Raw genomic sequence first — 72,089 nt, 5'->3', positions numbered from 1 at the left:
CGTTGAACACATGCTTGTTAAAATCGATAAATTTGTTTTTGCCGTGGATTTTGTTATTTTAGACATGGACGAAGATTCAAAAGTGCCATTAATACTTGGACGCCCGTTCCTCAATAATGCGAGGACGATCGTTGATGTGGCAGCTGGCCAAATCACGCTCCGAGTAAATGACGAGCACGTGACTTTTGACATTAAAAGATCAATGCAGCATCCGCAAAGTCACGATGACATGCTTTACTATGTCGACATTGTCGATACTTGTGTAAGCTCTCATTTCCAAGGCACTATTGAAGAAATTGATACGGACACACATCTGTTGTGTGAGAACCAAGATGGCATTTCGCAGGAGGGCCACGAAACTGAGCAGCCGGTTTTCCAAATCGGTGATGATGGTTCTCAAAGTCCAGATCAATTTGTGGAGATTGACCGTGAAGTTGAAGAAAAATCCAAACCATCGGTTGAAGACCCACCGTCGTTGGAGTTAAAAGAACTCCCACCGCATCTCGAGTACGCATTTCTTGATGAGGAGTGTCGCTTACCAGTCATCATTTTAGCATCTTTAGCAAAAGAAGAAAAGAGACAACTTCTCGAAGTTCTAACGCTTCACAAGAAAGCTATGGCGTGGAAGATTATGGATATCAAAGGCATTAATCCTTCTTTTTGTACTCATAAAATTCTCATGGAAGACGATTATAAGCCTAGTGCACAGCATCAAAGGCGTTTGAATCCTAATATGCAAGACGTGGTGAAGAAAGAAGTAATTAAGTTGTTAGATGCAGGGCTGATTTATCCTATATCTGATTCTGTTTGGGTAAGTCCAGTGCAAGTAGTACCCAAGAAAGGTGGTATTAATGTAGTTCCAAACGATAAGAATGAACTTATTCCTACCCGTACTGTCACCGGATGGCGAGTTTGTATCGATTATCGCAAACTCAACGATGCCACCCGTAAGGACCACTTCCCGCTTCCATTCATCGACCGGATGTTGGAACGTCTGTCGGGGAAGTCATTTTTCTGTTTTCTGGATGGGTTCTCTGGGTATTTTCAAATTCCTATCGCTCCTGAGGACCAGGAAAAGACTACTTTCACATGTCCTTTCGGCACATTCGCCTACCGGCGTATGCCTTTTGGGTTGTGTAATGCACCAGCCACATTTTAGCGCTGCATGGTAGCCATTTTTCATGACATGATTGAAGACTCCATGGAAGTATTCATGGATGATTTCTCTGTTTTTGGGAGTTCTTTCGATCAGTGTCTCGGAAATCTGAAGAGAATGTTAATGAGATGTGAGGAAACTAATCTTGTGCTTAACTGGGAGAAATGCCACTTCATGGTGAAAGAAGGGGTAGTTCTTGGACACAAAATCTCTGAGGCAGGGTTGGAAGTTGATCCAGCAAAAGTGGATATCATTTCTAAACTTCCTCCCCCAACCTCGGTCAGAGCGATTAGAAGTTTCCTGGGTCATGCAGGGTTCTATAGGTGATTCATAAAAGACTTTTCAAAAATCGCAAGACCTATGACCCGTTTGTTAGGAAAAGATGCTCCATTTGTGTTTTCAGACGAATGCATGAAAACATTCAAGCAGCTTAAACAAAGGCTTATCGAAGCCCCTATTTTAGTTGCACCCAACTGGGCGTTGCCATTTGAGATAATGTGCGATGCAAGTGATTACGCAATAGGAGCAGTCTTAGGACAACGAAGGGAGAAGCATTTTCATCCTATTTACTATGCAAGTAAAACTCTACACGATGCTCAGGAAAATTATACGACTACAGAGAAAGAGCTTTTGGCAGTAGTATATGCTTTTGACAAATTCAGGTCGTACCTTGTGTTGTCCAAAACAATTGTGTATACGGATCATGCAGCAATTAAATACCTTTTTAGCAAACAGGACGCAAAACCGCGTCTTATCAGATGGATCTTATTGTTACAAGAATTTGACATTGAGATCCAAGACAAAAAGGGAGCTTTGAATGTTGCAGCCGACCATCTCTCGAGACTTGAGCATGGCAATTCAGAAAATTCAGTGGGGGAACCAATAAACGACAATTTCCCCCACGAATTTCTTCTAAGTATCGAGATGAATGACGAGTCACCTTGGTTCGCCGACTTTGCAAACTACCTCGCATGTGGAATCCTTATCAAAGGATTGTCATATCAGCAAAAGAGGAAGTTCTTTGCAGATTTGAAGTATTACATTTGGGACGAACCATACTTGTTTAGAATCGGAGCCGATCAGGTGATCCGAAGATGTGTATTTGGAGAAGAGGCAGCTAGCATTCTGCGCCACTGTCACGAGGGGCGAACTGGAGGTCATCATGGAGCAAACTACACTACAAAGAAAGTGTTAGACTCTGGGTTTTACTGGCCCACAATATTTCGTAATGCGCATGAATGGGTTAGAGCGTGTGATGCTTGCCAGAGGGCAATGAATATCTCCGCATGCAATGAAATGCCTCAGCATCCAATGCAAGTCTGTGAAGTCTTTTATATATGGGGTATCGACTTCATGGGACCATTTCCAGCCTCACGAGGTAAAAAATACATTCTAGTTGCTGTAGACTATGTCTAAAAATGGGCTGAAGCTCAAGCTTTGCCTACAAACGATGCTAGGGTAGTTGTGAGGTTCTTAAAAAGTTTATTCGCCCGATTTGGTGCTCCAAAAGCACTAATCAGTGACCGTGGAACACATTTTTGTAATACACAGTTAGAACGAGCCTTGTCCCGTTATGGTGTTCATCACAGATTGGCTACGCCATATCACCCTCAAACCAGCGGGCAAGTTGAGGTCACAAATCGGGGTTTGAAAAGAATCCTTGAGTGGTCCATTTATAATAACCGCAAGGATTGGTCAGACAAGCTAGACGACGCTTTATGGGCTTTTAGAACGACATTCAAAACACCTATCGGGACCACACCCTTTAGGTTGGTTTATGGAAAAGCTTGTCATCTACCTGTCGAGCTAGAACATAGGGCATATTGGGCCTTGAAAACGGCAAACATGGATTTGAAGAGTGGAGCTGAAGCCCGTTTTCTGCAAATTCACGAGCTCGAGGAGCTAAGAAACCATACCTATGAAAGTTCTAGCAGGTACAAAGAGCGAGTCAAGAGGTTTCATGACAAAAGAATAAGAGAACATAAAGATTTCCGCGTTGGAGATCTTGTTTTGTTGTACTCCTCACGACTGCGTTTATTCCTCGGGAAATTAAGATCTCAATGGACGGGTCCTTATACGATCAAAGAAGTATTCCCATACGGAGCCGTGACCATCGAAAATTTAAGCGGGGAAACATTTAAAGTCAATGGTCATCGTTTGAAACGTTACATTAACGGACCGGTTGACCCGGTGGAGGAAATTCTCGAACTCCACGCCCCGCACGCTTAAAACAAGTGTGGGGAAAATGAGTCTAGCTATCGACTCGCTGTCAAATTTAGCGAGCGTGTTTTCACACGCTAAGGGTAATTTTGTATATATTAGTTTGTAATATTTAAGTTTTAATTCGTTCATTTTTCAGTTTTAAACTAGGTGCATACGACCTTGATGTATAATTTTTGGATTTTTGAAGTTGAAAAATTGCTATAATATATGAAATAGTGCAAAAATGGAAATGTTTGGTGAAAATTCGGAGTTAAAAGCCTACTGTGAAAAGTTACACAAAAAGGCCCAGGTAATGCACGATCGTGCCAAATCGGCATGGTCATGCCCTCCTTGATCAAAACTGATCAGTAGCTCGTACACAGGGTAGTCATCGGATCGCACTACCGTGCGAACGCTGCACTACCATGCTACCCGAAAACACAGGCCAAACCAGGACAGCGATCTGGATTGGCACGACCGTGCCAAATCTGCACGACCGTGCGGCTTGAAAAACGAACAGTCAAAAGCGGTGTATTTAAACAGATCTGCAGTAAAAACATAACACTTTTACGAAACCCTAGCAGCCGCACGGGAGTTCCAGGTCGCCTCCACTCAAAAACCTCCTAATTTTTGCCTAGATTTCGCTTCAATCATCTTCCAAGGTATGTTCCTACCTATTTTGTAGATTAAACTTAGTTTTTTGATGTAGACCTGATGTTTAAACCAAGAAATTTTGGGGTTTTCTTCATAAATGTCAAATAAACCCTTGTTCTTGGGTGATTAATGTTAAATCGATGATTCTGATGCTTGATTCAAGATCTATTCACTGATTAAAAGAGAAATTTTGGAAAACACAAGTTAAAATCAGTGATTAACACTATTTTCTGATGATACTTACTGTCGCACGGTCACGCCACTTAAACGGCATGACAGTGCCGATCGGAAATCAAGCACAAATCACCGATTCTGAGCTGCGATGCCGAGTCGCACGGCAGTGCCGATTTGGCATGGTGGTGCGACATGAAGTTCCGGAAACAAACTGTTTAGCGATCAGGAAATGGCACGGCAGTGCCAAAGCCGCACGACCGTGCGACTGCTAAAACAGAAACAGAAGCTCGTAAACAGCCTGTTCCGGTGGCAGCAGCGAAATTTTTATATTATGCTCTCATTTTGTTATATTCCTGTGTGCAGATGAATCACAGATTCCTCCAATTCAGCGAGAACAAACCAAAAGAACAACCCCGCATTGCAAGATTAGAAGCTTTATGGAATAGACGGGGACAAATCGGTGAACCAATAAGGATCAACTGGGAGACCATAACAACTCTGAACCAAGAGGAGAGGCTATCCAACATGATGTCGCATCCGATGTCAAGGTTGTTCAATATTGCACGACCCGTTTATCTTGAACTAACATTTGAATTCTTTGCTTCATACACTTATGAAAAACCAAGAAGCGAGAATCCAAACTTTAAAAACAGAGAAACAATACAGTTCAGATTGGGGAAAAAGTGGCATAAGTGGACAGTTGCTAGACTTGGAAGAAGATTGGGCATATACTCATCTGAGGATATAAACTCAGAACTTTTCACCAATATCTACAAGTTTGATAGTGATCAGCAACGAGCTAACTTTTGGGCACAAGTAGTAGTCGGACCACCTTATGAAGCTAGAAAAGCTAAAGCTTCACGACTACGAGACCCGCTTCTGAGGGTCCTTCATCAGGTCATGAGTCACACCATCTGTGGACGCATGGACAGTGCGGGGAACTGTCCCACTCCAGATCTTCTTTTCATATATTCCTTAGTGACTGGAGTGCATGTAAACCTCGCAGCAAGAATGGCTGAATTCTTCGTATACAGCGCGGGGAGAACTACAAGCAGTGAAATCCATGGCGGGGAATATGTAACTTAATTAGCATATAATTTGGGTATTATGACAGATGAGGTAGTCAACGGTCTCACGATGGTTCACGCAGGAGGAGATGTGGATATGAGGTCTCTGAGAGCAATGGGTTTGGTAGTAGATACAGATAATGGCCCGAGACTGAGGGGTCTAAATGGGGAAATATGGGATCCGATACCACTACTACCACAGAACGAAGACGTCAACATGGAAGAAATTGAGCCACCACCACATGACCAACCACAACATGAGGAGCACGAGCACCAGCATCAGTATCAGCACCAACAAAACTGGTCTCCAGGTATACTTTCCTACCCTGAGTTGTACCAACAATTCCAGCATATGCAGGTTACTCAAGACGATATAAGAGCAGGCCAGTTAGCTATGCGGGCATCTCAACAGAGCATGCGGGAGGAAATGTATGCAGGATTTTCCTACATCTTTGGAGGGCTACAAGATGTATATCCAGGCCATTTCGGCAACCCTCCACAGTTTCCATTTGGAGACACAGGTACCTATGGGGCGGGTTCATCTGGAACACGCCACCATGACGGTGATGATGATGAGGAGTAGAGGAGGTAGGGTGAAACAGTTCAGAAACTAATATTTATGTTATTTCCATTCAGTACTTTGTTTGGGATATTTTTACTTTATGTCTGTTTTAAGTACTTTAGTATGTTTGGTTTGTTTGAATAACGGATGTGGTTGAATTATCTAACATTTGGATCAGTGGTAATGTTGGCTATTTTAGCGAGTGACACAATTGGCAGATTTGTAAAGAAATGCACACAGAGTTGAGACGACTTCAAACAAAAAGTCTACTCAAACAAGTCAACTCCAACTCTGAGGGAGTACCTCTTTCCCTTTTCACATTATTAGTTTAGCTCTTCATAATTGCTTAACTAATATGTATTTCACATTGGGGACAATGTGAAGTTCGAGTGTGGGGAGGGGTTTAAAAGGTTTTAAACTTTGTTTGTCCTTAATTATTTTCATTTCTGTATATATTTTCGAAAAATAAAACATAAATGGTCAATTTGTGTTCTTTAGGAAGCATCAAATTTGATAAAAATCGACAAGTCAAATTCATGTTTGAAAAAGATAACTAAAAAGCAGTGATAAAACAAAATGAAAGACTTGCATGTTTATCTTTATATTTAGACCCATTCCTTCCGTTTACGTGAGCATATTTTTGAGCCTTTACAGCTTTCTTGTCAAATGTTTCTTTGTTTTTGCGGAAAAATGAGTGAGCCGGATATCTTATGTAATTTAGAACTTGTCATTTGAATGCTTTTCAAAATCACGAATATGTGAAATTACATAGAAATGATAGAGGCATTTAGGATACCCCCTTTGTCAGCCTTTTTCTTTGTTTATATCCCGCACCCAACACTATCCATTAGTTCGCCATGTTGAGCCTATTTTTCATATTTTTCTTAACTTTACCCAAATTTAAAGCCTACTTACCCAAAATATAACCTTTTCTCATTCACCCTTATTTTCGTTAAAAACTTGGCCATAAGCTTTCTAGTTTGATAGAAGTTTCACTTTAATACTTCTTGAAAAAAAAAACACACAACCGTTTGTCAAAACTCTTTAAGGAAATTAAGACAATCAAGAAATAAAAATAGAGAGTTGTTGTATAAAAAGAATAAACTCTGAAGACCTACGCAAGTAGCTTAGCAACGTGTTCAGAATCCTAGATAATAAAGCACCAAGTTTTTGGCCAAAGTTTTAACCTTTCTTGCTACTTTCAAATACCCATTCCATACCCTTAACCTTAGCCTATCATTACAACCCATCAAAGGCTCTTGATTTATGTTTTTCACATATTAATTGGTGGAGATTAGATCTTTTGACAAGCTTATGACATTGCATGATTCATTGACTCGGCATCGAGTGTTTTACATACACATTATATGTATGATTCAGAAATTTAACCGAGTGTGTGTGAACATCGTGAGAAATGTAAAGATTTGCATGCTAAGTCAATCGAACGTAGAATCATTGCTTTATAATTATCCTTTCATACATCTAACAAAGCTTGTTTGTTTTAAAATCTTTGATGATGACTTTTTGAAAACCGATTTGACCACCAAACAAATTAAGTAATTTTGTAAATATTCAGATTTGTTTCCTTGCTTTATTTTAAGTTTGCTTGAGGACAAGCAAAGTTCAAGTGTGGGGATGCTTGATATACGTTAAATTATACATGTTTTTATACCCCAAAACACTTCGTTTTAAGCGTTTTTGACCGAAATCGCGACGTTTAGGTACCAAATTCGGTACTTTTATATTTTCAGGTCTTAAACGGAGCACAAAATAAAAATCTGATGAAAACGGACAAATTCTGATGCATTTCTGATGAAACGGGAAAAAATCTGATGACTGCCAGGTTTGGAACTACCGTTCCACCAATGGCATGACCGTGCGATCTCGGAAGCACTACCAGTGGAATAGCCAGTGCCGATCTGTTCTCGGGCCGCATGACCGTGCCACCCGCCGCATGACCGTGCAATGGCCAGACCAGGGTTTCTGATCAACATTCTGATGACATCGCACTACCGTGCGACCAACGGCATGACCGTGCCGATCTGATGACTCAGGCAACTTGTCCACTAGTCCACATGGCTGACTCGGGATCGCTGAAACTGACGTCACCCGACAAGACCTGACCGCACGGCCGTGCGACCGGATGCCACGGCCGTGCCAAACTGAAAATTGCCTATAAATAGCAGCATTCGCTACTGATCAAAATGTTGGGTTTTTCTCCATGTTTCTGGGCGATTTCTGGGTTCCGAAGCAGTCCTGATCAGACCCATTTGAAGCTTAAAGATCGAGTGGAAGCATAACTGATCCAACCCGTCAATTCCTTGCTTGTTTATGGTTCGATTCCTTGTTCTTGAACATGTATTCTGATCATTTTGCAAGTTTTGAGCTGATGTTAGTTTATGTTTAATGTAGTTTATGTAATAATAGTTATAAACTTGTTTCTTGAATAATCTTTATGTTGTAATCTTGTTTATATGGAACTTTAGTACTTTTTCATGTTTGAATCTTCATGATTATATAACGAATGTTTCATTGATGTTGAGTTCATGATTATGTTTGATTATCTTGCATAATGAATCTGTGGTTAGTGGGATGGTAACTATTTCTTGATTAATCACTTGTTTGTAAAGTTGTTTACACCATGAAACTCGAGAGGGGTATTGGTTTTATCCAAGATATATCTTATTTTGATTAGGAATACTTTCTTGCACGTAAGGGTTCTAACGAATTATATGGTGTTGATTACATGTTCTTGCATGCGGTTTATGATCCTTGTTTAGTAGTTTTGGTCTGAAATTGCTGAGATGGTAGATTTGTGTTCAAGACTTGTAAAGGTGAAATATGTTGTTATATGATCTACTTAAATGCTTATCCTCGTGGCTGTATTGTGACCATCGGTATTGCTTTCTTTGATAAGTGAGGTTAGAAAACTCCTAGCGGATGACTAATCTATATTTAAAGGTTCACATGAATGAATATCAATAGCTCGCAAAAGAATGATTTTAGGTGGTTAACGTGTGTTTATCGCGTTAACTTTCCGAAGAATCATTATGTTAGAAAACTCCTAGCGGATGACTAACTGTCTCGAAATTGGAAAATTGATTAAGTGCTTTTGTGACATATCTGATAGATAACATGTTTAGGTTGTTTGTGAAGCAAGATAGTAGTATATTTATGTTTTAGATGTAATTTAGATAACTTAGTTAAACAACCATTCACCTATCTTTCTATCTGATAATCTAATGACAAAGATCTAGTACATTTAACCCCGTGTTCCATGGATCGATATCTGGCTCTTACCAATACTTTGCTGCATATATGACGGGATACACTTGTCCTTTGTTGTGTGTGTTTTAATGTTAAGGTATAAACCACACGTGAGTGTGAAGTTCACTGTAAATAAATATGTGCGCCTCGCAAGTCACCAAATAGTTAGGGTTCTAGAGATGTGAAGCTTATAATCGAGTTGTATCATGTAAATGTATGAAATCGATGAGATGGTTATATTGTTTGATATGTTTGAAAGTTGAAATTATTGATAATTGTTGTTTGCGTGAATTAAGGGTGTGGTTACTAATTTGTGTGACTGATTGGTTGCATGTGATAGAATAAATCACACAAATTCTAAAGGTTGCATTGTTCTTTGGGTCTTGGGTTTAGTGGGCCAGTGGTAATGAGTTGCACACGGGTTGGGCCAAGGGATTGGAATTGAGTCGTACAAAACTGTTGATCACACACCTAAATCGGTCTACTAGTTTTGGGCCACACACACTGGATTAAACGTGGATTAATGAATGAACTTGTGTGCATGCTGAATGTTCAATATGTGTTATTGGCTGATGTACACTGTATGCAAAATGTTGATTATGTGATATAAGGACATGCGAAACTGATTGTAATGATAATCGTACTAGGACTTGGTTGATCAACATGAAACAAAGTAATGTAACATACTGAGCAAACCAAGGTGAGTTCATTCCTCTTGAGCATGCGTCCCGGTGGTTGGGACAGTCATTGGGTATCCCTGAGAGGGATAGGTTTTTGGGTAAATCATGGGTATTCCTGGGTGGAATATGTCTTGTGGATAAAATCTAGAATGTTGGATAATATACTCTTCCTATCACCATTAAAGTCCCTCCTTGTTGTTTGTTACCTGAGAGGTAACAGGGTATTAGTTGGTAGCGCTACTTAGGTTTGGCACCCTCACCCCGTACCGGAGAGGACGGGTGTGAACTAATGACCTAGTCATGACCAATGCTTTGATAGGAGCATTGGGGAAAGGGCAAAATAAATCAGGAGCCGTCTTGTATCCGAGGTATTATCAACATTGTAATCAATGAACGGAATTAAACACTTGGTAATTAATGTTTTTGTAAAACTATGAACTCACCAGCGTTGTCTGATACACGTGTGTGCATGCTCGCAAGTTATTGATACGTGTGGATGTGGAACTTGCTGTCTGGGATGCTGGAGTGGTCATGGGTCGAGATACATGGAATCACGAGACGAGTCTAATGGTTATCATACATATGAAACACTTAACTAATGTTTTATGCTTCCGCTGAATACGATGAATTGTAATTACTGTTTTGTGACACTTAATGTTAATGAATGTAAGTTTTAATTAAAATCTTGTTTGAGTTCAATGTGATTGGTGGCTAGATCCTGGTACGTCACACGCCCCGCGGGGGTTTCCGCTTTGGGTATTTTGGGGGTGTGACAGTTTGGTATCAGAGCCACTGGTTATAGTGAACTGGGTTATAAAATGTTTTTATAAAACCAGAGTATAAGCGAACAAGTTCTGAATGCGACCATGACACTCAGCTCCAGACTGCAAGGTTCGTCTCTCGTTTACTCATTGCACTGCATAACTAGTGAACACTTACATATGAAATTGTATGGGATTGCACGATTAGCACAATAGTATGAATTCATGTATTACTTGCATGTGTTATGTGATTGATAGTGTGGTATTTCCCTAGACATTCATGATCCATGTTTTGCGATGTTCTTTGTTTGCTACTTGAGCTTGAGGAACCATTTGACATGGGTTAGGAGGAGCTGAGATGAGGATGCAAATCACAATATTATTTTGGGTGCACACATAATAATAATGTGGGGTGCATGCGAGTCCCAGTGAGCCTTAACAAGTGGAGAAGGGGTTCTGTTCTGTTATTTAATCAATGAGAAACATAACAAACCTAAAGGGGCATAACAGTGATTGTCTCCTACTCGAACGTGATCTTTTCTCCTCTCTGAATCCTTACGAATCTCGATGCTATCGAGTATTACCTGAGCACTCATCTGAACGTTTAGAGAACTGTGTAGAATGTTAGATACTAGTACGAACGTCCTTGAGTTGGATGTCACGACGTCGAATGATTGGTCTATACCTTTCTCACTTTCCTTCGTTTGCTGGAACTTAACGTATTGACGCCTTAGACCCCGAAGTGCGACCACTTCCGCAACACTCTCGCAACATACCGTGTATTAATTGATCAACATGCAAGATGGATGGACAAGAGGTTGAGCGTAGTACTTTACCGACCTCAGTATTTGGACAACCCTGATTACCGGAAACGAGCACCAGCAAATTTACTTTAATCCAATCCTTAACCCCAGCCAACGACTTATGGGAGTCAACTCCTACGAATCAATCGGGACATGAACGATGACCATTGACTACAGATTGGAGTGTGTGACTGCCAGCCCAATGAGTAGCGCCTTAGGACGTGGATGGAGCGTGAAAGGATGGACCTTGTCGGTGAAAGATCGTAGGGCTCCGTTTCGAGCAACGACATTAGAGGCAACAACCATGGCAACATCAGGGTACTCGTAATCGTAACCTACAGTATGGAAATGAAGGTGGCTTTGGCAAGGATTGGCCAATGCTAAATCAAGACGACAACAACTGAGGGAACGACGGCAGTACTGGAAAATTCTCGTAACGAAAACAACAACACCGGGAATGAAACTCAGGGAAAGACATTTAGGATTGGCGTGGGAAACGCCAGGATCATAGCAGCATTCTGGCCTGAACGTTCTTGGTAACTAATCATCTCGTCCCTGTTCTGTTCAACCCTGATACTCCTTGAAGCTGAAATTGTTGAGAAATCGGCTGATGGCAAGTCAAATACAGCCTCATATGTTCGTTAGGATGCAAACTTGACCTTGTGGGACAAGTGTTCGACATCGACCTTCCTTCTACTATCCTTAGTGGTCTTGATGCGGTTGTTAGTGTGGATTGGTTATCCAGATATCGCGTAGACTTACCCGGTGAGGAGAAAATTTTGCGTATTCCTCTCTCTGGTGGAGGATCGTCGTTTGTTCTAAAGCATCAGAGTGGTGTAAAGATTTGTATTGTTTCAGCAATGAAAGCCCAGGAGTGGCTACGGAGGGACTACCCCGCCATGTTGGCAATCGTTACTGATGTTAAAGCTAAGGAAGGGAGGGTCGAGGACCCACCAATTGTTCGTGACTTCTCTGATGTGCTACTCGAAGAACTTCCAGGTTTATTTCCACAACCGTTGGGTAGAATCTCAGTTTGATCTCACGCCAGAGGCATCTCTGATTACTCATACTTCTTACCACCTTGCACCGGGAGGATTGCAAGAACTGCCTAATCAACTTCAGGAACCGCTAGGCAGGGGTCTTAACTAATTTAGCTCCTTGCCTTGGGGAGCTCGAGCTCTACCTGTGAAAATGAGGACGAGTCCTTTCATTCGTGAATCGGCTACCGTAAACTCAACAGGGTGCCAGACGGAAACCATCACCCATTACCTCACATTGACGACCTGCTTGGCTAACAGCAAGGGTCAATCATCTATTCGGAAACCGACTTGGGATCTGGCAATCATCAGATGGAAGTCCACGAGGAAAATGTTCCTAAGACGGTATTGCAAACGCAGTACGACTAATATGATTTTCTGTGTATGCCATTCAAGTTATTCCACGCACCAGCAGTTTTATGGATCACATGAATCGTATGCGTAAACCTTATCTCGTCAATCTGTCAACCATGTTTATTTATGACACTTGAAACCACTTCCAGGAGAAAGGAACACTATTAACGACACTTGTACCTTATCTTAGAGCTCTTAGGGGAGGAGCAACACCATGTAAAGCCTACCAAAGTGTGACTTCAGGGTCCGAGGAGTACCTTCTTGGTCATATAATTAACGAAGTGGGAATACACGTAGATCTTGCTAAAGATCCATTTTATTAGAAATTGATCGGCACCAAAGAGTCCTTCGGGGATACGACAATTTCTTGGTCTCACTAGAGACTATCGTAGATTCATCGCAGGATTTTCGAAGATTGCACAACTTTAACCTCTTTAGCACAGCGGGGTGATGTAAGTTTATGGGACACAAAATGGGAGAACGCCTTTTCCGCTTTTGGAAACCCAACTCTACAATGCACTGAGCATCGTCTTTACCCACGGGTACGGGTGACCTAGTGGAATATCATGATGGTTTGAGTCAGAGTCCCAGTTACGCGCCGATGCAACACGAGAAGGTGATGATGTACATAGTGGGCTTACGCAGAGGAATTTCGCGAGACACAACCTGCGGTGGAAACCGTGGTCTTTCGATTTAAGTTAGAGGCACTGCTTGGACGGTACCAAATGCATTACTTAGACCGATCACAAGGGCCTCCCATGTACCTTTGTTTCAGAAGAGCTAAACTTGTAATAGCATCACTGAATGAAACTTTTGAATGATTTCGATTGTGAAACCTGAACGTGCACGAGCCTTGCAGCTCACTACCGACTCTAACTTACCTGATTGGACTCGCTCTGTTCAAACAGGAGAACGGAAGGAAGAGAATTTTCAAGTTGAACCAATGCAGGGCATGGAGAAGCAACCTTTGGCGGGTCAGATGATATAGGCTACCTCATGGAACGAATGTGGATCTCATCATACGACAACTTTAGGGAACTTGTGTTGAGCAAAGCACACTGGCCTCGATTCTAGTCGTCTGGGTTTCGATAAGAAATATTTGGATCTATAAATCTTGTACTGGTGTTCGGGCATGAAGGCCCACTTGGCAATGTATGTGAATGATGTTTGACTTGTGGGAAAGACAAGGTGGAGTATCAGCAATCAGAAGCATGGAAACAGAAACAATAACACCTGTGTGATCGTTGATTGTCTTATGTAACCAGCGCACTTTATTGCAATCAAGGACATTGACGAGTCGTCACAGTTTATGAATATTCCTCTGGGAGAGGCGGCTTTTAGGCACGAGGTGCCAACTCCTGTTACCTCTGATTTTGAACTATACCTGATTTATGGCGGACAAAACACAACACCCATGATTCACGTCTAGACATGAGCATTGTTTATCACCGTAGGACGAACGGTCTGAGTAAACGAACCATCCTGACGCTCGAAGACATGCTGCGAGCATGTGTGTGATTGACTTAGTGAAAATTGGGAGGACGCATACCTTTGGCTGAGTCCTACCATAACAGTTTCCATTCTGGTATTCAGACAGCTCTGTTTGAGGCATTACATGAGCAGTAACGTTAGGCTGAGGAAACACTAGGAGTTCGCTGCAGGCGAACGTGTCGTATTGGAAGTCTCACCCTGGGAGGGTGCGGTACACCTTGGGAAGCGTGGCAAACTTAACTTACGTTATGCTGGGCCATTCAAAATTCTGGAAACGTGTTAGCAAGTGGCGTACAAGCTTGAATTACCTGTCGAGTTGAGTGCATGATATCATTTATGTCTCGAATCTAAGGCAGTGTTTGTCCGATGAAACGCTTGTGATACCCTCATTAGAGTCTGAGGTGAATGAAAAGTTGCAGTTGTTGAGGAACTTATTGAATTTATGGACCAGGAAGTTAAGCTTTGTTAACCTAGTCGAATCCCGATCATGAGAGTTCGTTGGGACTAAAGATGTGGACTGGAGTCCACATGGGAACGCATGAATCTGAGCAGGCTCAAGTATCCGTAATAATTCATAACTGCAGAATCGAATTCTGTTGTGACTGGTGAATTTCGGGAAGAAATTCTCTTTCAAGTTGGGGATGATGTTGCACCCGCGGAAAATCCACAGTCATCCTGAGTTAAGATCTTGCTGTTTTGGATTACTTGCCAAATTTCGAGACGAAATTTCTTTCAAGTTGGGGATGATGTGACAACTAGTAATTTCAAGCCTTTCTCTATGTATTGACTCCTTTTTCATATTACATGTTATGTTGTAACTTATGAATGCGTTACATGTTAGTTAAATGTTTGTATGTGTGCGCGGGTAAATTCTATGAGAACCGTTAACTGTTTTATGTGTTAGTTAGCTAGTTTAGAAACTCGTGCAAACTTAGCTGGGCCGCGAACCTACTCGACACACACACACATTTCTTGGTGTGATGGGTCGCTCCCATCTTGGCCGACACATTAAATCGGGCCCGAATCAAAACCCCTCCCCCAACCCATGAGATATACGCATACATATGAGGAGAGTATTTTTTTACGTATCGTATTGGAAACAAGTTACAAACCCTAATACACTCTCCTCCCTCCTCTGCGATCGATGGCATCACATCTGGCGCAGCTTTTTCCTACGAACCCTTCATCCTCCCTCGTTCTAATAATAGGTATGTATACTTGTCAGTTTTGGTTGGACTAGATTATGTGATTTTGTGTTAGACTTGCATGATTGTAGAGTCTACTTGCATGATGATTCGTGTAGAGTTGCATGATTTGTTGCACTGTGTTCGTAGAAATTATTGTAAAAGTCGCGATTGTGTTTAGATGGAACGGACGGATGCTAATGATCGATGGTTCTGATGTCGTGTGTTTTGGTTAATGATTTGTGAATGATTAGGAATGTACATTGTCCTGATTCGAATGATTAGAATGTGTAGCTTGCTATTCATGATTTAATAAATGGTTAGGGTTTGCAGAAGACCGATGGCGGTTAGGGTTGCTGCTCATGACTCGCCCGACGAAACATAGTACTGAGTGACCCCCGACGAAAAACCCGAGTTGACGAAATATGGCCTTTCGTCGACTGGTTTCCTTGACGAATATTATGGTCTTTCGCCACCTTTACCCCTTGACGAAAAATGGGTGTTTCGCCAAGAGGATTTTTGACCAAGAATGTGGATGTTTTGTCCACCAATTTTCATAAATATTCAATCACCGATTTCTAGTATATCAGTAGTCTTTAAGGTCCAATAGAATTGAAGGTAAATGACCTAATAAAGTTGATAACTTTGTCTAAAAAAATGGTGGCCCATGTGTTTGAATGATGTCGTCACTCAATGTAATCAATGGCGGCCCATATCTAATCAAACAATATAGATATTTTAATAATGTTGTTACTTGTCAGTAAGAATATTATATGCATTGAATGATGAGATGATGATTAATTTAATTAATGATGATGGCCAATTTGATCTGAATAATGGCTGAATAACATTGTGTTGCTTGAATCGGGTAAATAAAGGACACGTAGAAATCGATCAATAATGGTTAGGGTTCTAGAGATGTGAAGCTTATAATCGAGTTGTATCATGTAAATGTATGAAATCGGTGAGATGGTTATATTGTTTGATCTGTTTGAAAGTTGAAATTATTGATAATATTTGTTTGCGTGAATTAAGGGTGTGCTTACTAATTTGTGCAACTGATTGGTTGCATGTGTTAGAATAAATCACACAAATTCTAAAGGTTGCACTGTTCTTTGGGTCTTGGGTTTAGTGGGCCGGTGGTAATGAGTTGCACATGGGTTGGGCCAAGGGATTGGAATTGGGCCGTACATAACTGTTGATCACACACCTAAATCGGTCTACTAGTTTTGGGCCACACACACTGGATTGAACGTGGATTAGTGAATGAACTTGTGTGCATGCTGAATGTTCAATATGTGTTATTGGCTGATGTACACTGTATGCAAAATGTTGATTATGTGATTTAAGGACATGCGAAACTGATTGTAATGATAATCGTACTAGGACTTGGTTGATCAACGTGAAACAAAGTAATGTAACATACCGAGCAAACCAAGGTGAGTTCATTCCTCTTGAGCATGCGTCCCGGTGGTTGGGACAGTCATTGGGTATCCCTGAGAGGGATAGGTTTTTGGGTAAATCATGGGTATTCCTGGGTGGAATATGTCTTGTGGATAAAATCTGGAATGTTGGATAATATACTCGTCCTATCACCATTAAAGTCCCTCCTTGTTGTTAGTTACCTAAGAGGTAACATGGTATTAGTTGGTAGTGCTACTTAGGTTTGGCACCCTCACCCCGTACCGGAGAGGACGGTTGTGAACTAATGACCTAGTCATGACCAATGCTTTGATAGGAGCATTGGGGAACGGGCAAAATAAATCAGGAGCCGTCTTGTATCCGAGGTATTATCAACATTGTAATCAATGAACGGAATTAAAAGACTTGGTAATTAACGTTTTCGTAAAACTATGAACTCACCAGCGTTGTCTGATACACGTGTATGCATGCTCGCAGGTTATTGATACGTGTGGATGTGGAACTTGCTGTTTGGGATGTTGGAGTGGTCATGGGTCGAGATACATGGAATCACGAGACGAGTCTAATGGTTATCATACATATGAAACACTTAACTAATGTTTTATGCTTCCGCTAAATACGATGAATTGTAATGACTGTTTTGTGACACTTAATGTTAATGAATGTAAGTTTTAATTAAAATCTTATATGAGTTCAATGTGATTGGTGGCTAGATCCTGGTACGTCACACGCCCCGCGGGGGTTTCCGCTTGGGGTATTTTGGGGGTGTGACAGTTAGAGTCGATAGTGAGCTGCTTGCTCATACGTGTTTAGGTCTCATAGTCGTAACCGCTCGAGAGTTCCACCCAGTGATGTCATCACATGTTTAGCACTTTCAAAACAAGGGTACACGGGAGGCCCTTGTGATCGGTCTAAGTTGTGCATTTGGTACCGTCCAAGTAATGCCTCCAACTTAATCCAAGGACCACGGTTTCCACCGAAGGTTGTGACTCATGCAATTCTCCTTCGTAAATCCACTTCGTGCGTCATCGTCTTCTCATGTTACATCGACGTGTAACTGGGTCTTCGGTTCAAACCATCATGATATACCGCTAGACCACCCGTACCCTCAGGTAAAGACGCTGCTCAGTGAATTGTAGAGTCGGATTTCAAAAGCTGAAAAGACGTTCTCCTATTGTGTCCCCCACGAACACACAGCACCTTGCTGTGCTAAAGAGATTAAAGCTGCGCAATCCTCGAAAATTCCATGATAGTCTCCAACGAAACTAAGAAATTGCTTCATCCCCGAAGGACTCTTTGGTGTCGATCAGTTTCTAATGAAATGGATCTTAGCGAGATCCATGTGTACTTCTCTACTTCGTTGCTTACATGACCAAAAATGTACTTCTCGAATCCAGAAGTCACATTTTACAAGACTTTGCGCGGAATGACTCCTTCCTCAGGAGCTCTAAAATAAGCTACAAATGTCGTCCATGATGTTCCTTTCTCCTGGAAATGATTCAAACATCGTCCATAAACAGGGCTGATTCATGTGATCCATAAAGCTGCTGGTGTGTTGATTAACCTAAAGGTCATGGAATACAAAATCGCAATAGCCACATTGCGTTTGATATGCCGTTTTAGGAACATTCTCCCCTTGAACTTCCATCTGATGATAGTTCGTCCGTTAGTCAATCCTCTAATGGGGGCTTGACCCTCGCAACTGGTCAAGAGGTTGTCAATACATGATCGAGGCAAACGGTTCTTGAGTGTCACCTTGTTGAGTTCTCGATACTCAGTACACATACGAAAAGGCTTATCTTTATGGATATAACTGGGGCTCCCCAAAGCGAAAAGCTTGGCCCGACAAAACTCCTGTTCAACGGTTCCTGTAGCTGATTAAACAGTTCTTGCAACCCTCCTGGTGCAAGACGGTATGAAGTACGAGTAATCAAGGCTGCCTCTGGCGCGAGATCAACTGAAATTCTTCTCTACGATTGTGGAAGTAGACCGGTAAATTCTACGGGTAGAACATCGAGAGAAATCACAGGCAGTTGGTGGATCCTCGATCCTCTTTTCCTTAACCGTAACATCAGTAACAGTTGCTAACATAGCAGGGTAATCCTTCCGTTGATACTTCTGGGCCTTCCTTGCTGAAACGATGCTAACCTTCACACCATGCTGACACTTTAGAACAGACGACGGTTCCCCACTAAGAAGAAGGATACGCAAAATTTTCTTCTCACAGGGTATATCTGCTCGATGTCTGGATAACCAATCCATACTAACTACTGCGTTGAAACTACCAAGGATAGCAGGAGGAAGGTCGATGTCCAACACTTGTCCCACAAGGTCGAGTTTGCATCCCAATGAACATATGAGGTTCCAATTGACTTGCCATCCGCCAATTCCACAACAGATTCGGTTTCAAGAAGCATCAGGATTAAGCAGAACAGGGACGAAGCGATCAGCTACCCATACAAGCTACCATGTTGCTACTATGCCTGGCGTTGCCTACGCCAATCCTAAATGCCCTTCCACGAGTACCACGTCCAGTGTTGTTGTCACAGTTACTAGGATTCCCAATACTGTCATCGCTCCCCTGGTTGTTGTCGTCTCTGATTCACCAACGGCCGATCAATGTCATAGGCTACGATTATGAGTTCCTTGATGTTGCCGTGAGTGTTGCCTCTACTGCCGTTGCTTAAATCGGAGCCCTAAAATCTTTCACCAACAGGGTCCATCTTGTCACATTTCCGTGTCACGTACTAGGCGTTACTCATTGTGCTGGCAGCTTCACGTTCTGCGCCATGGTCAATTGTCATCGTTTATGTCCCAATTAATCCGTAGGAGCTGACTCCCATAAATCGCTGACTACGGTTAAGGATTCGGTTGAAGTCAGCCTGCTGGTGTCCATTGCCGGTAATCAGGGTCGTTCTAATACTAAGGTTGGTAAGGCACTACGCTCATCCTCTTGTCCGTCGTTCTTGCAAGTTGACTGAGTAATACACGGTATGTTTCCAGAGCGTTGCAGAAGTGATCGCACTTCAAGGTCTAAGACGTCAGTACATTGAGTTCCCACAAACAAAGAGGAATGAAAGAGGTACAGACTAATCATTGACGCTGCAACATCCAACTCAGGGACGTTCGTACAAGCACCTAACATTCTATTAAGTTCGCTAGGCGTTCGGATGGGTGTTCAGGTAATACTCAATAGCATCAAGATTCGTAAGGATTCAAAGAGATATAAAAATATCACGTTCGAGTAGGAGGAAATCACTGCTATGACTCCTATAGATTGTTACGTTTCTCATTGATCAAATAACGGAACAGAACCCCTTTTTCACTTGTTAAGCCTCACTGGGACTCACATGCACCCCACATTATTATTATGTGTGCACCCACAATAATATTATGATTTGCATGTTCATCTCAGTTCCTCCTAACTCATGTCAAATGGTTCTTCAAACTCAGGTATCAAACGGAGGTTATCAAAATGATAAGATCATAGAAATCCAAGGACTATGACATACTATCAACGCATCATAATGTAAGCAAACAATTCATGCCGTCATGCTATAGTGACGAGTGTGTGTTCGTATGTTACGTCATAAGCAAATGTGTACTAGTCATGTGATGTATGCAACAAGTGAGAAAGACGAACCTTGCAATCTGGAGCTGAGTGTCATGGTCGTATTCGCGTATTCAGAACTGTTCGGTTATAGTCTGGTTTTACAAAAACGTTTTAAAACCAAGTTCACTATAACCAGTGGCTCTGATACCAAACTGTCACACCCCCAAAATACCACATGCGGAAACCCCCGTGAGGCGTGTGTCGTATCAGGATCTAGCCACCAATCACTTTGAACTTATAAAGATATTTAAAATAAAATTTCATTTATTAAAATAAGTGTTGCCATACAAGATCTATTATCCAGCGGAAGCATATTATATTTTGTTTGAGTTTCATAAAACAAGTGTATAAAAACCATCAGTCTTCTCTTGTAATTCCTTGCAACTTGACCCATGACCACTCCAGCATCCCAGACAGCAAGTTCCAACAGCATGTACCTAAAGGCCTGCAAGCATGCAGAAAAACGTGTATCAGACAACGCTGGTGAGTTCACTGATTTGTTAAACCGTTCGTTACCGATTACTGATTCGTGTTGTGTTATGTTGATAATAACTCGATACCGCAGACGGCCCTTTTTGCCCTTCCCCAATGCTCTATCAAACATTGGTCATGATTTCAAAGTTATTAGTTCACGCCCGTCCTATCCAGGTACGTTGTGAGGGTGCCAAACCTAATAGCGCTGTCAACTAATAACCCCGTTGCCCTACAAGCAACAACCCGGTAGTATGATGGGACTTAAGTGATAGAGAGTGAGTGTATTATCCAACCATAACGTTTACTGAAAACCGTTGCATATCCCCTGCAAGGATATGCGTGTGTGAAATCCGCCTCACATCCCCTACAAGGATGTGGGTATTTGAAAACCGCCTCATATCCCCTACAAGGATATGGGTTTACGAAAATCTGTTTACAAGTTTTGTCAGTTTGATTGTTTCCACCGGATGCATGCTTGTTTTGAGAGAAGTGAACTCACCTTTGATTGCTCGGTATGTAATATTACTTGTTCTATATTAATCAACCAAATCCTAATGTGGTTACCAATGACAAATCAGTTTCGTATACACATGAATTACATATTCCACATTCACATTACACATGTAACACCACATAATATCATGCAAGTTGTAACATTTGTTCATGCAACTCAACAAGCCATAATGTTAGTGCAGTAATGTCTATAGCCTTCGTCAATCAGAACCGTAGCAGAAAATGAAGAATTCTAGAGTTTATATTGTTTTTAGTAAGAAAAGGCAAGGTGGCAATATTGTAATTATGAGGGAATCACTCATGTGCCTTGGCCTATAAATAGGAGCTTTAGGGTTAACATTTGAAACTTTTGGCTCATTTGGAGATTTAAGGGAGAGAATCTTAGAGAGAGAAAGTCTCTCTACGTGATTCACGGCTTTGTACACGACATCATATCAATAGAATCACGTCATTAGTACGTTCTCGTGTGTTCGGTCACGCACGTTCACGGATTCCGCACGTCGAACGTGTCGTCACGCAATCGATTCAGAGTGAAAACCGGACCAACAAGTGGTATCAGAGCAGGTGCTCGGTTGCGAAGATCAAACGCACAGATTCGTACAAGATTCGATCAGAATCAGAGCCAAAATATCCAGATTTGTCAAATTCTTCTCATTTTTCTTGTTCTTCACGTTTTTAACTGAATTTTGACAAATTGAACACGTTTCTACGGTTGAAAATTGCTGATTTTCGGATATGTTGTGCGAAACTATCAGATCTACAAGCCTACAGATTTTCAGATCTAAATTCCAAGCCGTTTGAGAGAAATCTAAAATTTTGTGTTCGAAAAAGTTGTTCAACATGTTCACTGTTGATGTTGAAGATGGATGTCAGCCGATCGGCTAGCCCAGCCGATCGGCTAGCCCAACCGATCGGCCGACATCTCTAACTGTTTCAAGGCAACATTGTTAATAGCATTTAAAAAACGTTGACTTGTTGACCCTAGCCGATCGGCTAGCACCCTAGCCGAACGGCCAGCCTCACTGTCCAATCAACCGACTTGTGCAACCAATCAGTTAGCAATTCACATCACTTAAAGTCAACACATTCTGCATTATCTGTCAACTTTATCTGTGTTGCATGTGATTGTTATTTTGCTGTTATCAGATAGCATGTGCTAATTGTGCTGTCATCATATATCGATTGCATTGTTTAAACATCACGAGAACACATTAATTGAATTGACAGACTCTATGTTGCTTCGATTGAATACAAAATAGGGGTCCTATCAAATTGAAGATATAATTGATGTTGTCGGCAAGTTGATAATTGTTTTGATATAAAAAGTTTGATCCAATCGAGTAAAAGTCAGTAAATTTGAGGTTCAATGAAATGTTAAAATGACATCATATCGACTCATCATTTCACATTTCACGTGGTTATCTGATAAACCCATGTGAGCATTTCAAGTTTGTCAAAATCATTATTATTTTGCATGTAATTGAGTTTGGGGTCCAATAGGAATTAAGTAATGAAGTTTGATTGCATGTGATTAATTGTCAGCAACAACACTTTTGTCGTTTGTTTCACTCAATCGGCTAGCAAGTTTTGATCGAACAGCAGTCTTAGGTGAAACTTGGATCGGCTGGCGTAGCCGATCGAACAGCAGTCTTAGGTATCACTTGGATCGGCTGGTGTAGCCGATCGAACAGCAGCATCACTCACTGACACTCATTTAAGACATTGACTTGTTGACCCTAGCCGATCGGCTAGCAACTCCTGTTCGATCCACCGTCATAGCATCCAATCGAACAGCATCACCGTTAGGTTAACAAATCAGCTTATTACACATCACAGTCAACACATCACTACATACCATTGACCTATTGACCCATTCATTACAATGTTGTCTGAATTCATTAATTGCTTACAGAATTGAATAATCAATTGTCTGTCATCTCATTCATATTCACGTGATACAACCCATGTGCTTGTTTGAAAATCATTGGTATCGGCCAAATCAAGTTGAGACATGATAATCAGTTCTTTAATTCAATTGTCTCGAGAAATCTGAAATGAATGCAATCATTTAATGATAGTCGGCCACTTTAATGTTTGGTAAAAGTAAAATCAATTCTTGATAGAACCGACCCAGCTCATGCATCGTTGTTAGTTACATTTCAAGGTCCAATCATGATTTTGTAAATCAAATTCTTTGTTGGCCACATTCATTTTGCATGTGATTACTTGAATCGATATATTCCAATTGAATGAAAGGTCCAATCATTGTTTTATTGTTTTTTTTGAACGGCCAACAAAAGATATATTATATATATATAAATAGTTACAAAGTTAACAAAAGTTAACCATATTAACGACACCAATTACACCTTCATGCTAACTAAATCGAAATTACACCAGTCCTTCCAAGTGAGTGTCAGCGTCTTTGCCCGATGTTTGAACCAAAGAAAACTCAAAACCTTAATTTCCTCCACAACATTCTTCACCGCCATCCTTTTATTCTTGAAAATTACCTCATTTCGCGTTCGCCAAATACACCATATCCCCGTTTGAATTACCGAATATATTATCCTTTTCCATCTCCCCGAACCCCGGCAGAAAGTGTTGTACACGAGCACATCCTTCGCACCAAAGAAAAAAGGAGTAACGATCCTGCACCATCTAAAAACCTCTTCCCAAATTTCTTGTGTAAACGAGCAAGCCGCAAACAAGTGGTCACACGATTCCTCGGCTTCTTCACATAAGACGCACTCCAAGCTAGTAATCTGGAAGTTCCTACTCCTCAACGCCACTTTAGTCGGTAATCGGTTAAGGAACAGTCTCCAAGTCAAGAAATTAACCTTTATTGGGCACCACCTATTCCAGCAATGGACCATGCCCGGGACCTCCTGCATGCTGGGCCGAAGAAGTTTCCGAAGCCCACAAACCGAGAAGAAGCCGGAGTCATCCAAAGCCCACCTCCAAGTATCATTTTCGCCGGTAACGTTAATATTTTCTAATAATCCCGAAATCACAGTTAACTCCTTAATTTCCGGCAATCATTGTTTTATTGTGAAACAAGAGAGTCACGTGAAGGACAATTAATATACACGGCCCAATCACATTTTATTGTTGATTTTTTAAATAGTGAATATATTTTGAAGGACAATTAACGAGTGGTGAGTTGATCGGGTCACAATTCGATTCAGGGATTTTGTTTTGTTCAAAGTTTTAAAGTGAAACTCAACAAATCGAGTGGCAATTCAAACGGATTATCACCCAATCCTAATCATTTCATTTGTTGTTGTGATTCAGGTCAAATCATCAGATAATCACCCAAACAGATCCCCACCCGATCCATTGTCACATATTCATTCTATTGACTTACTTGATCGAACAACGTTCCTGACCGATTGAACAGCATCCCTGACCGATCGAACATCACTCTGTCTGATCGACCAGCATACTGTCCGATTGATCAACCTCTCGTCCAATTCAGTTGTTTGATATTTTTAAACTGATCATTTGTTTGTGTGTTTGCAGGTAACTCAAGGTGATTTACAAGGTGCAAATACCAGTGCAAATATCAAGAAGTTGAAATTGTGTGAGCTTTGAGCGAAAAACAATTTTTGAATCAAGTCACTTAACGAAGAATTTGTGATAAAAATGTTTGACGAACAAGAAAATATTAAACTTGAAAGATCAAACATTTGGTATAGTGGTTGTTATTTTGAGTCAAAGGAGGTCGTGGTTGAAAGATTTAAATATTTTATGCGTAGGAAACATAAGAAGTTTAATGATCTGGAAAAGCGATATGATGATTTACTTAAAGGTTTGAGAATGCATTACGTAACGATATCAAACGCTGAACAGAAATCTAAGTTTGCAGATGCATTACCTTTAGAGTGGGATGAATTTGTGTGTAAGGTGAAAAAGGATTCTAGGTTCTCAAAATTTAGTCCAGGTGATTTCATCAGAGAGTTTAGAACACAAAATTGTGAAATTGAGAAGAAAAAGAAAGAGTTGATAGTGGAATTAGAAAAAAACTCAGAAAATATAAGTTTGGATGTGATCTTTGAAATAATGAAAAGAATTAGAAATGGTCTTGATGTAAGAAGTAGGATGAAATATGATTATAAGAGAGGTTGTTTTTTAAATGAAGATTTGAATCCTACTGATATGGTTAAAATTTTTCTTGCAGGAACGTCAAAGATTGAAGAATCTAAGAAAGATGAAACTTCAAAATGTGAAGTTGTATGCTCAAAATGCGAAAAATCTGCAGCAGACAATGTTAAATTCTTGAAGGATGTGAAGAGTTTAACATTGGAAATCAAAAGCTTGAAGGATGAGAAAGAATCTGATAATAAACAGATTCTTGAAATGCGAGAAATGTGTGAGAAATTCAAGTCTGAAAATGTCAAACTGTTGAGTGGTTTGAACAGTTTGACATCAGAAAACAAAATTTTGAAAGAAAAAATTGATAGTTTTGAAAATGAAAAATTAAAAATTGAAAAAGAATTTCAAAGTCAAATAAAGATTCTTGAAGACGGGAGATCTGTTTTTAGCAAGAACAATATTGAAAAGCAAAAGGTAATAAATTCCCATCGTCAGACGATTATTCGACTTGAAAAGGAAGCTGAATGTGCTCGAAATAAAATTGACGAGCTTGAAAAGAAATTGAAAGGTTTTGTGATTTCTTCAGAATTATTGAATTATCCTTGTCCAAAACCGATCAATTCAGTTCCAATAAGTGACAATGTCACAAATTTTGACAAAGTCAAAATTGAAGATTGTGATAACAAATCTGATGATGAAAAAGAAAAAGAAGAAAAACGAAAAACATTTTTGAAATTAAATGAAATGTTTAAAAATACTGTTTTACATTCTACTGAGAAAGGTGAATGCTCAACGCAAAAACCCGTAAAGAAGAATGTGGAACAGAAACAAAAAGATAAAAAATCGAAAAATTTTCAAAAAGAAAATAAAAGCTCATCAGATCAATCATCCAATCACAATAAAAATTCACAAAAATTTAAAAATCAAAACTCAAAAATAGTTGGTAACCAGTGGTGCAGGTTTGACCACAGTGCTCACATGCCAAATCAAGGATACAAGAAGAGAAATGACTACCACAAGGCAAATCAATGCTTCGATCTAAGTGTGTGGTATGAAGATGGTGAATGGTATGATAACAGAGTGTGTTACACTTGTGGCTATCAAGGACACATTGCTGTTAACTGCCAAAGTCAAAGATTTGAAACCAGAAGATGCTTTGAATGTCAAATCAAAGGTCATATTGCCACAGATTGCCCAAGGAGATCGATGGCAAGATTGAGGGTTGAATCTCAAAGAATGGCAAAGAAACCAGTCAATGTCAAGCCCAAAGAACAGAAGGTTCAAGAACCTAAAATTCAAGAAAAGAAAGTAAAGCTTTCACAAGGGCAGAAAGACAAACTGAGAAAGAAAAGGAAGGCGAGAGAGTATCTGGAAAGGATTTTGTCCTCGGATACAACAAGAAAATCAGAAAAGAGTTCTGATAATCCAGTTTGCTCATCAAAGACTGACAAATCAAGCAAACTGAGTTCATCAGATACAAATCTGAGGACAGACAAGTTAAAAAGGAAAGAAAAAGTTCCTGGCGATGAATTTGTTTCTTCGGAAGCAAAGGAGCCACGTGTTGGCGATGAATCTGGCTTATCAAAGTCAGACAAGCCACATTCAGGCAATGATTCTGGTTCGTCAAAACCAGAAGAGCCAAGTTTTGAGGTAAAATTGTCAAAATCACCCAAGGCTGGTCAGGCTTGGGTGAATCTGTTTAAATGAAAAACCTGACTTGCTGGAGTTCCCAGGTTGGTAAGTGTGGAACAGGTATCGGCATCTTTCTTAAGAAATTCACAGGTTGGTAACTGTGATATTTCGAATTACTAAAGACTAATCAAGGACATTAAGTTGTACTTGATTTATCTTTCCGATAAGTGATTAAACGAGAACAATGTGATGAAAGAACCCCAAGTTTGTGAAAAGACAAACAAAACTTATTTTCCGGAAAAACCAGTTTTGATTAAAACAAACTTAAGTGTTTTGAAATCTAAATGGGAAAATAGTTTGTTGTCAGGGGGAGTTCTGATTGTTCAAGCCGAGTGAATGGCGAATTGAAACGATTCGATATCAGTTTGTCATGTTATTTGTACAGTCTGTTGTTTTCAAATTTTCCTGGAAAATCAAAATTGAAACATATTATGATTTTAGGGGGAGTAAGAAAATTTTTAGAAATTTTGAAAATTTGAAAAATACAAAAACATGATAAAACCAGAAAATGCCAAAAACATTGAAAAAGCAAAATTGAGTTTTGTTGTGAAAAGAGGAAATGATAGTACATCAGTGGACTATCACTTCACGCTAAAGAAATGAAAAAAAGTGATAAACGGTCTCACTGATGATGTGTCGATAGGTTTTTACACAGTTAGTAAGTTTGTTCGGGATATAAATATAAAATATTCAAACTTACTTATTTCATGGGGAACATTACTTGGATATATAGGTAACCCCTGAAATCTCGTTTGAAAGATTCTATAAGATATCAAACTTTCTTAAATTGTGGGTAACATTTCACGGATATATGGGTAACCCCCGAAATCTCGTTTGAAAGGTTTCTCCTTCTGAAATATTAGGTTTGTTTATACTCAGTGTTATCTGGGGTATTATCCCGGGACTTCTGCTGAATGGAAGTTCTGACCTAGTCCTCGGATAATACTTACTGCAAATGCTTGAAACACAGCGTAAGCCCTCAGCAAAATGAGACAATAAAATTGATCATTCTTGTTGTTGTAAAAAGATCCTCTAAAGGGGACACAAATCATGATCTCTCTGCTGAACGGTAGTTCTGACCTGAGCTCTCATGATTTCAAATCTAACCCTTTACAGATATCATCTTAGTATACCTACCTGTAATTCTGAATATTGAGATCTGGATACGGGAGTATATTCTGAAATGGGACACTCAATTAAGTTTGTAAGATTGAACATTTGAATCTGGATACGGGAGTATATTCAAGAAGTGGGACACATGAATGAGTTTAAGTTTTTAATTCACCTAATCAGTATCCTGATCAGATTGAAAATTGTGTGAAAAACTTAAGAGGACAACTATATCGTCAATCTATGTGAATCGTTTAGAACTTAAAATGATTAAAGCTTAACGGTGCTAGTGATTTGTCTCATAAACTGATATGATCCTCTTACACAAACTCACAAAAATATTATCTGTATATATTTCTTTACTGCGTTTCATTCAAAAAAACAAAAATCCAAAAAGATTTTCGGAGTGTTTTAGCATAAAATTTTGAAAAATACAAAAAGATTTTCGACAACTGATGTTGAAGAGCTGATATTCAAAATTCGAGTGCTAAACATGATGAACAGGATTGGGAGAATATGTTGAAAACTTTGAATGTCATATACAAATGTTTTGTAAGATTGTATGCTTAGTTAATCAAGGTCATTCATTTGAACTTGATGTAACTATACAGTTTGATGAATTGGATTGGGAAAGTTTGTTGAAAACTTTGAATGTTATATATAAATGTTTTTGAAAGTTTGTGTGGTTAGTTAATCAAGGTCATTCATTTGAACTTGATATAACTATACAGATTGTTGAATGAATGATTTCTACCAGTGAGTTTCTTAAATCTAAGTGTTATAAATTTGTGAAACTTATGTTGAGGTAGAGGATGTGCAGGTTAACCAGGTTTCAAATCCTGAGCAGATGCAGAACAAAGCTAGGAATTGATCCTGAACTTGTGAATCAGTGAAAGCCAGACTACGATCCCGACAGCTGAGTCTAAGGGGGAGTCTGAAGACGAGCTCAACGCAAACGGAAGCGTGGATTCAAAGAGCCAGATAACTATCTTGGAGGAGCTTGTATCCGAAAAGCCAGGTGTCGATCCCAAAAACACAGAAGCTTGAGGAAAGGGGGAGCCTGAAGAAAAGGAGTCTAAGCGAGAGGGGGAGCAACTGAAGTCGAAGACAGATCCACCGGGATTCTGTTAGAGAAAGATGGAGTCTGTGGTTGCTGATACCGTCAAACCTTCAAGAAGACTCAGAGAGAAAAAGAAAGACTAGTCGCTACGAGTTTGACTACAGATTGACTGCGGCAATATCCAAGGGGGGGTCTGTTAGTGCAGTAATGTCTATAGCCTTCGTCAATCAGAACCGTAGCAGAAAATGAAGAATTCTAGAGTTTCTATTGTTTTTAGTAAGAAAAGGCAAGGTGGCAATATTGTAATTATGAGGGAATCACTCATGTGCCTTGGCCTATAAATAGGAGCTTTAGGGTTAACATTTGAAACTTTTGGCTCATTTGGAGATTTAAGGGAGAGAATCTTAGAGAGAGAAAGTCTAGAGAGAGAAAGTCTCTCTACGTGATTCACGGCTTTGTACACGACATCATATCAATAGAATCACGTCATTAGTACGTTCTCGTGTGTTCGGTCACGCACGTTCACGGATTCCGCACGTCGAACGTGTCGTCACGCAATCGATTCGGAGTGAAAACCGGACCAACACATAACACGCATCACAGTGTCATAAAATAGATGTTTGAATCCCATACTGTTTGTTTACACAGCCAAGCCCAAATACAGGTTGACAACTCTTTAACATTCATCATACATTCTTGGGCCTCATATAATCTATCAGCTAATTATGCAACATAGTAACACATAATCAATTTAACACATAAGTCATATAGTTGTGCGATCGGTGTCCAATTGTGCGACCCAATACAATTTGTGCGATTACATGAGCTTGTGCAACTGATTTCTAGTTTATGGGCCAGTGTGCGGCCCAATGTAAATCCAAGGAGCTGTGCAAACCAATTCGTATGTGAGGCCTAGGTAATGTGCGACCCAAAGGCATGCTTGGCCCAACTGAATCCATAAGGCCCAAGGGCCTGTGCGACATGGAAGTGTGTGGCGAAACTTCATGTTTCGTCGTGATCAGACGTGGCGAAACACCCTAGGTTTCGTCGAGTTTAAGTGTGACGAAAGACTTCATTCTTCGACGAAACATCACTATTGTTTCGTCGAGTTCACCTATGGCGAAACACCACTAAGTTTCGTGATAGCATCAGTTACACAAGTTTCATTCACTAGTCCCTGAACTCTCGCAAACAAGATTATTGACAGTTTCGTTTTCAATTTAGATCAAACATTGCAATTTGTTCAGAAATCATTCACTTTCAAACAAACCCTAGATCCTCAATCATATCTTGATCATCAACAATTAACACATATCCATGAAACATCATAATTATCATTTAACATTAAGCATACGAATAGATTTCACAACTCATCAATTATTATGCACATCAGCCATACTTTGGATGTAAACAAGAATAACCAAGCAATATAAGATTCACTACAATGTAATTATACTAACTGAATACTGGATGAACTAATGCTTCGAAGGAGGGGGGTCTGCTACTGCCATTCGTAAGCTTGAGGGAAGGGTAGGGTTTTGTTTTGTTAACTACTCAAGTTGTACGTAACCCTATCTCACAATCTATAAATAAGCAGACTCATAACATGGTATGGATCATGTATTGCGGGCCGGGTATGAGGGTGGGCCGAAGCCAAATATAAGTCGGACAAAGGATGTGTGCGTGTGTATACAAATCCCAAACTAACCGGCCCACTTTATGTCTTGATTGGGCTTGTGTAGTTAGGGCCTAAGATAACATGTGTGTGTGGGCCGAAGGAAGTTATAACTAGGGAGAGTGTGTGACCCAAACATATGCGCGGCCCAATCACACATCAATCCAACTCGTTTACGTTTAGATTTAACAAGTAACAAGCACCCACCGCAACGTATGATAAAACGTAGTGTGAATGGAATAATACAAGCTTAAAAGTAATGAGGCTAGATGACACTAACCTTGAAAGTTCGGGTTGTCACAAGGCTTGTAGGTGGGGAAGTGCAACCAAATGCAAGAGAATGGTGGGCCCATGTGAGAGAGGTGATGTGGAAGAGAGAGGATTCATGTGAGAAGGATGGGTTGGAGTTAAAAAGAGTAGAGAGGGTGCATATGAGAAGAATGGGTGAAAAGCTGATATGGCAGTGGGTGATTAGGATGCATGTAGTAAATGCAGGCCGCTGCATTGGAGACGGTCTAAGTGAGCGCTTATAGAGTTTATGCTACCTACTTTCTACTAATAAAATTGTTAACTGTCATCTCTTCATATCTTGCTATGTAGCCACGGTAGTATGGCAAAAAGCAGGGCCGGCTCTGGGCCCGGCAAACTCGTGCCGACGCCCGAGGCCCAAAATTTCAAAGGGCCCGAAAAGTCTTTATAAGCTTGTATATATTTTTTAAATTATATATTTAGTATATTTATCCGTTTATTATGCAAAGAAGTATTGGTGGTGTAGTGGCAAAAACTATCTCAAAATAATGTAAAGGTCTCAAGTTCAAGTCTTTGCTCCATCACTAAGTTTTTAATTTTGTAATTCATTTACCCTTAACCATAATTTTGGGCTCAATTCTTTTCGTCGCCCGAGACTTTTTTTCAAGAGTTTTCGAGGACGGCTCTGGCAAAAAGTTAGCACATGGTGTAAAATTCCGCCCGTATATGCTTTTGAAGTGAGAGATCTACTCAAAATCTACAATAATTTGCATCTATCCGAAGAAAAAAAAACGGATTGTACAATTAATTGTGGTAACCACATGTTGGGTGATTTGGAAAGCTCGAAACGAAGTCATTTTCGCCAGGAAGAGAACATCAGAGGATGGAATTTTTAGGGAACTACAATCTTTGGCCTTCATATGGAGTAAACACAGATTAAAAAACACACGTATGGACTAGGAGAATTGGGTGAATTTCAATTTCGATCTATAAATGTAATGTTTTCTTCTTGTATTGGGTGAATATAAAAGGTGTTGGATATGTTGCTAAAGCCTTAATGGTATTTGGTGTGGAATAAAAGTGGAAATTTGCTGATAAAAAAAAAATCAACAACCGAATGAAATGCAACGATGGTTTGTCCTCTACACTAAGAATATCATTGGTCTAGTTTTGCTACATGTTTTCAGAACATAACTTGCATATTCATTATTCATTATTGTTATTCTCTGTAAGTTATCTGGTTGAATTTGCAATAATACCATCGAAATATTTCTATTTAAAAGCAATATTTATGTTATCTAGAGAAACACCCAGAATTATACAAATATCTATAAAACCAACAGGACCTGAATCAGGTAAAAGATATACAAATTTTCAAAAGATCTAAAAGTTTGATACCAGATCAAATATGACGACTCTGGTTTGGTCTGTTTCTAGTTTTAAAAAATGTAAATGTCTAATAAAAAAATCACAATCATGAAATTGCTTTAATTACAAAAATGTAAGTGTGAGTTGATCTTAAATTGTTGTCACTAGAGGCGTACAAAAAAACCGGACCCGAATCCGCACCCGAGTATTAGAAAAACTGGGTTTTCTAAACCTGAACCTGACCCTACCAGAATGGTAGGGACCGGGAATGCATATTCTGTTCAATACCCGAACCCGAACCCGGGTTTTTTCGCACCCGGGTTTTCACTATATCCGGGTTTCCATAAAACCCGTACTCAGGTTTTCGTACTACCCATAACCGGGTTTTCATAATACCCGGACCCGGGTTTTCGTAATACCCGAACCCTTTGTGTACAACAACTTTTTTTGAACGTTTAGAGCTTGTGTAAAACATTTTTAGGTAGATTTCAAGACATACAATATGTATATATAAAGGTTTCTGTTATATTTCTATGTTTTATGCCCAAAAAATGAATAAAAAACTAATCTATACCCGAACCCGAACCATACCCAACCAATACCCGAACCCTACCCGACCAATACCCAAAACCTATCTGGACCCGGGCACACAGGGTATAGATTTTCTGGCCAATACCCAGACCCAAACCCGACCCAGGTATGACCAATACCCAAAAAGTCAAAACCTAGTCATACCCGTACCCGGATATATAACCAAACCCAAATATTAAAAAAAACCCGGTTTGTGCACCTCTTAATGTCAGGACTTCTGTGGTGCCAAGCCAAGTTTTCTGCATTGGTGGGTTTATAAGCCCGGAAGCCCAGACTCATTTTTTTTAAACGAAATTTTATTTGAAGATACAAAGTACACTATATATAATATTAAATAACAAGGTTAGTGTCACATACTATCATTTAATTGTTTTTTTATATTTTCACGACACAATTTATATATATATATATATATATATATATATATATATATATATATATATATATATATATATATATATATATATATATATATATATATATATATATATAGGGCTGGGCTCTATAAGAAACCCCATCTTTTTTAAAAAACCTTGGAAACCCAACCTCATCCATTGATTCTCTTTCATCCAACTTGATCAATGGCTCTCATCATTTTAGTAACAATTATAATTAAAAGAAATAGTATAATGCACATTTGAAAGTCTGGGAGGGCATTTTCGGTAGAACAAAACCCACCTTTTGGCATTGAAAATGACAAAACCCACTTGTGTCATAATCTCTCTCCTCTTTCTTCTAGTCAAATCTTTCAATTAACTATTATCTCTCTCCTCTTTCTTCATCATTGAAAAGAAGAAAGCTTCATGGTCTTCAATGGTGATCCTTCAATGGTGATCTTCATTTGAAGATAATTTCAGCGTCATGTGGTCTGAAAAAATCACAAAGACACACGCACGAGTGTGTGTGTGAGAAGAGCGATGACAAGATGAATGTTTTTAGAGAGAGAAAGTTGATGTTTTAGATAGAGAAACAACAATCTTTATCACAAAGACACACGCACGAGTGTGTGTGTGAGAAGAAGGTTTGAAGATCTTCTTCGTGTTCATCGGACGGGTATAGATCTGGTAAGTGTTCTTGAAATATCATTTCACACTTGATTTTTTGTTGAAATGGTTGTTAATATGTTTTTGTGTGCTGAAAGTGTTTTAGTATTGGTTAATGGGGTATCCATGGTTAATGTTAATGTATTTTAAATAAATCAAAAACTTTAGGATGAGATTTTGAACGGGTTTTTTTGTTGGTTTAGTTGCTTGTTAAGGGCTTTTGATCTTAACAGTAGCTGTTTTTTTGTTGGTTTGAGTTGCTTGTTTGGGTTTTTGATCTGAACAGTAAGTGTTTTTTTTGTTTGGTTACTTGATTCACAGACTCAGGCCCATAACACGTGTTAAGCCCCCCTGTTATAATGTTATATAACGTGTGTTGATTTACAGAAACAAACTCATAAAGATATTCAATTGAGAAGCTGGATGGATGTAGGAGAAGTTAATGTGTGTTCTAGTAATGGTTAATGTTAATGTATTTTAAATAAATCCAAAACTTTAGGATGAGATTTTGAACGGGTTTTTTTTGTTGGTTTGGTTGCTTGTTTGGGGCTTTTGATCTTAACAATATTTTTTTTGTTGGGTTGCTTGATTTACAGAGACAGACCTGTAACATGTGTTAAGCACCTGTTAGAATGATATATAACGTGTGTTGATTTACAGAAACATATCCATAAAAGATATTCAATTGACAAGCTGGATGTATGTAGGCGACGTTAATGCGGGGACATTGAATAAGTCACATCCTTTGGGAAAGAAGTCTTCGTTCATTTATAACATGTGTTAGTGGTTCATGCTGTAACAGAACACCATGATGTAAACCTGACATGTGTTCATGTATAACATGTGTTAAGCCCCTGTTAAAATGATATATAACATGTATTAACCTTTTGTTAATTAAAAAAACAAGTAATATCTATTTTATTTTTGTTGATGTTTAAAATATCCGATAATGTGGATACTGAGCGTAAAACTTGTACAAGTAATAAATGTACAAGTTAGTATGTAACGTGTAATATGAAACGAGCCATTTATGGTAACACATGTACCGGTATAATATGAAACGGGTCATTTGTTTTGCACATTTTGGAATGTATAACATGTGTTAAGCCACTGTTATAATCTTTTTGTAACCTGACATGTATTCATGTATAAGCAAGTGGTTTACAATGTGTTAAGCCTCTGTTATAATCTTGGTTTAACCTAACATGGTGTCATGTATACCTGGGATAAAATGTGTTAAGCCTCTGTTATAATCTTGGTTTAACCTAACATGGTGTCATGTATAAGCTAGTGGTTTCCAAAACACCATGATGTGTATATACATACTGTAACATGTATTAAGCGACTGAAATATATAACATGTGTTAAGCATCTATTATAACATGCGTTAAGACTTCCATAATAGATGCATAAACTCCAATAGTAACTTAATAACAACAGAGTAAACCTGATATAACGTGTGTTAAGCCTCTATTATAACATGTTTTAAGACTTCCAGAATGGATGCATAAACTCCAATAGTGTGTTAAGACTTCCAGAATGTGTTAAGTCCAATAGTAAACTCCAATAGTAATATGTGTTAAAACTTCTAGAATGGATGCATAAACTCCAATAGTAACTTAATAACAACATAGTATACCTGATATAACGTATGTTAAGTCTCTTTTATAACGTGTGTTAAGGCTTCCATAATGTGTTAAGTCCATACCGTTTTAACATCATGTACTAGACAAAACAATAAGAGTCTCAAAATATATATTACTAGTAAACGAAAATACATAGCACTAAGAAAAATGGTGGAGCTTCCTTTGACAGTCTGCCTTAGCTTTTCAGCGGCTACCTTTGCTGCCTTAGCTTTTCAGCGGCTACCCTTGCTTTATTGTTTGGGTCGGTCTTGAAACAGTTTGTAAACATGTGGGTGTGCGTATGCCATGGAAGTTATAAAAATGTGTTTTCATGTCTCACGTAACACGTGTTATGTTGTACATGGGTTTCATGTCACATGTAACACATGCATGTCCGAGAAGTTCAAACTATAACACGTGTTAGTTGTGTTGTGCTGTAACATAAACATGGTCATGATCCTTGAGCATCTGATCCACGTTTGACGAAACCAACGTTTGCTATAACACGTGTTATTTGTATTGTGCTGTAACACAAAAATAAAAACCTGTAAATTACATAAACATTTACCCCTTTTAAGAACCATTTTAACAAAAAAAATCATGCTTCATCTCTAAAACAGCCATTACACAAAAACCTATTAACAACCAGGTTTTATGAATAATTTTTGATATTTTAAGTGTAAAAAATGGAGCCAGATGTTGAATATCATCTTATAAAGTCCATACCTATATCAATTTTAAATTCAATATTTTATTGGTTCAATATTTAAGTGTAAAATAGTAGAACCGTAAATTATAATCATCTTTCAAAAGTTCATACCTACATGCTCAAGTTATCAACTAACATAAACTCCACAAAATCAGAAAAATCCATACGAAATACCCAGAATCAAACATATATGAAAACATATGTTGCATAAAACTAAAAGAGTGTAAAAAACTCACAAATATCAAGATCTGAAACAACATATACAAATCATATTTTATATAAACAAAAAAAGTGGAAAAAACTCACGAATATCCAAATCTGTAACAACATTATGAAACATGTGGACAAAGGAGATCTAAAAGGAATGGAACAAGATCTGGAAGGGGTTTCCACGTGGATCAGACTTCATATATTAACATCTTCATCACAAAACCACGTTCTTTATCATGGATTGATCGATCTGATTTTCGTTCTTCACTTCGTTCTTCATCGTTGTCAATGAACCTGTTGGGGAAACTATGGACCGGTGACATTAACTCGGAGGTTGGTGGATTTGTCTCCATGGCCATTAATGGAGAAATGATAATTTGGAGGAGAAGATGAAATATGCACTTTCTCTTTCTGTTAAAAGAAGATATAAATTAAAATGAAATGAAATAGGGTAAAAGAAATATGGGGTGGCTGATTTGAACACATGAGTTGATTGGCATTAAATGATCATGTCAGATCAAATTGGGAAAATAACTTGGGTTGGGAAATTACTGATATAACCTTGAGAGCAAAAAGGATTAACAATGGACTATGACAACGTGGATTAATATAGGCCACAAGTAAGGTTTCCTAAGTTTTCTAAGTAAATGGGGTTTTTTACATAGCATTCTCCTATATATATAAATAGGATGAGGATCATTACAGAACACTAATTATTGCGAGAACAAAAAGAACAACTATAATTCACTAGATTTTATGATTTAAAGTTCATATTTTTTAGATTTTAGGTTTTCTACATTCGTATGTATATTATATATGCATGGAAAACCTTATATTTTTACCTATACTTAGCCTACATAGATGTAGGTAATTTAACCTACACAGAACGCACATATGTGTAGGTTATATAAAAAATGAAAATTTTTCGTATTTTGTTTTAAATTCTAGTGTGAGAAAGAATAAATCTTCCATATGTAACATTTTCCTTTACTTTTTAGGTTTTTAGGATTGAAAAAATTGGCAATTCATTTTGTTCTGCGTGTTCTCGCAATATTTAGTGTTCTGCATAGAACCTTCCCCTATATAAATATATATATATATATATATATATATATTTAAAGAGAGAGAGAAAGTGTATTGTATAATGTGGGTTAACGTATGCTGCATACGCTGGGAAATATAACGTGCATGATTACTTGTATAACATGCATGATTAGAGTTTTTACCCATGCCTGATTTTTGATTTTGTACATGCGTGATTATGGTTTTCAACATGCGTGATTAGAGTTTTTGAGTTTTATAACGTGCGTAATTTCCCAGCATACACATCATACGTTAAGGAACATTGTACGTTAACCAACCTATATATACATAAGGCCAAGATCATTTCAGAACCATAAATATTTACAAAACTCCCAGAACTCCTAATAAACAATCTTTTTATTTATATATTTTTATGTCTGGGATAATTTTATCATTTATTATGTTTATTTTTACGATTACATACATGTTAAGAGCAATTTTATCATTTTTATATGTAATTTTATAATTACACATATGTAAACTAGTTTTTTTACATATATGTAATTAGTTATGACACATATATATAATTTTGGCAATTAAACATATGTAAACTACTTTTAACATGTATGTAATCAAAGAAATACATATAATAGTTGATAAAAAGATCCTAAATACAAAAACTTATATATAAAATGATTGTTTATTAGGAGTTCTGAAAGTTCTGTAGTTATTTAGAGTTCTGAAATGAACTAAACCCTATATATATATATATATATATATATATATATATATAGAGAGAGAGAGAGAGAGAGAGAGAGAGCGAGAGCGAGAGAGAAAGTGTATTGTACAATTTGGGTTAACGTACGCTACATACGCTGGAAAAATATAACATGCGTGATTAATTGTATAACATGCGTGATTAGGGTTCGTTTCAATTAGCCTGGGATTGATCAATTTCGTCCAATTCGTTTCAATTTTCTTTTCGTTTCAGTTCATATTGGCCATTGTTCGGTCAATTTCATCGAATTGTGTTTAAATTCATCTTTTATTTTGAAAATTTTCATCAAAATGACGACTCGAAATCAGACCGTAGAACAGAGGATGCAGGAACGTGACAGAGGATGCAGGAACATGACCAACATGCGTGATTATAGGTTCAACATGCGTGATTATGGTTTTCAACATGCGTGATTAGGGTTTTTGAGTTTTATAACGTGCGTGATTTCTCAGCGTACACATTGTACGTTAAGGAACATTGTACGTTAACCAACTCATATATATATATATATATATATATATATATATATATATATATATACAGGATTAGGTTCAAACGTGAACAAAATCCCAAGAGTGAACTGCGTGAACTGATCTGGGCCCTTGATTTTCATGATCTTGAGATTAAAGTGAGTGGCATGATGGTAATTATTTGGTTAATTGTTTCCATTTAATTAAATACAAAAAGGCTATATATGTAATTTCAATCTTAAATTGATTGCATAAATCTCTCACAAATCAAGCAATCAATTATCCTCTTAAATTGATTGCATAAATCTCTCACAAATCAAATCAAGGATTAGGAAAGATGTAACTTAATTCAATTATTAAAATAATTATTTGTTTAAATGCGATGTGCACATGTGTATTCTGATTTTGCCCTCTTTTTAATGCGATGTACACATGTGTATATCGTTTGTTTGTGTGATATCTCCGAATTTTTTTTGTATTGAATGTTGATGTACACCTGTGAATTACTGTACACATATGTACGATGCTGAGTACACATGTGTACTGTTCTATTTATATCCAAGTACACATGTGTATACCGTTGAAATATGAAGGTTACGTGGATCTTAAAAATCAAAATTTGAATTCTGGTGATGAAATCTGAAATAAAAATTAAAATTGAAATCTGGTGATTTGTTGTCTGTTTTCATAATTATCTTATTAATAAATAAACATAATGTGGATAATGAATTTAAATTAGGAAAAATGTAACTTAATTCAATTATTAAAATAATGATTTAAATCTAATTTTTTATATAATTACAATCCTACCCTTAACAACTAAAAAGGAAATCAATGGTCCATATCTGTTCATGCAGTTCACTCTTGGGAGGTTGTTCACCCTAGAACCCTACCCAATATATATATATATATATATATATATATATATATATATATATATATATATATATATATATATAGGGGAGGGTTTAAATGAGAACGCTAAATATTGTGAGAACCGTGAGAACAAATGAAAAAACCATGAGAACTTGGTCAAAAACAATTCAAATTCAAAAATTTTTTCTACACTTACATTATTATTCATTATTCGAATACAATGTTAGAAATTCAATTTACACGTTTAAATTTACGTGAATTCATAAATAAAGAAAATTTACACATGTGTAAGTTTGCCATTTACACATGTGTAAATCTGCTATATTTACACATGTGTAAAAAATCTAAAAAGAATGATTTTGAAATGAGAAATGAATTATTTGATGTTATAAATTCTTGTTTTGATGTTGTATCTTAATTACAATGAGGTTTGTATAAAAAAATTGGTTTTGATTGGTTTTTTCATTCGTTCTCACGGTTCTCGCAATATTTAGCGTTCTCAAGATAACCCTCCCCTATATATATATATATATATATATATATATATACTGTAAGTATCTATGGAAAACCCATTTAATCTAGAAAACTTGGAAAACCTGGATTGTGTGGACAAGATTGATCCACATCATCTGTTAAAAACACATGATCAAAGGGCAATTTAGTCATTTTGTTTAAACCATCACCTCACCCTTCCCCATCCCATCATTTTCTTTATGTCACATCTCTCTCTCTCTCTCTCATATATCACTTTTCATCTAACCATTTTCAAAATAATTCATTAGATATTAGAGAGAGAAATATCACCTTTTCATCAAAGCCACCATCAAAGCTATGAGATCTGAATATCGAAGATCAAAGCCACCAGATTTGAAGATCGAAGATCGAAGACACCATGTGTTCATGTACTCATCCCTTTCTTTTGAAGCCACCAGATCTGAAGATCGAAGCCACCAGATCTGAAGATCGAAGCAGGCTGAAATCGTTTGGTTGCATGAGTTTCTAGAGAGGGAAAATTATGGGAACACCAAGACCAAAAACACACACAAGTGTGCGAGTGAGAAGCAGGTCAGAAATCATTTGGTTCATGGGTTTTAGAGAGAGAAAGTTGTTAGAACACCAAGAACACACACACAATTGTGTGAGAGAGAAGCAGGTCAGAAATCATTTGGTTCATGGGTTTTGGTTAAGAGAAAACTTGTTAGAACACAAAGAACATACTCACAAGTATGACATGGACTGGTTCCATGTCTTAATGTTATTTATTTGGTAAAAGTTGAATGATTTTGTGTGTGTATTAGTAAAATAGATTTGATAGTTTGTTGGATATTTTTTTTTTGTTTTAAATGTATTACAAAAATTTAGAATTGAGATAATGATTGTTGTTGTTGTTTTTATATATTAGTTACCTTTAAAAAGTCCATAATCTAATCGTTGATGATCTCGTTTATTTTATAAAAAAAAATTGTGTTTGGTTTGGTTGCTTGTTTGAGACTTTTGATCTGAACAGTAACTGTTTTTGTTAGTTTGGTTGCTTGTTTGGGGCTTTTGATCTGAGTACTAACTGTTTTTTTGTGTTATAGGTGAATGGATGTTTTGTGTTCAAGATGAAGATGGTTATCAAGGAGCAAAGCAAATTGTTTTGAAGTAACAATGAAGGAATCTTTTTTCACAACATTATGTAGATACATATTAGAATGCCTATTGTTACTTCAAAACAATGGACAATTCTAACATGTGTAACACATTCTAACATGTTTACGGACCTATTTTTTTGAGGGTGCACCCCCGTAACCAATTCGGTAACCAATGAAACCATCATGTATTACTTGTGTTAAACACTGTTGTTATGCGGTTACTTGGTTTATATTATTTGACAATGATTCCCATGTGTTGCATATACTTTTGTAACTTGTGTTACAAATCACATGTACTAGCATGTTTGGATGTATACACGTTACATATACCAAGTGTTTTTCATACAAATATACTCATGTTACATGTATACGTATGTTATTACATTTTTTGTTCTCATAATTAGATACGTCTGTTACATTTATGCCAGTTGCATTCTAAACTGTTTGTGCTATATCTTGTAACATGTGTTACACTTTGAGGTAATATATGTTGTTACAGGGAGTTACACATATATACTTAACGTAATAGTGATTTTAAATGCAAAAATGTTTTTTAGATGGACTTCACTTGGATAACACATTTTCATTACCTTTAGAAACTTCATAATTTATTTGGAATATCTCGTTTATTTTACAAATAAAAAAAGTTACTTATATGTAGTAACAACGTTACACATGTTACTTATAGTTACCCCCAACCCCTTTTTTGGACACAAAGGGGGATGCACATATGTAACACATGTTTGTAACATGTGTTATATGTGTTATAGCAAAACTTTACACATGTACATATATTACATAGCAAAACTTTACACATGTACACATATTACATTTCTGACACCTTTACATGTGGGCCTTCTAAGATGTGTTACAGATGTTAGAATTATCTATTGTTTTGAAGTAGCAATAGGCATTCTTACATGTACCTGTATAATGTTGTGAAAAAAGATTCCTTCATTATTACTTCAAAACAATAGGCAGTTGTAACATGTGTTACACATGTAGCTCTTATATTACAATCTTTCCTAATATGTGTAACACATGTTACAATTGCTTATTGTTTTGAAGTAATAGTAAAGATATCTTTTTTCATTGTTACTTGAAAAGAATAGGTAGTTGTAACATGTGTTACACATCTTAAGATTGTCTATCTTTTTCAAATAACAACAGGCATTGTGACATGTATCTGGATAATGTAAAGGGTTCGAATAAGACTATGCATTTTATTGAGTTCTGACACTTGTTACATGTGTTACCCCCGACATGTAACATGATTTTGTGCTAATCGCCTACCCTCTTTTTTCCCAGGTACAACATGATTGGTGAAGCTCAGTATGTTCTTCGTTACTTAGTTTAACGTATCTACGTTTCATGTGAAACATAAACAATATCCCGCTCGTGTTTCAACATGTATTTTGGTTTTAATTTGACAATGGCATGGTTTCCCTTAACTTCTTTTACTAGATGTGTATATTCTTGTATATGGTACCACTTTTATATGTTACCTTTACCACTTTTTATGTTTAACGACCTATTTTTGTTTTTTAAAAGGGTGCACCTCTGTAACCAATTCGGTAACCAATCAAACCATCATTCATTACTTATGTTACACACTTCTTTTATGTGATTACTTCGATTATATTAGATGACAATGATTCCCATGTGTTGCATATACTTTTGTAACGTGTGTTACAAATCACATGTACTAGCATGTTTGGATGTATACATGTTACATATACTAAGTGTTTTATATATACCAAGTGTGTTTCATACACAAATGTAACATGCGTATGCCTTTGTGGTGCATATACTCATGTTACATGTATACGTATGTTATTCACTACATCGTATGTAACACAAGTTACTCATGTTACATGTATATGTATGTTATTTACTATACATGTGCCTTGTTTTTATTCACTACATCGTATGTAACACATGTTACTTACATGTTCCACCATGTACTGCATTTACTTACGTAAGATGTGTAACACATGTTACAATTGCTTATTGTTTCCAAGTAACATTAAAGGTATGTACCTTGTTTTCTACTTCATCCTGTGTAACACATGTTACACTTGTTAATTAGTATCAAAGGTTACAATTGAAACAATATGTTGACCACCCAATGCTCGTCTACTACTTTTCTTACAATTGGTAATGAATAAAACATCTTAACTAATAACACATGTTAACTGATAACTGGTAACCAAATACATTTCCCACCATAACTATTTAACATCCAGACACCAACATATTACAGAGAAGACCAGAATGGTCATATTGTATTTTGGGTTATGGCCATAATTTAAAATAAATAAAATTCGTGGTGACTACGATAGTTACAAAAACCACCATGCATATATCACTAGCCAGTTGACTTGTTATAAACAAAAGTTGTGGTACCCAAGATAACTACAAAAACCACCATAGATGTTCCCACAAAAACTGTAGAAAAGACAACACTACCACACTCAGCGCCCTCCCACAATGAGGCAGCTTCTATCTTGCCTTTCAAAGTGTTAGAGGGCGACAACAGAATATTATGAGTGGCATACTTCGTCCGCAACTTTCTCACCTCCTTCATTTTCCTGCTCCCATTTGTTAAAGGGCGACAACAGAATATGAGTGCCGTTCAAAGTGTTAGAGGGCGACAACAGAATATGAGTGGCATACTTCATCCGCAACTTTCCAACGCACGACCTCCCCTTCAGCTTCTTCTCTTTCTTCATCCCATTCATCGTCCATTTCTTCGTCTACTTGCTTTCGCTTTCTCGGTATCTTACCAGTTTGCGATCTTGTTACTCTCTTTGTTGCTGCAAATAAAACAGGTTTAAAACATGTTACTTAATTTCATTAAAATAAAACAGGTTACCTAATATGTTTTTGATAAAATAAAGTCAGGATTAACATATGTTACCTATTTTTATAAAAATATGACAAGTTTAACACTTGTTAGATAACTTGGAAAAAATATGAGAGCTTAACACATGTTAACTAATCTAATAAAAATAATACAGGTTTAACACATGTTACATAATTTGATAAAAATAAGACAGGTGTAACACATGTTACACTAACATGTTTACCTAATAGGAGAGGTTTAACACATGGTAATAAGACAGGTTTAACAACGTTTACATCATTTGATAAAAATGAGACAGGTTTAACACATGTTACACTAATATGTTTACCTAATCAGGGAGGTTTAACACATGGTTCCCTAATAAGAAGGTTTAACATATGTTACGCTAATATGTTTATATGCTTTTGAGTCCGCTGACTTGTACCCTAATATCAGACAGGTTTAACACATGTTACGCTAATATATTTATATGCTTTTGAGCCCTTAGACTTGTACCCTAATATCAGAGGTTTACCTAATTTGTTTTTGACAGAAAACAAGGCAGGTCTAACACATGTTACCTAATATGTTTTTGACAAAAATATAAGACATGTTTAACATATGTTTTTGACAGAAAACAAGACGAGTTTAACACATGTTACAAACCAATAGTTTTAACGTGCAGTTGGCAAGTTGGCAATCCAAAAAAAAAATAATAATAATAAATAACCCGAGACTGTTTCTACTCAAAATAACTAACACTTCCTAGTCGCATTCAAAACAAAAATCACCATCGATCGGACCAAAAAAACCTACCGATTGGAAAAAAAAAACATAAAAACCAACATTAACACTTTCTAGTCTCATTCAAAACAAAAATCACCACCGATCAAATCACACACCGGTCGGACCAAAACACCTACCGATCGGAAAAAAACAGAAAACCCAACATTTATCTGATCAAAACACCTACCGATCGGAAAAAAGCAAAAATCATCACCGATCAAAACAAAACACCTACTGATAAAAAATCGAACCAAACTTACTTGCTTCTGCACTTGGTTCTTTCTTTCTTCCATTTCCGGCAACTTTTACCGGATGATAACAACTGAAATGTTGATCTCATATCTAGTGATTTCGATTCACCGTCGCACCTTGTTTTTATTTTCTTTTGCGATTCACTGTAGCACCTTTTTCCGGTGCCCCTTTTCTTCTCCGGTCAGATCATCTTCTCCGGTGCCCCTTTTCTTCTCCGGTGGGTTTTGGGAAGATCGATTGTTTGAGAGAGAAAGAGATGAATCTGGGTTGAGTCTTTTGAAATGTTTGAAATGAGGTTGGGGTATTTGATTAGTTCTTATAGATATTTGTGCACCTCCTTTAATGCATGTCAAATCACATAATATTATAATATATATAATGTACTACAATTATGGTTGATTTTACCTAAATACCCTTCAAGTACTTTTGTTGACCTCATCATTCTATTAAATTTAACTAAAAAAGGCTTCAAAATTTATGAGCCATTGGATGATCTTGATCAATGGTTATAGATTGGGTTTCCTAGGTTTTCTTAGCACAAATAAGTTTTCTATACATCCTTCCCCTATATATATATATATATATATATAAAGGGGTGTCCGAGTGACATGGTGGGAAACACAGACATTAGAAATCACGTAACATGTAATTTTTTTAAATTAAAAAAAGCTACAGCAAAATATCATACTCAAATTAAAGAGAATAAAATACTCGTTTTTATTGTGTAATTTTTTTAATATTAACGTATGAAAAAATTATGACCGCTTACAAATCATGAGGATAGTTGATTTAAAAGTCAACAAGATGTTTTAAAAAGTTGTATCATATGTTTTAAAGTTGTATCACGTAAACTCTTAAAGTTGTGTTAAACTAGCATTTTATCCGTACACGTTGTGGTGCGCTAAAATGAATGTTTCTTGGTTAGATAATATGTACGCCTGTACTTTGATTACACCAAAAGTCAGCATAGTAACCAAAAGAGGACACCTAAATACAGAACAGTTAGTAAACGGAAGAAAAAACAAAAAATATGAAGTGGTAATACAACCAAAACGATATGAAAATTTACGTAAACATGTAATGTCCCAACTGAAAATGTACATAAAAATAAGAAAGAAAACGTATTATATCTGACTTGACTCAACCAACCTGAATTTATACCGACATATACATAAAAAAAGTAAAACTTGAAAGTTTAGAAACTCAAGACGGTCAACATAACATTTTACAAAGTTTTTTAGAAAGTTAAGAACTATAACTGTTAATGCTGGAAGTTGGATGGTTGGATAAAAAATGAAAATTTTACAAAGTTTTTTAGAAACTTAAGAGCTATAACTGTCAATGCTGGAAGTTGGATGGTTGGATAAAAAATGAAAAAAAAAGTAAGAACCTTATAGAATTTAGAAAAAATTAGTGAGAATTAAAGAGAATTTACCAAAAGAAACCCATTAGAATAAAATTATGGATTCGCCACTAAAGGCAACCATTAGACATTCTTAAAAGTGTTTATGGTATGAAATTGTTCGTGATTTCTATTCATCAGAGATACCCTTTAAATAGGGAGAAATACAATGAGCCCTATCTATATTTTAGGACTAGATATACATAATAATACAAATAAATAATAATCCTATTCTTTGTATATCTATCGGCTAAGACACCCCCGCAGTTTGAACGGGCGGAGGACAGACGTTCAAACTGGAGCGAAAGGACTGGAACAATTGTCTTGAAATCCCTTTGGTAAAAATGTCCGCATATTGCAATGACGAAGGGACATGTAGAACACGAACATGGCCGATGCGAACTTTCTCCCGAACAAAATGAATATCAATTTCAACATGCTTGGTACGTTGATGCTGAACTGGATTGTCCGAAAGATAGACAGCAGAGACATTGTCACAATATACAATAGATGCCCGTCGTAACGGCTTATGCAACTCGAGTAATAAGTTTCGAAGCCAAGTAGCCTCTGCCACAGTATTAGCAACACCACGATACTCTGCTTCGGCACTAGAGCGAGACACGGTTGGCTGACGTTTAGAGGACCACGATATCAAATTATCGCCAAGAAACACACAATAGCCACTGGTAGATCGCCGAGAATCCGGGCACCCACCCCAGTCAGCATCAGAATAAGCAACCAGTGAAGTGGTACCAGACTGAATAATGCGCATGCCATACTCCAATGTACCTTGTAAATACCTGATAATCCGCTTCATGAAATTAAAGTGTGTATCACGTGGATCATGCATGAATAAGCAGATTTGTTGTACGGCATACGAAATATCTGGTCGGGTGAAAGTGAGATACTGCAATGCCCCGGCCAAGCTACGATACAAAGTAGGATCATGAAAGGGAGCCCCATCATCGGCACTAAGTTTAGCTGAGAGATCCACTGGGGTGGTACACGGTTTGCAATTCGACATGGAGGCACGTGCAATAATATCCTTAGTATACTGTTCCTGAGACAAAAATAAGCCATGTGACTGACGAGTGACCTTGATACCCAAAAAATGATGTAAAACACCCAAATCGGTCATAGCAAATTCCCGTGAGAGAGTACGAATAATCTCATGCAATAGTGTAGTGGAAGACGCCGTAAGAACAATGTCATCAACGTACAACAATAAATAGGCAGTCTCATTTCCTTTTCTGTAAATAAATAGAGAGTGGTCGCAGGCACTACTCCGGAATCCATGTGAAAGAATATAGTTTGCAAAATGGGTGTACCATGCACGGGGCGCTTGTTTGAGGCCATATAATGATTTCTTTAGGCGACAAACCAGATGTGGGTTTCGTTTATCTACGAAACCAGGGGGCTGATGCATAAAAACAACTTCATTCAATGTACCATGTAGGAAAGCATTTTTTACGTCGAGCTGATGTATAGGCCAAGACCGTGAAACAGCCAAAGAAAGCACGGTTCGGATAGTAGCTGGCTTAACAACAGGACTGAACGTGTCCTCACAATCGACCCCCACTGTTTGACTCTTCCCATTAACAACGAGACGGGCTTTATACCTTTCCAATGACCCATCCGACTTAAACTTGTGGCAAAACAACCACATGCATCTAATAACCGGCCTGTCAACCGGCCGGGGAACCAACTCCCATGTATCATTATCCTGTAAAGCAGTAAATTCGGTTTGCATTGCATGTAACCAATTTGGATCAGTAAAGGCTTTGGCATAGGAATTAGGGATCGGGGAGATGGGTGAAGAGAATAGGGTGTGTTGGGTGTGTGGTTTAGTGGAGCCAGATTTAGATCTAGTGGTCATGGGGTGAGTATTAGGTGGAGTTGGGTCAGGTTGTGCGGGTTGTGGCGGGTTGGGTTGAGAGGATGAGGGTGAGGGGTTAGGCTGGTTATTAAAAGGTTGGGTTGAGTTAATACGGTTAGGCTGATGGGTAGTAGTTTGGGCTGCTGATGGGGGTAAATGAGTTGGGCGGGTTCGACGACTATAGGTCAAAGGGTACGGGATTATGCTAGGATGTGGAGGTAGTGTTTTGGGTTGTGGAGGGTCAGGTGAAGGTGAATGCTGAAAGGTAAAAGCATCGGGAATAGGATCATCAAGGAATTGGTACCGACTAACAGGAGAAGGTATTGTGTAGGGGAAGGTTCGTTCGTCAAAAGTGACGTGTCGGGAGATGTGGACTTTACCGGTAGTGGGATCAAAGCACCGGTAGCCACGAAAATCAGGAGGGTATCCAAGAAAAATGCATCGTATAGAACGAGTGTGAAGTTTATGGGGTTGGGTGGCTGATGTATTAGGATAGCAAGCACACCCGAACACTCGTAAGTGATCGTAAGTAGGGTGTCGCAGGTATAGGGCAAACGTAGGCATGAAATAATTCAGCCGTTTTGTAGGTAAAATGTTATGAAGATACACTGCTGTATGAAGAGCCTCTACCCAGAATATTGGTGGGAGAGTGGCATGTATTAGCAGTGATCGAATGATGTCGTTAAGGCGACGAATCATCCGTTCGGCTCGGCCGTTTTGGGAAGAGGTTTGAGGACATGCAAACCTGAATACCAAGCCATTTTGATTGGCGAAATTTTTGAATGCAAGGTTATCAAACTCACCTCCCAAATCGCATTGGAAGTTTTTAATATTTCTGTTAAACTGTGTAGCGATTAGTCGATGAAATTTCACAAAAGTAGGAAAAGTTTCAGATTTGAATTTAAGGGGATAAACCCAAACAAAGTGTGAAAAATTATCAATTAGGACCATATAATATTTATATCCTGTTTTACATGGTACAGGAGAAGTCCACAAGTCACAATGGATAATATCAAATGGTGAAAACGTGAATGAATTAGAGGCATAAAAAGGCATACGTTTACTATTCGATAACTGACATGAATGACAAAAACTAGACTTGTTTTGATTACAAGGAAAATTAAAATTACGACTAAGAATGTCTAAAACTTGAGCCCCGGGATGGCCAAAACGATCATGCCAGGGTAGTGTAGTGGATGTGATAGAGCATGCTTGAGGCGGAAGTTGCGGAGCGGTGAGCGGATAAAGGTCCCCGGTGCTATTGTGGCGCGAAAGAATTTGTCCAGTTTTGAGGTCCTTCAAAGAAAAACCAAACGGGTCAAATTCGATAGACAGGTTATTATCGCGAGTAAATCTTCTAACAGAAATAAGGTTTTTAATGACTTTTGGGCTATAAAGTATGTTAGGTAGAATATAGGTACGGTCATTAACGGTGTGGTAGCCGGTTCCTGATCCTTTTATTGGTAAACATTCACCATTGCCAACCAAAAGTTTACTGTAAACAGGTAATGAAGATGGATGTCGAATCATACCTTGGTTAGGGGAGACATGAGATTCTGCTCCCGTATCCATGTTCCAGAACGGTTCAGGTTGCTGTAATTGCATTGTTGCAAAAGCTGCTTGAATATCAGACGGGTTTAGAGCGTCATATCCGTTGGGCTGCGGTTGCATGTGCTGGGGCGTAGGGGGGTAACCAGCGTAATGTGCCTGCTGGGCTTGGTCATTGGGCTGCTGAAACTGGGTTGCAGAAGGTGCGAATTGGGCTGCATTGGGCTGCGACTGATTGTTGTTGTTGGGCCTCCATGAGGGCTGAGTAGGATAGGGACAAGGTGGAGTATTCCACCAGGCCCACTGGGGATAACCCGGGTTTTGGCCCGAGTTTTGGAAGGCCCAATTCGCTTGCTGTTGGTTGCGCCCACCCCCGCGACCTCGACCACCGCGTGAGCCACGATAGCCTTGACCTCGACCACGTCCGCGACCCCTAGAAGAAGTTTGATCCGGGGTTTGGTTAGGGTTAGGAGTCGTTTGTTGTGTCGGGGCAGCAGGAGCCACTAGTACCGAAGAGGATGTGTTTTGACGAGCTTCAAGACGAATCACTTCGTCATGTAACATACTACGTGCCAGATCCCAATCGGCATCTTGCTGATTGATGAGAGAGGCAATAGTGTCATACTCAGCTGGTAAACCACGCACTAATTGTAAGACGAGTCGTGACTCAGTTACAGTGTGGTCAACGTCCCCTAATTGATTCGCTAGTTCCTTGAGACGTTGACAATAATCATCAAGAGAGGAGCAGGCTGCAAGAGTGAGATTGCAGAATTTTGATTCAAGGGCAGCCGCCCGTGCCTTCTTATTACTGAGGAATATCTTCTCGATCTTGAGCCAAGCCGCACGAGCAGTAGAGTCAGATTCCAGAATACGACCTAGCAGGTCATCTGAGATTGTGCTGTAGATCCACTGGAGAACCAGCGCATCAATTTCTTTCCAAGAGGCGTAGTCTTCATCAGTTTCAGCAGGCGATTTTGGTGTCATCGATGTGGTTGAGGACTTTGTAAGCCACCGCATGCAGCTTGAACAGTTTAATCCAGGCAGAATACGTAACCTTGGTGCCATCAAGAGTACGCACTTTAGTCTGGATATTTGTCACAGAATACGCCGGATGGAGGGTGACTGCGGGTTTCTGGGATGGCTCGGATTGATCAGGTTTAGTGATGGCAGCGATCGGAAAAAAAAGAAGGGATCGGAAAAAAAACGCCGGCTAGGGTTTTAGGGTTTGAGAAGAAAATCAGAACCGTAGCTCTGATACCATAAAAGTGTTTATGGTATGAAATTGTTCGTGATTTCTATTCATCAGAGATACCCTTTAAATAGGGAGAAATACAATGAGCCCTATCTATATTTTAGGACTAGATATACATAATAATACAAATAAATAATAATCCTATTCTTTGTATATCTATCGGCTAAGAATTCTAACATACTCGGGTTTGGACCAACAATTGATACTATAATATCATTAACATTCGAAGGGGGCACATCATCGAGGTTTGAAACACAAGACGCAATGAATGGAGCAAATAAATAACCTAACACACTCGTCCAACATAACCATGCATGCCGCGATACACTCGCATTGCGAATTAAAACAAAATATTTACGATCAAATAGTCCAAACTTTTTTTTCCTAGACACTTCACTAGTTTTGGTTCTACTCGCGCTTGCTCTAAAAAAAACTTATCATGCTTAAGCTTGAGCTTGATCACAAAGGATCTAGTTTTTAGGAATTTTAACTGTAGCATGTAGTTGCTACAACATAAAGTTAAGTAAAACCATGGCAAACCTTCCCCCTTAAGTTTTGTGTTGCGTGGCTTGCTTAAAAAGCTATTTGCCTTAAATTGACACCTAATTATCATATTTCCACTTCTCACCTAATGCAACTTGGATCGCTTAATTATTCATTTTTAACAATTTTCAACGGGAAAACATCACTTTTCTTATAAAATATAATTTTATTCTTCCAGAATTCTATTAAGAGTGTTTGGATTCACGCTTTAAACTAATTGTCTGATTAAGACGAATTAAAGTCACACTTATCCGTTTTAACATTTAAAGTAATGCTTAGGAGTTCAATTAATTTCTGTGACAATTTATTGTTGAGAACAACTGTAAATTCGTAATGACATTCTGATGACGTGAAACACCGCCCAACCCATTTATCAATTGAACCCGTGATTCAAAGAGATAAGGTTGAATGGCTTTGATTGGTTGGTGCTAAGTGATCAAGTGATAGTTTTGAGGAGTGCTCCGTCCCCCTTGCGGATTTGGTGTTATAGCTCGACTCAACCAAACATGACAAAAAATTTCTACAATTGATTATAGGGTTGTTCCCGAGAATCCTCGGAAAATTTTGGACCCGGGGCGAGTAGAAAAACGGTCTCTATTGGGCCAATTTTAAATGGATTGAAATTATAACTGGCTTTAATTTTAAAGGAAAATTGGATTTTAATGGGTTTAAATTATAATTGGCTTTAATTTTAAAGGAAAATTGGATTTTAATAATCACACCTTTAGGTGGTTCGCCAATAATAATAATCCAACCTTCAAGTATTGCTACTAGCAGCCTCACCTTATTTTTTTTTCACTCGACCTCCGTTAAAAAAAAATTTAACTTTGTTAAGATTCTTTTTCTGAATTTCAAAGTGATGTTTTAGGGCTTCTAATCAGAACGAGGACACAAGTCGATTGATGTAAAACTTACATCGAAACGGTGCTACAAACGACTTGATTTATGTTAATTGGAAGTTTAAACAACCGAATTGAAGCACCGTTTTCGTCGTTTGGAGCAACGTTTCAAGGTAAGTTTTACATCAATTGACTCGTATCCTTGTTCTTATTAAAAGCAAAATTAAATGCATGTGGTCTTTGTTTAGCATTGGATTCGGGACTTACGATAGTGGAGCTTGTTTAGAATTAAATGTTTGTGGTCTCTGTTTACTATCGTTCATCTTCTTCGCTGGCTGGTAAACCACAAATCCATATTGTTTCAACTTCAAATGTTCTAATATACTTATGAATTACTTGATGAAACATTCTTTAAAGAGTTAATTACTGTTTTCGTCCCTGTGGTTTGTCAAAAATCACTATTTCAGTCCATTAGTTTAAAATTTGCGATTTCAGTCCCTGTGGTTTCACTTTCATAACCATTTCAGTCCCTGTGGTTTCACTTTCGTAACCATTTTAATCCATTTATTCTGTTAGTACAGGGACTAAAATGGTTACGAGATGGACTGAAATGGTTACGAAAGTGAAACCACAGGGACTGAAATCGCAACTTTTAAACTAATAGACTGAAATAGTGATATTTGACAAACCACAAGGACAAAAACAGTAATTAACTCTTCTTTAAAAAGCCAACGACAATAGGCGTCTTGGCGTAATCTCATTAAGTTTTTGGTTTGAAAATTCGAACTGTGGGTGGGGGTGCCAGTTAAAAAATTCTCGATGCTCTCATTTTTATATTAACTTAAGTTTTTAATTTAATTGTTAAAAGTGTGTGGACTAAACGGTGTTTGGGCTAAATTGTCTAAAGTGATATTATCCTCAACTATTGGCTATTGGCTACTGTTATCTTTAATTATCATCAGTGGTGGACCCAAGAATTTTTTCATGGGGGTGCGGAATATTTTTAAGGATTTTAGACCCCTAGGTATATAAAAAATTCAGTCCATATCGGGTCGGGTCTCAAGCTAGAATTTATATAATTATCAAAAACATGTCAAACATCGTTACAAACATATCTAAAATGTCGCTCTATGGGTTTTCATTTTTTGAAATCTATCAAAACATCTAGAGCTACTTTTCTAAGCAAGTCTTTCTCTATATAACATATACAACTAATTTCAACACTAAACACTTAAACAATCATCACCAAACTTCATAATTTTCAACTTTAAAATCAAGCCCTAGTTTTAATTGTTGATTCCTTCTAACTAACCATTTAAACACACTAAACTTTAACTAAAACAACAAAATCAACCAACTAAAGTTTCAAAAAACAACAAAACAACTAAAATTTCAAACTTTTTTAACAATTGTATTTCTCCTAAAAGTCCAAATAAAACAAGAAAACAAAAAAATAATCGAACCATACCCGAAAATAGTGATGAGATGTTGTTTTCGTGAGTTTGGTGGCCGAAATTGCGGTGGGTTGGGTTATTATATTTTAGTTCAAATTAGTGTTATTAGATTGGGTTGGGCTTGAGTTATGGTGTGTTTATTGGGTTAAAGGTTAAGAGAAAGTTAATTGGGTTAAGTGAAAGTTAATGAGTTAAGTGGAAAGTTAATTAGGTTGTATTTTTAAAAACAATCAGTGTTTACGTAAATTTTTTACAAATTCATAAGATTTTTTCCTAGGGGGACGGTCGAAAATTCCAAGGGGTGCGAATGAAAATTTTCAAGGGGTGCGAATGAAAATTTTCAAGGGGTGCGGTCGGGATTTTACCGGGAATTTAGCACTAAATTTTATTTTTTCAAGGGGTGCGCCCGCCCACCTTAAAATACATGTAGGTACGCCCCTGATTATCACTTTGACGCCCGTCACCCCCAACTTAACACTTAGTGTGTTCTGTCACCACATCGTTAAGTAATCACTAACTTTTTATCTTGTTACTATATTTTTGGGGTGTCCTAAGATCCCTAAAACCTTCCTAAGATTCCTATGACACCCACAAAAGTATAGTACCAAGATCAAAAGTTAGTGATCAGTTAATGACGTGGTGAAAGAACACACTAAGTGTTAAGTTGGGGGTGACGGACGTCAAAGTGTGTTGGGATTGAACCCTATCAGAGGAACAGATAATTAAAGCCAAAACTGGATCAGAGCAGTGGATTCTGAATAAGCAGATGCTGATATACAAATCTCTCCCCTTGAAAGTGATTACAACTGCTGATGACCTCCTATCTGCTGATCTTGCTAAACTGCTGACCCATAACTGCTGCTCAACTAAAGATCTGATGGAAGACTAAAGTCCCGCTGACTCAATCTACTGCCTTGAGTCAAGCACTGCTGATCCGGACAAGTGCTGCTGGTTTCACAGCAGTAGAAGGTTGCAGCAGCTATTCTAAAGTCTGTTTTGTAATAGAATGTATTAGCAGTCGTTAACACAAGCAGAGTCTGTATAGATCAGAGGTTAGAGTTTGTTAGGAGGTTAGATGTCACTTTCATGGTGACGTCAGCAAAGATGCTCAGTAGTTTGCAAGTGCCTATAAATAGTTCAGTACTTGGTACTGTTCTATTAGCTCTTTGCATCATTCGTCTTCTTTGCACGAACAAACTACTGAGCTCTGGCTGAGGGGGAGTTTGCATTCTTACATCAATCATTGTAATCGTAGTTGAAATAAATTCAATCTTTCGGTTCTTTGTGTAAAGATGTTTGATGAAAGTATTACTCTCGTTTGATTGTATGCAAAGTTTGTTTTCATTATAATTTCCGCTGCACACTCATCCATCTTCATCTTATTTTCAAACATAAAATACAATCAAAAACAAACTTAGATCCAACAATTGGTATCAGAGCTTGGACAGTCAAATTTGATTTAACAATCATTTTGACGTAAATAGTTCAGCTTAAAACAGTTGATATTGATCGTTTGTTCGTCGTTGAAAAACAGAGTAAGGATTAATCACCATTAAAGTTGATTTCTCAGTACCTGTAAAACAACAAGAATGACGTCACAATCTCAGGACGATAAAAACAACATTGGTTCTCTTTTTAAACCACCTATGCTAAAAAGAAATGAGTACAACATCTGGCAGAGGAGGATGGGTCACATCCTCGCTCAACAAAGCACAAGTTGTTGGAAGTCTGTCATCTTTGGTCCTCATGTTCCTACCGTGCCAAGCGCTGAAGATGCTAAAAAACAAGTTGAAAATTATACTGAAACGGATTATCAAAAATTTGAACTAGATGCTAAAGCGTTTAGTATCATAGCATCAGCGCTGCCCGACGAAATATATGCTGGATTGTTACATTGTGACAATGCCAAAGAGTTGTGGGACGCGCTTAAGGAACAGTTTGGAGGTACTGAAGAAGTTATAGAAAACAATAGGGAAATCCTGAACCAACAGTATGAAACATTTTGTCATGTTAAAGGTGAATCACTGACGCAACAATTTGAGCATTTCAGTTGTCTCATCAGTGAACTGAGGCTTGTTAAAACTACTTTTACAAACTCAACTCAAAACAGCAGGTTCCTCAGGTCATTGCCAGAAAAATGGGACACAATAGCTTTTGTCACCCGAAATTCACCTAAGTTCAATGATCTGACCTTGACCCAACTCCATGGTCGACTCCTGACCTACGAAAGGGAGTTGAACCAGAAAAGGAAGTTACAAGAGTCAGGGAAAACCGTTGATGATTATTCATTCGGTAACACTGCTCTTCTGGGTTAAGAAGAATCTGGTGGTAGTGGTAAGGATCAGAGTTATGATCACTTTATTGACATAACTGCTGGTGCAAATTTTAACAACCCTGATCCTCACTCTACAGGTTATGCATTCACTGCAAATGAAAACCAGATGTCAGACAATTTAAGCTTTGAACTCAATGATCTACAGCATTTCGACCCCACTGATCTAGAGGAAATGGACATCCTGCACCAACTGGCCTTGCTAAGTGTTAGAACTAGCAAGTTTTATAAAAGAACAGGGCGAAAATTCCCAGGGTTACATGGGAATCTAAGGGTTGGGTTGGATAAATCGAAAATCAAGTGTTATAAGTGTAACAGGTTAGGACATTTTGCTAGAGAGTGTAGGAGTCAAACAACTGGTCCCATAATCACTCACCCTAGTTCAAATCCTAGACCTCAAAATCAAAACACTGTGCACTATGCCCAATATGCCCCAGCAGCACATGTGAACACTGCTCACTATGCTGTTGCTCCTGTGCCAGTGCATTATGTCCAAACAGCTGCTCCACAGATCCAATATGTTCAAACCCCTGCTCCCCAGGCACAAGTGCAACCTGCACCACAAACCACTGCTCCAGTAGCAAAACAACCAGATCAACAAAGTTTCTTTACTCAAGAATTTGTTAACTGGAGCAGTATGCCTGAAGACCTCAGTGATGAAAATTTTACACTCTATGCTTCTAATGTTTCTTCTCATGATGAATTTTGTTTGATGGCATTAGAGTCAATACAGGAGGGGGTTGAATCTGAAGAGGAACAGCTGGCCTCTGAAACAGTGGATGAGGTGATTGAAGAAGTGGTTACTGCTGTGGCAAATGAAGTACTGTTGGAAGAAAGTTCAGGCACCCTGATTGAACCACTGACAGATCCATGGTCCGAAGAAGAAAAGACAGGTGAGTTAGAAGAGAGAGCTGAAGATGAGGAAAATCCTAAATGTGATTGTGCAATGATGGCTGCTGCAAAGGTATCACCTCAAGTTCTTGAAAAACTGTGTTCTGACAATTGCATTATTGCTTTTTCTAACATCAAAGAGGTGAATGAAAACCTTCGTGATAAAATCTTATCTGATGAAGTCATATTTGAAAGGTCTCTAAAAGAACTTAAAAACAAATTGGCTAAAAAAGAGAAAGAGATTTGCAGCATGAAAGAAGAGCAAAGCATAACCAAAACCCAACTCCAAACCTTGATAGAAAAATACCAAGGTTGAAAAAAGGAGTTAGAGTCCACCCAGATCACATGTGAGAGATGGGTGGAATCATGCAAAGGGTATGAGGTTATGCTTGAGAAACAGATAAAAAGCAATGTGAAATTTGGGGTTGGTTATAGAAACATGATGATGAAAACACTGCTTTTGAAAAATCTGTTTCAACCACTGATGTAACTACTGAGTTCATCCCCACAAACAAGAATGGCCAAGAAGTGAAAATCACTGACAAACTTGGTAACAAAATCACACTTGACAGACCAACGGGTCCCTCTGCTTTTGACGAGATTGAAAATCATCAATTTAAACCAAAATGGTCTGATGAGTGTGATATTCTTGAAAATTTCAAGCCAATGGACTTTACATCAACTGATGGTGTTAAAGCTCCAAAAGCTAAAGTCATTCCTCTTAAGGACATCCCAGCAGTGGTTAAAACCTCTGCTACAAAGGAGTCTGAAAAGAGGAAGAAGAAAGAAAAAATTGATAACTTGTTTTGTGAATTCTGTGAGAAAAGGAACCATCTAACAAAAGATTGTTTCCACTTAAAAGCTTATGATATAAACAAAACAAGTGTCATAGTTTCAGCTGAAAGCTGCATTGTTTGTGGTAAAACAAACCACAAAACTCAAGCATGTGTGTATCTCAAAAACTTTGATATCAAAAAGAATGAGTACCTTGCTAAAACATCCTTGAGTCCATCAGCATCACCATCGGTCAAATTCACAAAGAAACAACCACTGTTTGTGCCAGTTCAAACAGCTGTCACAAAACAGCTGAACCAAACATCTGTCAAAAGAGATGTTCAGGTTACTGATGCACCTCCTGCTAATCAGTTCAGAAAAGGCAAGGAAAAACAGTCTTACCAAAGGATTCCACACGTTTATGAGGTCTACAAAAAGCCCTCTAAACCCAGAGTGAATAGGCATCCTTTTGGGTATCAGCAGGTGATTGGGCAAGACCCTCAACAGTGGTTAGCAAGAAACAGTACTAAAACTGTCCAAACCCCTGACTTAACCACTGCTCATCACACTGCATCCATACCAGACACTGCTGAATCCCCATCCAAAGCCCTGTTGGCTTTGGAGTCCTTAATGAACTAATCCTTTTACTTCATGTGCAGGGAGCTTCTGCATGCTTTGATAGTCTGTGGTATGTAGATAGTGGAGGCTCCAGGAACATGACAGGATGTAAAGCCCTCCTCAAAGACTTTAAAATCCATGGAGGGGGTGATATAGCCTTTGGAAATAATAGTAAAGGGAAAGTTCTGGGGTCTGGAACAGTGCAATCTGGTAATGTAAAATTTGAAAATGTCAATCTAATAGACAATCTGAAATTCAACCTTCTGAGTGTATCTCAAATGAGTGACAAAGGGTTTGGGTCATTCTTCACAAAAGACTGTTGTAGGATTGTTGGACCAGAAATGGTCAAAAAGATTGAAGCAATAATAAAAAATGGTCAAACTAAACTTGTTGCTCAAAGAAGTGGCAATGTTTATGTTGTTGACATGTCTAAAGAATGTCCCAGAGCTGATGCCTGTCTGTTCTCAGCTGCCTCTAACAAAGAGACAGAACTTTGGCACAGAAGACTAGGGCACACAAATCTTAAGACAATAACAGAAATTTCAAAAAATGGTTTGGTAAGAGGCCTACCACAAAAATTGTTTTCATGTCCTGAACATTGCATTTCCTGTTTAAAAGGAAAACAGCATAAAAGTTCTTACAAGTCCATTGAAGAGTCCAAAACAACCTAGTGTTTGCAAATGCTACACATGGATTTATTTGGCCCAGTTCAAGTCATGAGCCTCAAAAAGAAAAGATATTGTTTGGTTATAGTTGATGACTTTTCTAGGTTTACATGGACTTTCTTTTTGCACTCTAAAGATGAAACTGCAGGCATTTTGCAAGACTTTGTGACACAGGTTGAAAAGCAATTTGACCTTCCAGTGAAAAGCTTTAGGAGTGACAATGGCACAGAATTTAAAAATAAGGAGTTGGATGCCTTCTGTGTGAAGAAATGGATTGTAAGGCAGTACAGCATCCCTAGAACACCAGAGAAAAATGGGGTGGTTGAAAGAAAGAACAGAACCTTGATTGAGGCTGCCAGAACTATGCTTGCAGATTCAGGTTTGCCATTAACTTTCTAGGCAGAGGCAGTAAACACTGCTTGCTATGTCCAGAACAGAGTTTTAATAAACCCCAGGCACAAAAAGACTGCCTATGAAATTCTGTATAAAATCAAACCACTGATCTCATACTTCAAAGTGTTTGGCTGCCCATGCTTTATTTTGAACTTAAAAGATTCCATTTCAAAATTTGCAGCCAAAATTGATTGTGGTTATTTTCTGGGATACTTAACCACTGCCAAGGCCTACAAAGTGTTCAATGCACGGACCAAGGTAGTGGAGGAGACTTTGGATGTAAAGTTCAATGAGCTTTCATTAATGAAAATCCCAGCAAATCCTGCTGTTCTGTTTGATCTTGGAAAATTCACTTTTGAAAATACTGCTATCAAGACTAACAGTGCAGGTCCATCAGAGGATACAACACCAGACTATGGGTATGAAATCATCATCCCTCAAAGGTCTGCCACAAAGGGAAAAGCACCAGTTGTTCAAAACAGCTGCCAAAGCTCAACCACTGCTACCTTAACAGTTGTTGACCAAAGTAGCCCATCTACCACTGCTTCCACATCCTCAAACACTGCTGACAAAAGTCCTCAAACAGTGGATAAAAGTCAGCAGTGGTCCACTTCATTACCACCTATTCCACCACCTTTTGAAGCCACTGCTGGGTCATCAAAGTCACCAGCAGTGGTTAGCTCATATGATACACATTTGCAGCCTTCACCAACAAATGCCATCATACCATACCAAGGAGACTTAATCTTCTTGAGATCTCATCCACCTGATCAAATCATTGGCAACATCAACGAAGGGGTGCTCACAAGAAGCCAAACCCAAAACATTTGTCTTTTTGCTGGCTTTCTATCACTCCATCAGCCAGTCAAGTACCAAGAGGCACTAAAAGACAACAGCTGGGTAGAAGCCATGCAAGAGGAGCTCCAACAGTTTAAAAGACAACAAGTGTGGGAGCTTGTACCACTGCCAAAGAGGTTAGTCCCATTGGCACAAAGTGGGTCTTCAAGAACAAAACAGATGAAAGGGGCATTGGAGTCAAGAACAAAGCCAGGCTTGTGGTTCAAGGTTACAGACATGAAGAGGGGATTGATTATGATGAAACATTCGCCCCTGTTGCAAGATTGGAAGCTATCAGACTGTTCCTGGCCTTTGCTTTCAACCACAACATGAAGGTGTTTCAGATGGATATCAAAAGTGCTTTCCTCTATGGTACATTGCAAGAAGAGGTGTATGTATGTCAACCTCCAGGCTTTGAGGATCCATTTTATCCTGATCATGTCTACAGGCTAAATAAAGCCTTGTATGGCCTGAAACAAGCACCAAGGGCCTGGTATGAAACTCTTTCCAACTTTCTTCTCTCAAATGGTTTCAAAAGAGGTACCATTGATAAAACACTATTTCTTAAATGGAGAGGGAAACACTTAATGATTGTCCAAATTTATGTGGATGACATTATTTTTGGAAGCACATGTACTAAAATGTGTGAAGAGTTTAGAGAACTCATGACAGCTGAGTTTGAAATGAGTGCAATGGGTGAGCTGCAATGCTTTCTTGGTCTCCAAGTACAGCAATCGCAAAATGGAACCTTCATTCATCAAAGAAAATATGCTAAAGAACTTTTAACCAAATTTGATATGAATGATTGTAAACCATGCAGCACACCCATGGCCACAAATAAGTTGGTCATGTCTGATGAAAAGGATGAGCTGATTGACCAAACACTTTATAGAAGCATGATTGGGTCTTTATTGTACCTAACTGCATCTAGACCAGACATCATGTTTGCAACATGTGTCTGTGCAAGAAGTCAATCAGCTCCCAGAAAATCAAATCTCATTGCTGTAAAAAGGATTCTCAGATACATAAAAGGTGCTCCCACACTTGGTATCTGGTATCCAGCTAATGGGAATATCAAGCTTTCAGGTTTTTCAGATAGTGACTTTGCTGGATGTCACACCACAAGGAAGTCCACTTCAGGAGGGTGCCAGTTTCTAGGTGATTGCTTAGTCTCTTGGCAAAGCAAAAAGCAAGCAGCAGTTTCAACATCCACTGCTGAGGCTGAATACATTGTTGCTGCAAGCTGTACAGCCCAACTCCTGTGGCTTCAAAATCAGTTGCTGGATTTTGGTATCACTGCCTTAAAGACACCACTCATGTTGGACTGCCAGGCAGCAGAAAATATCATAAAAAATCCAGTTTCCCACTCTACCACAAAGCACATCGACATCAGACATCACTTTGTGAGGGATTGGTATGAAAAAGGTTTGATTTCTCTGCATCATGTCCCAACTAAAGACCAGCTGGCAGATGTGCTCACAAAAGCACTTGATACAACCACTTTTGAAAGCTTGGTCTCTAGGATTGGGATGCTAAACATGGAATAACAAGCAACATCTTGTTTTTCTATGAATAAAAGCAACAAAATGTTTTCAGAAAATCAAAAATCCATCCTTAAAAATAGCTAAAAATGAAAATTTCATTAAAATCCTTAAAAGTCTGCCATAACCACTGATTGTTCAAAAGTCTGCTCTACTTCAAAAAGCCTGCCCACTGCTGAAAGGCAACCTCTGTTCTCTCATTTCTTGATAACCTCTGTTGTTCAAAAGCAGTGTCTTATCCACTGATATGCTATCCACTGATAGTGAAAATCATCCACTGCCCCCTTTCCACTGCTTTCATTAGTTGCTTTCATCAAAAGTACTGTCCTTCATTTTCACCAGTGGTTGTCACGTGGGCAGTACATAGCAGTCAGACCTTTTGTAACGGCTGCCACGTCAGCATTCATTCTTTTTCCTATAAAATTCCCCACTCACCACCAAAACAGGGTTTTACTGTCGAATTGAATTCTTAAAAATTCTCTTCTCAAAGCAGTTTTTTCTTCTCATCTCTCACAAATTTCTTCGATCGTTCGTTTCAAAAATGACAAACTCGAAGTCATCTGCAAAATCCACATCAAAATCATCGAAAACAGCCTCTCAAAAGGCAACTTCCACTGAAATTCCATACAAAAAGTCTCACAATCTCCCGGGTCTTCTCACAAAACCAGGAACCACAGATGTTTTCGATTCCATTATTACCATCATGGCAAAGTCAAAGTACAAAACTTTGCTCACCGCCGATGCACCAATCTATTTGGCGACCCAAAGGGAGTTTTGGAAAAATGCAACCCTTGAAAAACAATGAGACATTACAACCACCATTTACTCTTCTATAAAGGGTAAAACTGTCCAAATCTCGCCACAATCCATCTCCGAAGTCTTTCAACTCGATGATCAGGCAGGTAAAACTTCCTTCACTAAAAACGAGTTGCACATTGACTTCATTGAAAGAGGGTATGAAGCCACCATGATGAAGAAACTGACCTTTGAAAAAGGTTATTTTCCTCCTGCACCCAGATTCCTATTTCATAACCTCCTACTGTGTGTTTCAAACAAAACCACTTCTTTTAATGAGATCCCTATAAAGATTCAAAATCTGGGATATGCAATTCTTCAAGAAGAAAATTATAACTATTCTCGGGAAATCTTTAAAGATTTGGTTAATAATGTTGAAACCAAATCATTCTTACTGTTTCCAAGGTTTTTAAGTTACTATTTTGAAAAGAAATTCAGTAAGGATGATTTAGCTTTAATAAACCAAGGTGAAATAACTGTAATAAACTGCCTAACATTTGAAACTTTTTCACGAATGTTAGCACCTTGCAAAACACAAGCAGGGGTACCTGAGCAGAATTTAGCAGCTACCACTGCTCCTCAGGTATCTGCTGCTGAGCCTACTGCTCTAGGTGATCAAAGCAGCAGACCAACTGTTTTGAAACCCACACCTACAAAACCCAAAAAGCTTTACAAAAAGAAAAATAAAAAACCCCCCAAACCAATCAAAACGACAACTCTGGAGGATGAGATACCAGAGTTAATGCCTGTGACAACACAAATGTCACAAGAAACCACTGCTGCTTCTTCCTCACAGCAGTTGGTACAAATATCTCAACCCATAACCATAACTCCTCCTGCTTCTTCACAAAAAGAACAGGTTGTACACAAAGGGCCACCACATTATGATGCTCTGGATACACTTGTTTCCATCATCCACAGCTCAATGCCCGGAGCAAATCCACTTTCTACACCCACTATCACATCCTCAATTCCACCAAAAACACAACTGCTGTTGGATGCAATTGATTTGAACCAGGCATTACTCAGTCCTTCTCAATCACCTGTCAATGAGAATATACCTCAACAAATGACTGAGCCTGCTGTATCATTCTTTGCTAACCCACCAACACAACCTGAGGAGGTTACACCCATTGAGTTACAAGTAACTCTTTGTGGTAATCCAAGTGAAGCAGCCACTACAACTGTTGAACCCACTGGTTTACAGTTGGACAGTGGTTACATCAATAAGACTTCCTTGGAGGCAATTCCTTATATAGCACCTCTGCCAACCACCAGTGGATTTATTTATCCTACTGGCAACATCAAAAGGTTGTCAAGTGTTGAAGGAAGAAGACCCCAATACCAAGAAAAAGGGGCATCAGTGGTTAATGTTTGGAGTAAACTCCCTACTTCAACCACTGATAAAACCACTGTTAGTGGGAAATCAGATAATCCCATTCAATTGGGTGATGATTTAAAGTACCAGAAATTGACGGCTCGTGTTGAAAAACTTGATAACTCTGTTGCAGAGCTCAAAGATATGCTCCAACAGTTGTTACAGGTACAAAATGTACAATCCACTGCTATTCCACCTTAAGCACCTGCTCTCCAACAGGCACCTGCTACAAATGAGCTCTGGAATCTTTTTCAACCTTTTCTCCATCATTAAGCACAAGTAGCAGATCAGCAATATGAAAAACATGTTCAAGAGCTGAGAAATGCTATGGAGTCTAGGTTCAAAGACACTCAGGCTGATCTAAAGGCTCTAAAAACTCAGATCCTGCACAACTCTGGCACTGCTCCTCCACCAATATTCTTCATTGATCAACTCCCCGAAGATAATACCAAAAAGGGGGAGAAAATTCAGGAGTGGAGAAGGAAAGGAATAACAAATGGTCTCTACCTTGCACCAGAAAATTCAAATATGACCAAACAGATTCCTTTGCCAGATGGGAGTAAGAAAATTGATGTGACCACAAATGCACTTGCAGAAGCACTTGCATGTGTGAAAAGGGATAGAGAGGCCAAAAAGAAAGCCAGGGTGGATTATCCGGATCAGGGTACTTCAGGGTCAAGAGATGATGAAAATCTTATTGATGAAAAGAAGAAGCCTACAAGAAAAGTGAGGCTACCCAAATCCCTTCCAGTCAGACGTTCAAAGTCTGCTAAAAAACCACCACCTAAAACAGCTGTTGTAACTTCTGTTGTATCAGCTGCTGTTGGTACTTCAGCAGTTTCAACATCTGCTCCCATCTCAACACACACTACATCCACTGCTTTACCACCATCACCACCAAAATCAAAATCACCTCCTGTCAAAAGGCAGAAGACAGCAGTTGTTATAACTTCTGCTGTAAAGACAACAGTGGTTGGAACACCAGTTGTTTCAACAACTGTTAGTCTATCACCCACCACTGCCACTACAACCACCTTTCCATCCAAAACATCATCAGTCCCTCCTCAAATAAAGAGGAGAAGGCTAATTCCTAAAGATGATGTCACTGCACCATCCTAAACATCTTCAAAACCTTTAGCTATTGTCTTATACCAAAACCAGTTCCACTCTCTTCTGTTCCAATGCACAAGCCCTTACCTCCTGCAGGTGTTCAATTTCCTCTTGAACTAGAAGCTGTTAGAGAAGAAATAAAATCTTTCTATAATGAGGATGACCCTGCCAAAAGGAGTTTGCCTTCAATCAAAGGATATCCTGGCCCAAAAATATTGAAGAATATTTGAAGATAAAGGCCAAGCAAGCAGAGGATATCTCGAAAAGAAACACACAAGGGAAATCTGACAAAGAAGTATCAAGATACTACCAATATCTGCTCACACAAGTCAGTTCCCTAGAACGTTTTGCAAAGAATGTCAGTCAACAAATTTCAGAAAGAGCAGCTGAAACTTTGAAGAAAGACTACATTGAAAGCATTATGTTTCACAAAAGATACAAAGGAGAGAGACACATGTACAAAGAGTGGACTGTTCCTGAACTTGAAGTTGAAGCTGCAAGAATTCAAGACATGATAAAAAGGAAAGTCACTCACACTTCTCCTGATTGGGCAAAGTTCAGAAAGAATGTACCTGATAAGCAAATGGAACTAAAAAGAATGAAAGAAGAACGGGTTGTTGCTGATTTTGGTACAAAAAGACAAATTGCTAGATGGAAAGAAGATGTGTCAGGTCAACCTACAAAAGGTCGGAGGAATTAAGAAAGAAAGATCCAAAAATTCCTCAAAAACCTGACTATCCTGAAGCAGCGGTTTCAAAAAGACCATCAAAGCTGCAAATCAGGAGAGCCACTGCTCCAGCTGGTAATGCCATCTACAAAAGAAGGAAACAAAGCCAGTTAGGAGCTGAAACTGTTCAAGAAATTCTTACTGGAAATGCTGTTGTAAAAGAAGGCTTGTTAAGAACGTTAAAAGAAGAACTTGAACAGGAAAAATCTGCTACCACTGCTCAGCCAGTGATGAACAGGCCAGCCTCACCAAATACTTCTGCAAATAAGCATCTCCCAAGAAACCCACCAGGCTCAAAAATACAAAAGTGGGAAACTGACAAACAGACCTGCGTATTGACTTTGCTCAGGTCTGGTGGAGAAGTGGAGAAGTGGAGAAAATATCAAGGGAACAAGCTCTTGGCCTGAGTCTTGAAGATTTGCAGGATCTCCTTGATCTTCCACTTAGCAGGGATGATGAAGATACAGATGCCCTTGACTTTGAGGTACAATTTAAAGGTCAGATAAGGGAGCTGTTAATGAGGCAATAAAATATCCACAAATAATGAAGGGTTTTGGCATTATCTGTTCCAGGGGGAGATTGTTGGGATTGAACCCTATCAGAGGAACAGATAATTAAAGCCAAAACTGGATCAGAGCAGTGGATTCTGAATAAGCGGATGTTGATATACAAATCTCTCCCCTTGAAAGTGATTACAACTGCTGATGACCTCCTATCTGCTGATCTTGCTAAACTGCTGACCCATAATTGCTGCTCAGCTAAAGATCTGATGGAAGACTAAAGTCCTGCTGACTCAATCTACTGCCTTGAGTCAAGCACTGCTGATCCGGACAAGTGCTGCTGGGTTCACAGCAGTAGAAGGTTGCAGCAGCTGTTCTAAAGTCTGTTTTGTAATAGAATGTATTAGCAGTCGTTAACACAAGCAGAGTCTGTATAGATCAGAGGTTAGAGTTTGTTAGGAGGTTAGATGTCACTTTCATGGTGACGTCAGCAAAGATGCTCAGTAGTTTGCAAGTGCCTATAAATAGTTCAGTACTTGGTACTGTTCTATTAGCTCTTTGCATCATTCGTCTTCTTTGCACGAACAAACTACTGAGCTCTGGCTGAGGGGGAGTTTGCATTCTTACATCAATCATTGTAATCGTAGTTGAAATAAATTCAATCTTTCGGTTCTTTGTGTAAAGATGTTTGATGAAAGTATTACTCTCGTTTGATTGTATGCAAAGTTTGTTTTCATTATAATTTCCGCTGCACACTCATCCATCTTCATCTTATTTTCAAACATAAAATACAATCAAAAACAAACTCAGATCCAACAAAGTGATAATTAGGGGTGGCAGCGGCAAATAACCAATAGTTAGGGGTGATAAAATCCAATAACCAAATGATTATTGAGTACTTGGGTCTAATGGTTTATGGCTTTGGTATAAAATGAGCTTATTTGTTTGATTGTATAAAATGAGTTTAAACGCTTAGTTGTCGTGGTTTGGTTTCAAAATTTCTTGGAGGTCGGTCAAGATTGAATCGCATTTATACTACAAAAAAATCATGGGGGTGCGGCCGCACCCCATCCGCCGACCTAGGTTAGATATTGCATGTAATAATGATCAAAAGACGAAACCCTCTTGTTCTCTCGGGGATTACGTTTGACAACCAGAAAGCAAAATCAGACAGGAGTTGTCTTGGGCTTGCTGGAACAATTTTAATGTTTTTTTGCCTTGGTGTGTAATGTCCTGATGTTGTTTTTTCATCGGGCCAAAGCATCGGAGTTGTCTTGGGCTTGCTGGAACGATTTTAATGTTTTTTGCCTTGGTGTGTAATGTCCTGATGTTGTTTTTTTCTTTTGGTGTATGGACTATGGTTTAGATAACAGTTGTTATCTATGATTATAAATAAAAATTTTAGTTGGCCGTTCTAAAAAAAAAAAAAATCAGACAGGAGACCGTGATGTGGCTACTCAAAGTCGATACAGTTTCTTTGAACACATACAAATACATTCAACCTCGAAAGATCTAGGAATATATTATTTTTTGATGATAACCAAATTCCTTAGTTCGTTTCTGCCTCATATAGGAACACAAATATTATGAAGGATCACATTTTAAATGTAACCAAAGGTTAGACGATAGTCACTCTTAAAATTACATTGTGCATCTAGAAATAGTTTATTGCCGTAGTAATCGAGATAAAAAGTTTGATTATAACAACCCTTGCCACAATTTTTTTGGATTAATGTAACTAAAACAAACTTTTTACTCGTATTTGTGACTATATATGTGACAGTTGCTACTCTTTAGCCACAATTAGTGTACTAATTGCTTGATTCCAGCAAGAAACTTTGATACCCTTTAGCCGCACTTCAAGTAGCTACGACCACTTAACATCAATGTGGCCTGTATAATGCCTAGGATGACTCGACATTCAGTCACACTTGGGCTAACGTATCCATATTTTGACGCAGTGCTCATTTTGTTTGGTTTTTCGTATTTTCAATTCACATTCAATCCCCATGCTTCAAAACCTTCGTATAGCTTCCGAAACTCCCAGTTAATCTCTGAAAGGCCATCCATTAAGCTCTCAGTAATTGCAAATGAAATTAATCTCAAAGTAAAGTGATTTTACACAATTAAATACTTAAAACCATCAACTAGTTAAGCAAGTTAAAACTGGGATAGTTACCCTCATATCATATACAAAAATACATACTTGTAATAATTTGAACCCACAACACTTTTATAGGGTGCAAACACCATACTATTAGAGCATTAAGTCACATGTTAACTTGTTCACTATAGCCTCATGATAACTAGGCCTTTTTGTTGCCATTTAAAAATCTATTTTCATCCATATATAACAAGTTTCATTCTTTATTTGTATGAACACATAATGTAATAAGCTAAATTCCACTTGGTGCTTATAATCCACACATCAAGCAAGCTAATTTTCTTGATAATAGATGGTAGAAAAACTATAATTTCACCATCCACAATTATTATTACATACAAATAAAAAGTTCACACACTTGTTGATTTATTATGTTAACACCCTTTTAGAGAGTATATCAACTTCAAATGACTTGGAGATTTGACATTCCAAATATTTTTCCAATTATTTTAGAGAGTATATCAACTTTTAACCACTTGGAGATTTGACATTCCAAATACTTTTCCAGTGTAGTTTGTATCCAAAAACATATGTACTACACTACCACTTATAGGGATGTATTATCCCAAAATCAATTATTCCTAGGGATTTATATATAAAAGCAAATTTTTGTTTTTCTGGTTGACCGGTTGGTCCTCTTGGTGTAGTGGTATGTAAATATGGTGTCTAGCTTCTGGCTAGTTGAATTAATAAAATTTCTGTTGGCCGTTCAAAAAAAAAAAGAACGTCCCAAATCATTTTTCACTTAGGAACTAAACATCATTTATTGGGCCGGCCCTAAGAATTTATGTACCCTGTTCGAGCTCGAAAAAATGTGCCCTTAGACCTTAACGAAATTGGGTATTGGGCCCACTAAAGGTCTAAACCTAATGCCAATGGACTAATAACTAATCAAAACCATAAAAATAGTTTTGTAAGTAGGCCTATGTTGGTGTTTGTATGTGTATACCCTATTAATTTATTTATTTATTTTTACATATACACATCGGAGTTTTTTAAAAAAAATAACGTGCCTTTCGAAATATCGGACCCTGGCCGGTGGTCCTCCCCACCCACCTTCAGGGCCGGCCATGATCATTTATCACTTGGAGATTAACATCCATGATTAGGTTTACATCCCGTACACATGTTATAACCAAGTGATTTATGCTAGTTTGTGAACTGTTCGACAGTAAGTTCGTTTACGCTCGTTCATTTAATAAATTAACACACACCAACTATAAATTTTGTTTGATAAGTTAAACAAAAGAACATGACCAAAGGTTGTGTTCATTCATTTATGTTCGTGAACGTTCGATAATGTGTTCATTTATGTTCGCTCGTTTACGTTCATTTGTGTTCATTCATTTAAAGTTTTTCTTATGTTATATATCTATTTTATTCGTATTAGTTTTTAAAAATTTGAAACCATAGTTATACTATAGGCTCCGCCAACATCCCTCATTTGATTATTTCAATTTCAGTTTGTGGTAAAGCTTGATAAACTTTATGATTTTTGTGTTAATTACGTTTATGATAATTATGTCAACTATTTTTGGATAGCTATGTTAAGTACTTATTTATTTTTGGTGGATTTTTCGTAATCCTTCCCATGAAAAATGCAAGTTTTATTTTAAATGAATATATAACGTTCGTTTATGTTCATGAATATTTGTTTGTATTCATTTACTGTTGATGTACTTTTGTGTGGATGTGGCTCGGTTCGGTTCAAGGTCGATGTAGGCGACATTCCTCTGTCGTGCTACCGGGAGAACGACTAATGACGAAGACACGAGAACGACTCGGTTGAATATTGATGACATCATCATGATGCCATTATGCCACTATGAAATCATGATGACATCATCATGATGCCATTATGAAATCATGATATGTATCGATAATGTTAAGATCTAAACATAAATATGGGTATCGATATATGTATGTGTATCGATATAAAGTTACTATGTATCAAAAAGTATGTATATCGATCTGTCACTTGATGTATCGATGTCATAATGTTCTATATCGATGTATATTGATGACGTTTGTTCTGTGTCGATGTGTTTTGTCATGTGCCGATGTAAGGCACCGCTGGTATGAGTATAAATACCAGAAGTTGTCACTCTATTTTAGAGAGAATAAATTCAGAGAGTGACAACAAATATTGTAAACTTGTGTAACGTTACTCTACTGAAATCAATACTTGTGAGCTTTGAAGTGATATTCATCTTAGTCTTGGTTGTCTTCTTGCTTGGTTGTATACAAACTTGGATTTCGCACTTGTTTGTATATCGAACAACATGGAATAGGTTTCTCTTAGATCCATTCTAGGGACCTACAAGTGATATTAGAGCTTTGGCTCGATTCCTTGTTGTAAACCAAGCATATTGGTTAGATTTGAGTGGTTTTGGGGTGTTTATTGAAGTATTCATGGACAACAACTGAAAACCCACTTTCTTGAATGATTATATGGACTAAAAATGATTAAAATGATGTTGTTTGTTGATAATTTTGGATAAACACTTGTTAAAAACATTGGAGATTATCAAAAACGTGAATTTTGGTGAGTTTTAGGATTTAAAATTTGAAATCCATATTTTCCGGTAACAAGCTTAGCCTGAATTCTTGCCGGAATAGTACTCTCTGGTGAAGGTTTTTAATTGGTTGACCTGCAAAATTTTGGTGGAGCAGAACTGTACCTGTCTTTCTATCACACACAAATCTTCTCTTTTTGTTCAGCTCATCGATACACTCATCCTATCGATACACTCTATCTATCGATACACAACCTGTCGATCTTTGAATCTATCGTACCATTTCCTATCGATACACTCACCTTATCGATACAACACATATTGTCGATACATTAGTATATCGATTCTTTGTTATATCGATACATGTTATATCGGTAGAAATGATGATGAACAATTGATACACCAGCATATCAATAGACTTTGTTATAT

At 38.1% G+C, this 72,089-nt stretch overlaps 2 protein-coding genes and 1 long non-coding RNA gene across 3 annotated transcripts; 2 read left to right on the top strand and 1 right to left on the bottom strand.

Annotated features, from left to right (window-relative positions):
- Positions 1 to 3,001: 3,001 nt before the first annotated feature.
- LOC110933894 lies at positions 3,002 to 3,385 on the top strand. Its single transcript, XM_022177095.1, has one exon. The coding sequence runs from the start codon at positions 3,002 to 3,004 to the stop codon at positions 3,383 to 3,385; it is 384 nt and encodes a 127-aa protein (XP_022032787.1).
- A 37,331-nt stretch (positions 3,386 to 40,716) lies between these two features.
- On the top strand, positions 40,717 to 41,963 carry LOC110935051. The gene is made up of 2 exons (XR_002588829.2): positions 40,717 to 41,141; positions 41,569 to 41,963. It is a non-coding gene; the product is annotated as an uncharacterized LOC110935051 (long non-coding RNA).
- An 8,004-nt stretch (positions 41,964 to 49,967) lies between these two features.
- Positions 49,968 to 51,315, bottom strand: LOC110935052. The gene is made up of 2 exons (XM_022177658.2): positions 50,316 to 51,315; positions 49,968 to 50,079 (listed from the first exon to the last, which is right to left on the bottom strand). Exons 1-2 carry the CDS (start codon positions 51,313 to 51,315, stop codon positions 50,042 to 50,044), a joined length of 1,038 nt encoding a protein of 345 aa, XP_022033350.2. The 3' UTR covers positions 49,968 to 50,041.
- Between the last annotated feature and the right edge of the window lie 20,774 nt (positions 51,316 to 72,089).

This window comes from Helianthus annuus, chromosome 4 (genome assembly GCF_002127325.2).
Source record: "Helianthus annuus cultivar XRQ/B chromosome 4, HanXRQr2.0-SUNRISE, whole genome shotgun sequence".
Classification (NCBI taxonomy): Eukaryota; Viridiplantae; Streptophyta; class Magnoliopsida; order Asterales; family Asteraceae; genus Helianthus; species Helianthus annuus.
The sequence above is the reverse complement of the archived record's forward strand: the minus strand, read 5'-3'. Positions and strand labels throughout refer to the sequence as shown.

Bases quoted from the DNA above. Each gene is read 5' to 3' on its own strand.
- LOC110933894 (XM_022177095.1), top strand. From the start codon at position 3,002: ATGGATTTGAAGAGTGGAGCTGAAGCCCGTTTTCTGCAAATTCACGAG.
- LOC110935052 (XM_022177658.2), bottom strand. From the start codon at position 51,315: ATGACACCAAAATCGCCTGCTGAAACTGATGAAGACTACGCCTCTTGG. The intron at 50,080-50,315 runs GTATGATTCGAC...TTTTCTTTGAAG, and splicing joins TCATGTCTCCCCTAACCAAG to GACCTCAAAACTGGACAAAT.